At 33.4% G+C, this 72,089-nt stretch overlaps 1 protein-coding gene across 2 annotated transcripts; it reads right to left on the bottom strand.

The window, feature by feature from the left end:
- Positions 1 to 23,455: 23,455 nt before the first annotated feature.
- Positions 23,456 to 31,206, bottom strand: LOC149562923 (uncharacterized). 2 transcript variants are annotated; one of them, XM_089826369.1, is made up of 7 exons: positions 30,628 to 31,206; positions 29,603 to 29,894; positions 29,223 to 29,418; positions 27,623 to 27,711; positions 24,885 to 27,350; positions 24,571 to 24,769; positions 23,456 to 24,400 (listed from the first exon to the last, which is right to left on the bottom strand). In XM_089826369.1, exons 3-7 carry the CDS (start codon positions 29,353 to 29,355, stop codon positions 23,631 to 23,633), a joined length of 3,657 nt encoding a protein of 1,218 aa, XP_089682495.1. In that variant the 5' UTR covers positions 29,356 to 29,418; positions 29,603 to 29,894; positions 30,628 to 31,206; the 3' UTR covers positions 23,456 to 23,630. The 2 variants fall into 2 exon arrangements, with proteins under 2 accessions (XP_089682495.1, XP_089682496.1); XM_089826370.1 differs by lacking the exon at positions 30,628 to 31,206 and adding an exon at positions 30,157 to 30,518.
- Between the last annotated feature and the right edge of the window lie 40,883 nt (positions 31,207 to 72,089).

Raw genomic sequence — 72,089 nt, 5'->3', positions numbered from 1 at the left:
GATATTAGTCATACCACTTTTGCATCTTTTGTTGCATTGGGATGCGTGATGCACCCATCCCCTTCATTCTATTTTGAATGAGGGATTTTTTGCTTTGTGTTCTCATCTAGTCCTTTGGTATGATCTTCATGATGATGGTGCGCCACAGATGAGTACATTTGTCAGGTGACCTGCGGGGCCCGATCTTCATTGGTACTTCTAAAAGTTGTGATCATTTGGGATGGGTTGGGAATTTGCATGCCTACGAGCACTCATCGTTGGATGAGCATGGGTAGGGTAGGGTAGCATATTGAGGGGCTTCTATCCTGCAACTTGGTGACTATTCCCCAGTTGGTAGAGGAAGTTTTATATAACTAATAATTGAATTAAAACATTGGGTGGTAATAAATGCAAGATAATAAAATGTGTGGGTTGTGCACCTTCTGTCGTGAAGAGTTGTTGCCCTAGGTTATGTGCCTTCTGTTGAGAAGAGTAGTTGCCTATACTAGCTTGGGCTTTTGGATGCCAAGCGACTCTCCATGATGTTAGCCCCTACATAGTAGGCCATTGAGATGTCTGACCAGGACCTGTAGTTATGCATTGTCTTGTCTTGGGTTCAGTCATCATACTGCTTGGCGTGTGTGTTAGCCATGGATTTTGTTTTGCATGTGGTTGTAGTTGGATCATTATCTCCATCAGCACGATGGGTGTGGACCTACAGGTGCCACATGGTTGGGAGGCTTAGCTACTTCACCACTACTAGGGACCGGTGTCCAGAGATAGTCTTGTATCCTAGTGTGATTGTAGCTGGATGTGCCACTTGGTACTTCGGTCTACAGAGTATTCTTTCTTTTGACTTATGCTTTCTTTGGGATGTTTCTTATCATATTTAGATGATCTTAATTTTGATGCATTCCTTGTTATATTGATTAGCATGTGATAGTTAATGTTATTTACTAGCATGTTTAGTAAGTGGCATCCCTATCACGATAGCACCGATGATCTAAGCGGTGGCTTAGGATGTTACACGCGGGGGGGATGGGTAGGGCCCACGATGGTCTTATGATGCTATTGATAGTTGGGAGGAACCGCGTACCTATTTTGGTTATTTGGTTTATTGCTATGATATTTATGCTTAAATGTAAGTGGTAATTTTCATGTTTACTGCGATGTTACTTTAGTTTATTGCAATGTTTCCTTTTATTCTTCCCTTTGCTATTGATTTAGATAGTTAGACTTTGCTTCTAATTTTCTGTCTTTTAGCTTTGTTTCAAGTGTCCATGCCTCAAAAAGTGGATCTGGTACTCCCCGGTGTAGAGGAACTTTGTTTTGTAGTTTCCTAGGCTTGTTTTTTGTGATTTTTGGGTGCGTGTTGATGCAAGTCTTCATGGGAGAATGCATCTCTTCGCACGAGGATGCAAGTCTTCGTGTGAGCTAGTGGAATTCTTCACGCAAGAATACATCTCTTCGCACGAGAATGCAAGTCTTTGTGTGAGTATGAAAAGTCTTTGCACGAGCCGATTAAAGTCTTCATGCGAGAAGAAAAACTAGTGCTCTGTCTTCACACGAAAAATAGGGGCTAGTTAGGCCTGTCAAAATAAAGTTTGGAAGTTGGTTTTAGATACCCTTTTGGTTTTCTTACCTTCCTAGTTCTTAACAAATGTTCTAAGGGGTTTAAAATATATCATTTAAGAATAAGTTGACATATATTTAATTCCTTTTACTTAAGATATATTTTAATATATGTGACGATTCATTTGAGATAGGTTCAAAACCTCTACGAGCTAAGATAAAGACTCTAGGAAATTTCAAGGCTTCAAGATTTCAGACTTAGCCAATTTTTAGGAGTCAGCTTTTGTCTTTAGCTTGGTTGATCTCGTATGTTTCCTTTTGTGTTTTGGTTGTTAGTGGCATTTGGAGATTCGTTGGTGTAAGGTTTTTTGTTGTCTTTTGTTGCGATCTTTATGATCTGTGTAAGTTGTTATCATGTGCAGTTACATTTGGTTTAGAAAAAAAAAACCTTGCTTGTATTTCATCCTTGTTTCCAAGCATCTTCGGGCAGGGCATTACATGTCGAGTGTTGGAAAATCAATGGAAGCTGAGTAAAAAAAAATTGCTTAAGGAGTTGAGTGGATAGTTGTATATGCACTAAGCATTAAATGCTATGTAATGAAGGGTATAAGGTCAAATTTTCAATCATTTTTCATTATTACGAACATAGAGCAAGAGCGAAAAGAGCACAAAAATAATTTTGAAGTAGAGATTGAAGCTTTTGCAAAGATTCTAGCAAAGATTTAGCATTGTTTCATTGATCTAAGGTATTTACTCAAGTGTCGAGCTATGCAGTTACACAATTTTTACATCTTGAAACCCTAGCTTTCAAAAATGGCATCTAGCTCTAGGAATCCCAAGGACAAGGAACTGTTTGAGGTTCGGTTGGTTAGCAATGAAGTTAAACAACCAGATTTTAGGCCAATTCCTAAAGTAGCTTACAAAAATGACTCTGCTAGCGCTTTATCTATTATTCCACCTAAGGTTTTTATGGTGCAAGATGTCAGAAAGTGTTATAATTGTAAAGTTGGAGCAATTGGTGACATGTAGATTCAAAAATCTTATGATAAAGTGTGTGAGAATAGGGTATTAAAGGAGGAATTTTAGATTGTTGAAAGGAAGGGCTTAACTTGTGCCCTAGATTTCCCCACAATCTTCAAGATTGAATGGATAAGAATAGTTTTGAGCCAAATTCATGATGGATGCTTATGGTTGGAGGGTGGACCTATTAAGCTATCAAAGAGAATCATACATAGGATAATAGGATACCCAACCCTAGAACGGCCAAAGACTCTAAGGAGTGATTCAAAAGAATCCATAGAGAAGAACACTGGGGCAAAGTGAAATAAAAGAGACTTGACTATTAATACAATCAGAGATCCACTTGTATAATTTTTTGTTAAGGTCATATCCCATAAATTCTACCTATTAAGCTAACTGAATAGTGTACCTTGCATTGTAGTTGATGTGGGATACAAACTTGTCAAGAAGGATCATACATATGATCTAGAAGAATTGCAACTACAACATATTATGGAGAATTTGGGAGCAATGAGGAGATCCAAGAGTGCTCAATGTAAGTTTGGATCAATTTAGATATGCATATTTTTCTATGTTCAGAATGAATTTCCCTCTTTTGGTAAGATAAGTCAGAAGACCAATAGGTCTATAGCAATACGAGTAAATGAGTACATAGAGCAGATGGGAGCCAATTTTGAAACCTTAATGACAAGTTATTTTGAAGACTTCAAAAAGTCTATGAAGCAAAGGCTCATACTAGTTTCTCTTGTGGATCAGCACATCAATGACATTTATTTCTTAGTTGACATTGACTACACTTATATCCAAGCAGCAGTACCAAGGGTGAGATGGCTTAGGCCACTTGGATATGAGATAAACATAGATGAGGCCTCAGCAGCAATCACAACATTGTTTGTAGAAGACATTGATAAAAGTGCAAAACCTTTTCGTACTTTTGATGTTGTAAAGTCTAAGGTAGAGATGGAGTTGAAAACTTCTTCAACCCTAAAAAAAAGGACAAATTGGTCAAAAAGCTTAAGGCCAAATTTGGTGAAGGGATAGCAGAAGTAGAAGAAGATGATGATGAAGATGAAGAAGAAGAAGAATAGGGCCAAGAGCCACTTGCCTTGACACAAGGCATGGGAGAAGATGCTAAAGAGGAAAAAGGTGTTGAGGAGGAAGAGAAAGCTGAGGAAGCACCTACCAAGCCAAAGCCAAAGAAGAGAAAATCTCATAAATAGCCTACAGCACAGCCCAAGGGTAAGAAAACTTCCAAGCAAAGTCCAGTTAAGCCTACTACAAGGGTAAGTACAAGAGCCACAACTAAAGAGGTTAAGGAGCAAGAGAAGAAGAAGGCTACCGAGCAGCAAGGTCCAACAAAGAAGAAGCTGAGAAGAAAATATGTTGCTCAACCTAATTCAGATGAAGAAAGAATAGAGTTAGAAGACACAAGCCAATTTAGAGTGGTAAGTCACACCACCAAGTTTGATTTAGAAAATATATGTGATAATATTAGAGATAATGTAGACTTAACTAGCTTAAAGAGCATTGATTTTAATAAGTTTAGTAGAGGAGAACAAAACATGGTTGAAGAATTAGTCTATACCATGATGGCAAAGTTCAAGAACACCCCACTTGAACTTGACAATTCAATGCCAAAAGAGTTATATTCTATTGTTGAAAATAAATGGCATTATTGCCTTAATATGGAGAAAGAAATAAGAGAGTCAACATTGGCTTGAGTAATGCCTAAGCTCACAAAAGGGAAAATAACCAAGGCCAATAAGAAGCATGGGAGAAAATTTGTACCCAAATATAGAGCCTTTAGCATTCTTCAAAATAAGATTGGAGATGTTATTAAGAAGTCCACTCAAATGTAGAAATTAATCTATGGCCTAACCATTGTCAAAGAAGGGGAGGGAGATCTCTTTGAGGGGAGAAACAATGGAGAAGAGGATAACAATCAAAAGGAAGGCGAAGTTGAAAAAGAAAAGGCAATTGATATAGTAGAGAGGGAAACTCAAAAAGATGATATGGAAACTACTGAAGAGCAGCAAACAGAATAGAGTGTGCAAGACACACAATTGCCACCTCCAAGTCCTCCACATGACACATCCACACCTTTAGAATCAATAAAAGTAAAGGATTTTCCTAACAACTCTGGTCAGAACATCAATCCATTGACTACAGAGGATCTCAAAAAGATCCTTGACCAATCGACTCTACAAGCTTAATTATGCAGTAATCTAGTGTTGGTCAGTGTAGATGAGTTGCAAAAAGTAGTAGCTAACTTGACTAGGGATAAGAGGGAAACACAAAAAACATCATTTTTTATCCCTACAGCTACAAGTGGACAACCTAAAGAGAAAGCTTCACAAGATACATCAGCTAAGGTTGATTCCATAGATAAAGTCACTACAACTACTAAGGAGCCAACAAAAGATCAAACAGGATAGATGGATACTTCTGTTCCTACGGCACAAGTACAAGATGCACCATCACAGATAATAGTAACTAACCAAGGAAGATCAGAGGAGGAGAAGGAGACCCCAAAGGAAAAGGAGCAAGAAGCAATTCAAACTTTGGTTAATTTTCCAACCATTGGGACTCCAACAAGAATAGCTCAAAAGCTTAGCACTAAAGCAATACCACTTCAAATTTCAGCACTAGGCTCAAGCTCTACAAAGGTTGCAAGGGTACTTCACTATGGAGACCCTACACTAGATGAAGAAATAGTCATTCCTAAGTATGACTATGCAACCATGAACATTGATTAGATCAATGAAGTGCAAGAGGCACTAGAAAGGAAGGAGAAGTAGGAGATACTAAAAAATGAGTATAAATAGAGGCAAGCATTAATTGAAATAAAAGACATCTTTCTAGATGCATTTAGCTTGCAGGCACCTAATGAAGCAAAGCCCATTATGGAGCAATTTTTAGACATAGTGGACCAAGTGCAAAGTGAAGACCATGATACAAATGAAAAACTAATGGAATGGTCAAAAAATAAGTTTCAGGCAAAGGTGAATGAAAGAATATCTAGTGAGATAGCACTTTCACAAGTAGAACTGACTAAGAAAATAGATAAAGTGAAGGAAGTACTTGAGAATATCTTCTTATTGTACACAAAATTGTGTGATCCTTCCATCTTCACACAGGAAACTAGCTAGAGAATAATGAGCTTGGAAAGGAACTTAAAGATATCAAGCATGCAACTACATAAAGATCTAGCTCAAAGTGAGAAGCACTTTAACACAACGCTTCACACACAGAAAGAACTAGTTGTACTAACAGTAGATGAGGCTAATACAAGAGCCAAATTAGTTCAGATTCAATCCACCCTAACCACTCACATGGAAATTTTACAAAAAGAACTAACCTATGCAGAAAATGTGATAAAGAAAGATCCAAATTTTTCTACATTAGATGGTTTGATTCACCTTGCAGCAAAGACAACTATACAAATCAAATCCCTAGAAGTTGCAATACAAAACTGGGATGCTCCTCTGATAATTGTAATGGAAGTGAACAAGACCTTCTTGGCCAAATATTTAGTCAATGTATAGACCCTTTGACATAAGTGTCAAAAAAGGGGAAGAAATTAAAAGAAAAGGGGGAGAAATTGAAAAGCTAGAAGGGCACTTAGTCTAAAAGGGGAAACATGTGAAAGGGGGAGCTAAAATGAAAGGGGGAGTGATAAAGTAAACAAAGAAAAGAAAGGACAAGACCAAAACATGAAATAGGGCATAACAAGATATAGTAGATAAAGAGTATCAAAATTCAGAATTCGGAATAAAGACAAGGAGTATCAGCAAACAATCTACTCAGAGAGATTTTGGATACAAGTAAATGACACATCAACTCAGGGGAAGATACAAAATTTTGAGGTATATAGTCCTTTACAAAATTTTGAACAATTTTGAAGTTTTGTATATATACCAAACAGAATGTATATTATACTCAAGAAGATATGTTTCATCATGTATAGTTAAGTGTCTTTGACACTCATGTCAAAGGGGGAGATTGTTGATGTTAGATTGGTTTTGACAATTGAGTGTCAACACACTTAAGAAATTTTCTAAGTTGATGCCAAGTATAATATAGATGTCGAGTTACAATATGTGTCAAGCAAGAAATTCAACAAGTGCCAAGTCATTTAGATGTCAAGCAATGATGAGCGAGCAAGTTCAAGTGCCAAGCAAGACAAAATTTAATGTGTCTAGCATTAGTAATCAACAACTGTCAAGTAACACAGAATTAGCATATGAGGTTGTGCCTTCACAAACTAAGATGTAAACCATTTTTGAGTTGACATATGGATAGATCTTGAAGCTTAGAGATAAGATCAAATCTATTTGGATTCCCTATGCAATCAACATGCAACCAATCAAAAAAATGGAGAGATTTGAGTGGGAAAGTTAGATAAATCTTAATCGTAGATTCATACCTAACCCTAAGTCACAAAATCTTTTTAAGGAGTCAAAGCCCCATACTTTACAGAGGATGTGAAAAAAAAAAAAAAAATGCAAGGTGATAATGCTAGCGAGGTTTGAAGAAAGTGAAAGGGGTGAATTGATCAAGTTGAAGGTGACTTAGAAGAAGGATAGAACTATAGATTAGTTAGAAGAATAGAGTATCAATACTACAAACAACTTCATATCATATCAGCAAGGATCAGATTGGATTGAATAGCGATCTGGAATCAGCAATAGTAGATTACAAGTAATCAAGTCAAACATTCTACTATACTTACTAACAATTGTATTAGCAGAATGAAATCCTATGGAGATAGGTTGGTTTAACAGCCATTGTATAAAGCCTTTAACAAGGTGACATTCCAAGTGAATATTTTGTAAATCCTTTAGCCAGATACACTTTTGATAAAGTGTTAAAATCCATTAATAGGGTAGGATCTAACAATCCTTGTAAGCCTTTAACAAGGTAGGCCTTTCACAGGGTAGATCATGAGAATGGTCAAAATATGTAACCTAAATAGGTGAAATTTATTGCTGTAGTAGTGAAGAGTTATGGGTCTCATCCCCACCACAGTTTTACCTTCTCATTGGAGGGTTTTTGGGTAATCATATCTGATGTCAAATGTTTATGTGAATGCATTTTCTTTACATGTTATTTCCATATGTTTATGCATGCAATGATTTAAAGTTAAAAAATTTATTGGTTACAGTTTAGTACTTCTAATTCACCACCCATCCCCCCCAACCTCAAAAGTATACTTCCCACTTGTAAATCCCAACATTTGATGTCTCAAAGGGCATGTCTATCACTAGTAATCATCCATATCATCATTCATTGATTTCCTTGATGGATTTCTTATTTTATATATTATTTTTTCCTAACATATGTATGTTTTTTTTACATTAGTAGTTCTCTCTAACTTGTAAGTTTTTTTTCCTAGAATTATATGTTTATTATGAAATAACTATAACTAGGGATGGATGATATATTTTTTCTTTCCTTTACACTTGGACAACAAGGTTTCATGTATATTATTTTATCTCTTCTCTAAGGATCTACTTTTATCAGTACAATGGTATTTGTTTATTATGCGACACCAATTTAAAATAAAGAGTTGCTCATTTGATTTATAGTTATCTCTTCAAAACCTCTTTTTTATTTGTCAAACCATGTTATTTATAAATAAATTACCTTACTTTGTGTTTCAAATTTCTTCATCCTTCATCAAGAATCCTTATCTCACCTAGAAATAGGGGGCTAAAATTGGTGCATTTTTATTCTCTTATTTATCTTTTTCTCGATGATGTTATCCTTGTTCAAGAACTTCTCTTAAAGGTAGATGTATTTCTTCTTATATATCTTCCTTTCAAGGATCTCTTCTCACAACTGGAATATCCTTTCATGATTATCTATTTTCTTATCTCATAAAAGTCAACACTCTTAGCTGAGTCTATCGAAAACATTATTTCTTTAAGGATATATCCTTGTTGTTGGAAATAGGTTTACTTGATTCTCTTCCTTATTATGTCTCCTACATTTCCTTCATAAGGAGGGGGACATACAAACAACCTCCCTTGTACTATGTATACATCATTTTTCATTGATCATGGAAATAGGTTCTCCATAAGACTAGTCCCCTTTTTCATGGATTTACATTGAATTTCCATAAGACTAATCCCTAGACATGAACTTACACAAAATTTTCATAATACTTATCCCTAGACATGGATCCATTGTTAGGTGGTTGACCCTAAGCTTTTATTGGGGGCTGACTACTTTGTTGGGACACTAACAATGTGAGGTAACTTGCTACATTTGTGGCATTGTTTGTTGTAAAGGATTTTGGGTATCTTTCAAAACTTATTTTAATAAAAATATGTTTTAAAAATGAATAATCAAACCCATCAAGAAAATAATAAAAATAAAATCTTGGATAGTAAAATAAGGGTGTGGAAAGTGTGGTTTCCATAAGGCTAATCCCCATGAGTTTCCTTGTATGCAAAAAACAAATTAACCCACCAACATATGTAATTTTTTCAAGTTAAAGTTGACTAGCATAACATAGTTTGCTAGATCATCAATTTTCCTTCATCTCTCTTCTCTCCACATAGATCACCTAGCATACCACAAATTTCTAGTCTCGTAGATTCATGATCTCTATCTTTCCTTTCATGGTTATGCTACTAAATTAGACCATGTAGTTTGTATCATCTTTGGCAATTCTCTTGTTCTTCCTATATGATCACTTGTGTTCTTGCAATAGATTTCCAACTATGATATTAGTGGACATGACATTTTCAATTGAGGTATGTTTCACTAGTTGATTTGAAATTTTATTTTAGTACTAAACCTTTTTGTGTCTTCTGCCCTTTTTCTCATACCCTTGTGCATAATGTGAATTTAAGATCCTTGATCTATGGCCTTATGTCCTTGAACTTGGTGATGTATATCTTCATGTAATTCATCATCATCTTTTTTTAATCTTCCTTTACTATAAGCATGATATTTTGCTATGAAATGGTACTTTGGGGGGGGGAGAATCAATACAATGGGTAAGCCACTAATTTAAACTATCCATTTAACTTTACTTCCAAAAACACTAACCAAATAATTATTGAAATAAAAAAACATAATCCATTGATCAATTACAAAAGAACAACACTTCATATTGTTATTTTGGTATTATGGAAACCCTTGTTAGAGGGTGAAAACCATGGTGGGGATGATATCCACAAGCCTTTCACTAAAGTTAAAAGGTTTCCCTATTAGGAGATTAAATATACCCATTCTTGGGGTTCACACTATTAGGAATGATTTGTACAATGTTAGGAGTACAAGAATATCTATTAGGATCTACCTTGGAAGATTTAGAACTCCTTCTAAGAGTCCATTTTGTTAAAGGATTTACAATAGAAAGATCAGTTAAGGTCCACTAAATTAAGGGATTTGGCTTATTGCAACTTTTAGGTAACAACAAGTTGAATGATTTTTTTGTAGAACTACTTGCCTATAAGATCATTTTTTATCTTCTCACATTATAGCATCTCTCTACTCAATATCTTCTTCTTCACATAGTCACACTTTCTTTTATTACATACACACTCTACATTCACCTCTTGATATTTCTCATACTCAATTCTCTTCTTTTTCAACTATAAGTACTTACACTTTTGTCACGTAATCTTTGCCCTTCATTCAAATAATAAACTTTATGCACTCATGTCTTGTTCAACTTACATATCTTTATATCCTTGACATGTTTTAAATCACAATCTTGATTGTCATTAAGTCTTTTGTGCAATTCCAAAGAATAATCAAAACATGTTTGACCTATACAAGCTTCATATTAAATCTTCTCACCTTTCATTCTCCCATCTTCCAATTGATATATTATCATTATTTCATCTAATAAAACACATCATCACTTATTTATCTTCAACCACATTGATTTCATTGATCATCTAATCGGCCTTCTATCATGGGTAATCTATGAACACATTGCCCAATCTTATTCTGACACTATACCACTACTTATCTCATCATTATAAATTGCTATCATAAACTTGATATGTATAGGCATCATATAAACTCCTCCTATGATCGCTTCACTTGATTCATACTTCCTCATCACTTCTCCATAACACACAAGTCATGACTAAGTGTTACCAATAATATGTCTTGTCTCATCGACCATCTCCTCTTGTCAATAACAAAACAAAAATCTCCCCCTTTGATATTGATAGCAAGACCTTATGTGATGTTGTTAAATGTTTCATCATGTAATATATCCCCCTTTTATCAACAATGACAAAGTAACATATAGTTACTTTACAACCTATCAAAGACTTCCTTGAAATTGTTCTTTGTTGACTCTATTGATTCTTCTAATGAGCTTTTGGTACTCATATCTAGTAAACTAAGTAGTCTTTCTACATTCCTTACATTTTTTTGCATCTTCTCCACTATAGGGACTAGATAGGAGTGTAGCTTTAGTTAATGTATTCATCCTCTTTTTTCCTTCATTTTGTATTTGTCTTAGATTTTGCATTAAAAAAATTAACTTTGAATTGTGTTCCATGGTTGAACTTCAGATTGGATCAAATTATTTTATCAATTTCAAGTTCTTTGTATGCCACATTCTTACACTTCTCTAAAGAATCTGTTAAATCAAATAGGTTTAATATTTTGATCATCAGTTGCACAAAATTCTGTAATATTGTCTTCACTTCATTGACCTATTAAAAAAAGTCACCTTGTCTCTGTTTATTATTTCCATTAGTCAGTATGTCTTCTTCATCTCATCATTATGGTTTGTCATCTTGATTTATGCAGATTCTAACTCCTAAACTTTCTCTGCAATAGATTTGATCAAAATCTCCATCTGATCAATCAAGATTTCATTTGAATCACATTAAACATCAAGTACTAATTCTCCTAGAATATCTTTGGTTGATTCCATTACTCTGGTTTTCTTCTTCTTGGCTCTCAATTTGTCCCTTGTTGCCTTTTCCTCTAGCTTCTTAGAATACTCAAGTAGCTCCTTGGCTTTTAGCTTTCATATGTCAACATTGTAAAGTGTTTTATCTTCTCCATTTTCCTTTTCTTCATCTACGATGAATTATTTATAGGTCTTCTCCTTTTTGTTTCACTTTTGCTACTAAAACTCAGTTTTCTTTTCATTGTTACCAATCCTTTTAAATCTTTTTCTTTCGAATCTATCATCAATTGAATAGGTTGAACTTTAGGTGTGTGATAAATTTTTCCATAGGGTATATCTTCTATAATTATTTTGTCACCACCAATTTTCTCTTCACCATGCTTGACATGTTCTTGTCTTGGTGCCCCATCATTGACTTGTCAATAATTGTTGATGGAATGTAAGTTTGAGAGAAGGTAGTTTTTTCCATCATACTTTCACTAATTGCATCCTTATCTTTTATCTCTCTTCCAAGTTCTTCCTATGTAGTCATCACTTTCTTCGATGTTTCAACAGTTTTATCTTGTACACTCTAAATGTCCCTAATCATAATCCTTGCAACTCTATTTTTGGTACTAAATTCTTGTCTATTAGATTCAATAATTATATAAATTTCATCATGGATCAACTCTAAAGTTAATTCCATGAGTTCTCTTTCCATGATTTATATTTTTATCTTTAGTGTTTCTCCCAACTAGCTTGTAAATATATTTGAGTTTATCCCATACAATTCACTTGGTGTCTTATAGAAGTTCTATATATACTTAATAGCTCCTTCCTCTATCTTTCTCTTGTCTTTATCATCATGACAAAGTTCATAATTAAGTTAAATATCATTTAGTCTTCCATTCTTCATTATGTCTTTGATAATAAGATTTGCATTGGGATATGTTGCCTTACCAATTTCCTTGGCTTTATCTAGCTTAGCTTCTTCAGGGACTCTCTTCATGTTTTTCCTTTTCTTTCTCCTCTTTATTGACCACTTGCTCTTTCACCACTTTGGATTTCCCCTTCCTTAGGGTCCATGTGTCTTTCCTTTACCCTTTCTTTGATAAGTCCTTTTAGGTGTTTCTTCTTCTTCTTCTTCTCCTTCACTTGTCAACTCAATTAGAGTTTTTTTTACACTATTTAATTGCAACTATTGGTGTGCTTGTTTTAGCACTAACACGCATTTGTGTTAACATGCCCATCATTCTTAGAGGCTTTTTTTAAATCATGAGTTTCTTGAGCTCCTTTTTCTCTTAGAGAATGCCTTCTCATAAGTTCCAAATCTTTGAGTTGTAACATCTATAGATCTAGAAAATAGTTCACTAGCATGAGTTCTTACTATGTCTTCATCTTATTCATAACCAATTGAAGATAACTAGAATATCCTAGGTTGAACTACTTGTATAATGCATGTATCATTGTCAACTAGAAAATATACGTCTTCCTTGTACTCTTCAACCATATGAGCAAGATTTATCTCTCTTTAATGCATTTTGGATTGAAAATCATTAAAGTGTCCCCACATGATACTAAAATTATCTCCTAAATCTTTAATAATCTCATTTGTTTGTATTATCATCTATATATATATCCTTTGATCATTGAACAATGCTTTTTCTAGGAAATAAATTTTGGAAGTAGAACAAGATACATACCAACATAGCTCCAAACCTAAATGATTGCTTCTTGTCTCTTTTGATTTTATCCATGTTTGGAAACATGTGACTTCTTAACATCTCATTCAAATCATAAATTTCATCTTCTTTTACTATTTTGTATGTTGCATGAATGAATCTACTAGGAACATTGTTAAATCTACCTGATTGATAGACTCCATAGCCTATTACCATTGTTCAAACTTCACCTCCATATCTTAAACGCAAGTGACCCTCATGGCTCTTGAATCAGATTTGGTCTTGGTTGGTCATGTGAGAAAACTTCCATCTTTTTCTCTTGTGAAGAGTAATTCACATTTGCATATAACCAAATTATTGCATGAATGATCTCTTTAATTATCTTATATAGTATGCGAATCTATCTAAAAACAACAATTATTCATGAAGTCTTATCAGTACATATCAAACCCATTCATGTTAGAAATTGTTTAGAACATCGACAATGTAGGTGAAACCTTTTGCTTCCATATGCTTGTGTGTGTTCTTCAACCTATTATTCATAGACAATTCTCCAAATGCTTCATTTATTTCATCCACTCGTAGTTCTTCGATGTTGCAATGGATGTATGATTTAATTTCTTCTATTAATAACACTTTAGGATTTATTGAGGATAGTGATCATGTCATGTCAATCTCACTTGCCTTCAATTGATGTAACTTGGAAACTCGTTAGGGTTTTTTTATAATATTGATTAGGATATAAGTGCCCACTTTGTGCTACATGCTTCACTTTGAATTCAAAAAATTTGACCTTATCATTATTCACAAAGATATCTCAATATTTTCCAGTTGTCTTTCATGGATAACTTCTACTTACCAATTCTTGGCACTATATCAATCACAAAGTTTGTAATAGGTAACTTTCTCAAGTGTATTCTTGAATAGAAATGTGACAAATGGACTCATTTTTCCCTTATTTATTCCCAAAAGTAGTCATTGTGCATCTTCCAATCATAAAAAATGTTTTTTCATTGGTTAATACAATCAGTTATTATAACCTTTCTCTTGCACTGGTTAAAGTGTCAACCTTTCAATGCTACTACTTTGCAGTTGCTTCACAACCTTACAACTTATCTCTCTATGGTCTAGTCATCACATTACATATTTCTATGTAGATTTTAAATAACCACACATACCTCTAGTGGATGAGTTAATGATATTCCTTTAAGTGCTCCCCCTAAGCCAAGTATCGACTTAGTTTGATCAAGAATCCATCACACTTAAGGTTGATGGCTCCTAATTTTTTGCCTTGACCTCTTCCTTATCACTTTACTTCTTTATCCACGGCTTGTTCATCTCATTCCTTATTACATCCACATCAATACCCTTTTTCTTTTGGTATTCTATGATCAATTTAGAGACTAGTTGTTGAACTTGCAGTCTCTTGCAAGATGTCCAATTTATTAACAAATAAAATAGGCTATACTAGTTGACTTCCAATGTCTAGAATTACCTCTTAGAGTTCTCATTCTATAATTGATTTCTATATGTCTATAATGTCCATACATTGAACATATGATAACAAATTATTGTTCCCTTTCCATTGTAATTGTTGGGTTAATTAGGGACCATGGAACTTGTACTCTTGACCTACAATTTTTGACTTCATAACCATGTGTTGCATGCATAGAAGTGACCATTAATTCTACTACCAATAGATTCAATTCTTATATTAGATCTACATTCATGTGCCACATGACCATGCTTTCCATAGTTGTAGCAATGATCATTAAATAATTGAGGCTTAGCAATTGCTAGTCTACTTCTATAAACATTGGCAGTATGAACAACTTTACCATAATTGAAGCAAGAAGGTTTATTTGGTTTCTTACCAATGATGCTTGATTATATCTTTGAATCCTATTGAGTCTCTTTTTTTTTTTATGATTCTCCAACCTTAAATATTCCTTGAGTGTAACCCAAACCTATTGTGTCCTTATATTTCCATTGATTCTTTAGTTGTTCATCAAGATTATTTGAGCTTTCATTATACCTCTTCAGTCTTTAATTATTTTCCTTCTCAAATTTCAATTCGGTTTTCAGGTTGTAATCTTCTTCCCTTAGTCTTTCATTTACATTTACAACTTGTTGATTTCTATATGTAATATCCTACCTTTTCCTACATAGTAATTCTAATTCTTGCTCGAGCTAGTTAAGCTCCTTATCTTTTTCCTCTCTTGTATCGTCGTCCACTTTCTTTGCATCTTCAACATGCTTTCTTGCATATCCTTTGGCTCTTGTTTCATCAAGAAATTCACACGCATTTATAACTTGTCCTTCAAGTTCTCTTTTCACATTTTTTGCTTTTTTTCATCTTTCATCTTTTTATTTTTCTCTATAGCATTTCAATGGATTTTCCATGTTCTTTGGACATTGCTCCTTTGCATTACTCATCTATGTAGTCCTTGCTTTCATTTAGCTTTCCATTCAACTCTCTTCTTTTTGCAAGAGATTTCCTTAGCTTCTATTGAAGTTCGTGAATCACATTAGCTTTCTCCTCGAGCTCTTTCTCATACCTAAACATGTCCATCTTCTAGAATCTTTTCCTCTAGATGTGAAGCTTATATTCTTGATGACCTAGGATCTGATACTGATTGTTGGTGTGAAATGGTACTGAGGAGGGAGGGGGGGTGAATTAGTACAATAACTAATCCACTAATTCAAGTTACCAATTTAAATTTACTTCCAAAAACACTAATCAAATAACTAGCGAAATAAATAAACCTAATCCATCAATCAATCAAAGAAGTACAACACATAACACAACTATTTTGGTATGGTGGAAACCCTTGTTAGAGGGTGGAAAATATGATAGGGATGATACCCACAAGTCTTTCAGTATAGTTAAAAGGTTTCCCTATTATGAGCTTACACATACCATTTCATTTTGGGGGTTCACCCTATTAGGAGTAAAAGAAGATATGTTAGGATCTACCTTAGAGGAATCAAAACTCCTTCTAGAATTCCACCATGTTAAAGGATTTACAACATAAAGACCAGTTGTGGTCCACCCAATTAAGAGATTTCCCTCACTACAACTATTAGGTAACAAGTTGAATGATTTATCTATAGCACTACTTGCTTGTTAGATCATTTCTACGTTGCTCACATTGTAGCTTCTCTCTGCTCAATCTCTACTTCTCTACACAATCATACTTATTTTTATCACATACACACTATTCATTCAACTCTCAATATTTCTTATACTTCTCTTCTCTTTCAACTATAATAAACATGTACTTACTATTTTTCCTCTTAATCTTCACCCTTGTTTCAAATCACAATATATTGATGCCTTGTTGAGTTCACATATCTCTATGTCCTTTAGATTTTTTCAATCACCGTATTGATCACCATTAAGTCCTTTGTGCAATTCCATATAATAGTCGAAATGTGTTTGACCTATACAAGCTTCATCTCAAATCTTCTCACCTTTCTTGCTTACATCTTATGATTGCCAGATTATTATTACCCCATCCAATAAAACACATCATCTCTAGTTTGTCTTTGACCACATTGATCAAACTAATCATCTTTTGACCTTCTATCATAGGTAGGTATGAACACATTACCCAATCTTATTCTGACATGTATATTATTGCTCACCTCTTATCATTATGAATTGCTAACACAAACTTGATTTGTATAAGCATCATAGAAACTCCTATGATAGATGCACTTGATTTGTACTTCCTCAATGCTTCTTCTAAACACTTTGATCAAGACTAAGTGTTGCAAATCATATGCCTTGTCTCACCAACTAATTTTGCTTTCTACTATCACTAAGTTGTCATCAATGAAAGCCTCTCATCAATCATATTTAATTGTACCTCATCTAATTAATCTCCTCTTGTCAGTGTCAAATGCCAACGTGAGCTTGTCTTATACTACCACTAAAGTGGGGGCTAAATGTATTGTCCTAAAAAGTAAATACTTTATGTATGCTCATCTTGGGGCTATTTTGAACCTATTTTAGTGTGTGTTTTATGGTCAGACATCATATTGCACTTAAATGCATATTTAATTCAAATGCAAGTCCTTTAATTGTGTTTAAACTTGAGGTTGCTTCTAACTTCTATGCATGATTTTCCATTTTTCATCCTATCACATAATTCATCTTCCACCTAGGACCTATGCATGCATTTTCAATTTTTCGTAACTGCCCTTTTTTCTTGGCAAACTATGAGTTTCACCACCCCATTTTGGAACACTCCCCTAAGTTTCAAAGGAATTATTTTAAAAAGAAATTCCCTAGATGAGGTCGGCCAGGTCAGCCTTGTCCTATAGCTTTGTGCTTTGATTGGCCCTGAGCCTAATGTAGGGGCTTTTCTCCTAGGTCTTTAATTAAGGTTGGCCCTGCAAAATCTTAGCCTCAAAATGTGCATTAAAAGAGACCCCTTCCGCTCATTTTCACTTCACACACACATACAAGTTATCATACATCCATTTGCATTCAAGAAGATCTAAGTGCAAGAAAAGCATTGATTGAAGGTATCTATTATGAAGCATTCAAACCCATCTAGCATTCAAGTGTAAGGAAACCATCAAGAGTCATTCAAGTATTTCATGTCTTCATTTCAATCATACTTTCAAAGCATTTCCTTCCATAGACCTTACTTTTTCCCCCATTGCAAGTCAAGCAAAGGAGTTTGCAATTAAGAAAGGAGATCTATGTCATCCTTTAAATCTTCTTCTTTCTCAATCCAACATTGCAACAAATTATAACATATACTACATGAGGTTTTTTCTTATATGATTTTGTTTTGGTTTTAATGTTGAGTTGAATTTATTGCATCAACTTACTTGATCACATACCTAGAGGCAATTTTGTCTACTGGTATGGTATGTCCCAATGTTTAGATCCAATCTCTATTATAGGGTGACACTTCTATTTCATTTCAAGGTTGATTCTTAAACAGGGGTTTGACTAAGGAAAACCCCTCCCCTCAACCTTCTTCCCCTTCTTTTATGTGTGCAGGAGAAGGTAATAGAGCTGCAAATTTGAATTTGACATCATCATATACAGTTACATAACCTCAAAAGAATTAATCAATTTTGGAACGGTAGAGATCAAAATCTTGGAACACCATCCTAGACTAAGGTGTCCAAGTCATCCTCATCATTTGGTGCTGAAATTTTCACAAAAGATAGTTACATACATCAAGATTCTAGATCTTGAGGCTTACCTAATTTTGACATCTCTACGACAATCATAATAAAATCCAAGGGTTCATTGGCCTCTTCTTTCTCCAAGGTTGTTCCATTCTGTCTATTTCCCCCCTTGCATTTATTTTTATATATCAAATCTACATTTCTTTCATCATTTACATATTGATCACATCACATCATCATGCATTATTCAATAAGGGATTTACCCAAATTCCCCTTTTACCTAGATCTTGCATTAGTATCCCTTCATCATTTTTGGGTTGTACTAATCATATTTGTTTAAGGGTGGGTTTGTAATTCAATGTATCTTATAATTTGGTGGGTGATCTACCTCCTAGCATTGCTCACCATTTTATATTGGGCTATTGAAATATTAATTAATTTAGCTAGTATTTAATCATTTGAATTTGTTGTCAACTCTATACGAATTAAATAATGGCATAGTTGAGTTTTGTATTATATGTTGTTTGACATCGAGCAAGGGAGCCTTACACTATTTATCGCTTGTGTAGGTAAATATAGTAAATTGAGTTAATCTGCATGGATATGAAAGGAGTGTAGAATGTGCATTTGACATCTTGTAACATGAACTTCATTCATAGTAGATAAGAAACTAAATAGTTTTGAGTTTTGTGACTTAAGCTCCTAAATGGTACGTCACATTTTGATGGGTTTTTTTTTGTCTTCGTGTGTGACCAAGTGCTTATAGCTATTATTTTGGCTTTTGATTGATTACAACAAGCATTGTGAAAATTATAGTGCAAATAATGGTCAAAAGTGTTCATTTTGAATTGATGACCTATAAATATTCCATATTGCCCCATTAACACAAAATTTGCACAATTGATCTAACACTTATGCACAAATACACCAATCATCATACTAATAAATTTGCACATTAGATCAAATTATTAACTTTTTCCCTTACTATTAAATATATCAATGGACAATTATTGGCCTATTAGATGAATTGTGAGTTATTGATTAGTAAAATCTAACGCATGGTAATTGCAACATAGGTGCATCCTTCCCCTATGGTAAACATATTAAAAAGAGTATATTTTAGAGAACCTTGTCTTATATTCAGAAATGCACTTGCATGCTTAATTGATCACATTTATTGATTAACATTGCTATCACATGTCAACATGCATTGATGCATTTACAAAAATTTACGAGACTTCAAAAAGTTATATATTAATTATAATATCAAAGTCAATATGACCTATTACTACATATTTACGAATTTTGGCATAGGAATAGAAGTCTCAAGTCCCAAAGAAGTGAGAACTTACAATTATTTGAACATGAGGGTCAACTAGGACATTTTCACTCATCATAAATTTGGAAGTAGTTGCTTTTTTTCAACTACACGCTAAAAGACTTATTTGTAAATATGATTACATGCTTTCAACTTTGGATTTAAGAAATTCGAAAGACCCTTAACCTAAAACAAACTAAATGAATTCTAATGCACTTAATCATTAAAAAAATTAAGCCAATATTGTTGATTCATACAACATGAGTTCAATAGAAAGACTAGGGGAAGAGCACACAAGTCACTCCATGTTCACCCAACCTTCAAATTACTAACTTCAAATAAACTAAAATAATGATAACTAAACACTCATTACAAATATGTCAAATACTTAGTCACCCACTTGTACAATATATCATGCACTATTAGCCAATCCATGTTCACCCAGCATTTAAATTACTAACTTCAAATAAACTAACACAATGATAACTAAACACTCATTAATAAAAAATATGTTGAATATTCTTAGTCACTCACTTGTGCAATATATCATGTACTATTGGCCAATCATCTATATTTCCAATGGTTAATTTTTTGAGTTTGAATCTCAAATGACCACTAGGTTATTTGAACTTAAAGTATAGATAATTCTTGAACTCCTAGAATATTGGTGCATTCTAGTATTGACAAGAAGATTGCTATGCATGGTTATGAGGCATCTCTAAGTAGGTATTGAATGATACTTTGAAATGACTACCTTTTGACCTTTGAGTTAATAATATATCCCCATGTTTTGGACCCTTGCATGTATAATAAATCTACAAGTATGCTTCCCCTAGCAACTACATGTGATTCAAATTAATTAATTTTTAGTACATAGGTGTGAAGAATTGCTTTAACTTAGAGGCTTTGATAATCAAAATATGTTCTCGTAGTGGAAAAGAAAAACCTTGTTCTTTCAAATGGTGGAAAATAGTAAATATACCTATGTCCCCATACAAATGCTTATGAACAATTTATGTTTTAAATTTAAGCAACTTGAGTGTTCCCATGAAATTTTAAAGTTTGGAAGAAAGCATAAAATTGTATTCTTCCTACAATAACAAAGCAACAGCGACTTACAATCGATAGGCTAAAAATAAGCAACCTCTACTTATTGGGAAAATGATAGATATCTTCAACCTTTTTATTCCTTTTCTTTTTAATTGTCTAAATTTCCTCTTCTAAATTTTATTTACAACAAATATTATACAAACTTCTATTTAGCAAAATCTTATAACAAATTTTATTTCCATTAGTTACACCAATCACTGCCAAAAAAATTGTTTCCATGGTACACCAATTAGGGGAGAGGGCCCAGTACTTGAACACCCTAACTTCGCACTTATCAAAGTCTTACATTAAAATTTCAAATTGCTCCCTTTAGTCACCTACTTATAACTAAGGTTTCAAGTCCACATCACCCATTATGATGCCACATCAACATACTTTTTGCCAAGTCCAAAACAACCCAAATTAAAAGCGAAACCAATGGTCATGCATAAAGGCTACCCATACTTGAATCGCTGATGTGGCATCACATTATTGGTTAATTTTTATAACTAAGGGTACATTTTATTCAATTTTGGGTAGTTAACATTGCACTAACAAATTTAAAGTCACAAGTCTTGGTACAATGTTGTCACAATAATTGAACATTAAGTCAATAAATGTAGACATCAAGTCAACAACTCCTATCACAACTAAGGAGAGGAACCAGGAGTTGAAATAGTTGTGATAGGAGTTGTTTACTTGATACCAATACTTATTGACTTAATGCCCGATTTTTTTGACAACATTGTACAAATACTTGTGACTTTAAAGTTGTTAGTACAATGCTAATTACCCAAAATTGAATAAAATGTACCCTTAGTTATAAAAATTAACCAATGATGATGCCACATTACTTGGTCAACTATGAGTACCCTTTATGCACGACCATTGATTTGACTTTTTTATTTGGATTGTTTTGGACAACTTGGCAAAAAACATGTTGATCTAGCATCATAATGGATGACGTGGACTTGAAACCTTAGTTATCAGTAGACAACTCACCAAGTTAGCTGTTGTAAAAAAATAGGAGCGATTTGAAATTTTTATAAGTGCGAAGTTAGAATGTTTGAGTAGTGGGTACTCTCCCCTATTAGGAGATCCTCAACCGTACTCCAAAAAAATTTGTTTCCATGGTACACCAAAATATTGCAGCTGCCTGCCCTAATAGATTCTCTTAGTAAGACTTGAATAATCCTAAAAATGAAAAACACCAAAATATACGGACTGATATAAACATGTAGGTTATCAATGAATATTGTGGTCAGGTGTTCAATCTTTGACTCATACTACAGATATCTGCAGAGATACAAAGCTTTATTTGTCTAGTTCCGAATTATCTGCCGTAAATTGTTAGATGATGTGGATACTTCTGTCGATAACAAGGACTGCACGAATTCTAACATATGACACTCGTTTTTTTGGTTTGGTATGTGTTGTCCCTGTGAAACTGATATGAGGTGTTTGCAGTATTACAAAGACTCTAAAAACATGAGTAAATATATATACAAAATTCCTGTTCTACATGATTGACAGCGATGTAAAACTAGTTTTATCTGAATACCTGCATTAAGATTGTAAACTTCGAAGCCTTTGAATTTGCTATATTTGCATGCTTTAAAACAAATCTGTTATAAATATATTAACTTTCATATTTTAAAAAAATTATTTAAATTTTTGTCTGGTTCTTACTTTATTTTAACTACTACTCAAATTAAGATGTAGTTAAATTCTCCCGTGGCTAAATAACAGAATAATAAATGCACCTGATTTGACTTTTTTTTAAAAATTAATTAATTTAAAAATCATAGTACCACTGTTGTCTGATTTTTAAATTAATTAACAAATTTAGAAAAATGTCAAATTAGATGTATTTATAATTTTTTAATTAATTTAAAAGTCACAGTACCACTGTTGAGTGATTTTTAAATTAATTAACAAATTTAGAAAAAGGTCAAATCAAGTACATTTATTCTTCTGTTGGATAGACATCGCCATTAAATTCAGCCCCTTCTTTCTACAGCTTATTTTCTGTTTTTTAAATATTTTTTGATAATTCTAAAATTGTATAAAAATTCTAGATAATTATTTTTATGTATATAATAAAGTTAAACAGCTGGGAATAATGGAAAAATGTACGAGGAAAAAATTCAATACAGCCGTTTAACTGGCTTTAATACCTGATTTAATTTATTTGATTTCACTGGTTAAGTACCTAATAATGCTTGAAATCTATTACAACCAATGCTTACAGGCCTCTCGCTAAATAAATTTGGAACAAGCTTCATATGAATCTAATCATGAGCAGCTGGACGTGTGCAAATTAAATCAAACTAGAAAAAAAACCTAATACCCACGGTTTCGTTTGGTTTCTTAGAATTTGAGGCAGCCATTGATTTTCTTATTGGTGTTGTTTCCCGAATCATAATTTGCTCCAGCTCTCTTTCCGTGATGCTTATAATTCCCTCTTCATGTTGCAGAAAACTAGCATTTTTCGGATTGAAATATTGGCATGTGTGTATCCCTCCTTAGAATACAGGAATGCACAGAAATTGTTTGTTATGTTAGATACCAACAAAACTTGAGCAAACAAGATATAATTATGCGTAACCCTGTAAATTTAAGCTACCCTGCTCTGTGAGTATTTCATTTCATTGCTTGCATTGATCACTCGAGATTCCTGTTCTTGTCTGGTGTCCATTTTCACAAATCATACAGAATGGTTGAACAGTCGGAGAAAGCAGAGCAGAAAGAATATTTGGAAAGATAATCTGAAGAAAAATTTCAATTCTCCTTGCACGTCCCACTCTTTTTGTTGACACAGTTTTACTAATACAGCCAGCCAAGGCTGGAGGATTCAGCAAGTAAATAAGACCTTCCACGCCAAATGGAAAATACCCAAACAAATACAAAACCCACTTGTCAGAATTGAAAACATGCATCCCTACTAGACAAGATCAAACATTACCTCTTCAATCAAGTCACCAAAAATGGCTCTCTCTACTTGACATCCTACTGCTTCAACATCATCTCGCAACTCCATCCACAGATCCCCTTTAGCCAGGTCCTTTGCTATAATCTTTTCTAATGTATTTACAGTTTCTGATCGTGTGTACCAAAAAGAACTGATTGCTGCCCATGTGTCTCTCAGAAGATGCTTTCCAGCGAGTTTACGATGAGATCTCAATTTAGTGTCTTTCAACCAGGGATTATGATTAGAAAATGGGCCTAGTATCTTCACCAATACTTCATCTATGCAGTCAAAAAGAAGGCGTCGCTCCCATTCACGATCCAGAATCTCTGTCTTGTTTCCTTCACTATTATGCCCAAGAATATTTTCGATCTTGTCAAACAATGAAGGATCCAATGGATGATTTGGACAATGCCATCTTGGAATGATCCCATCCCCAGTCAAACCAGAAGCAGCAAGAACATTTCTGACATAGCATAAATCTGCCTGCTTATCTTTTGGACAAGAGATGTCATCTGGTTGTGAGAATCCTAAATCAACATTTTCAGTGACCGAAGGTTGTGATCTTGATACAGAAGAAGTGATAGGTTGTAATGCAGAGTCGCAAGGCTTTTCACTCAGTGTGTCAACTTCTCTACAGTCATGACCATCAGACATTAAACTATCCTCTTGTAAAAGGTTATCATCCTTAAGATTTTGTCGATCAGATCCATCAAACTTCAGCAGGCGAATGCGTAAGCGCAAATCTGTATAATAAACATGCAAATCAGAAATCTTGCTTGAAAATTTAATTATTTGAGGAAATTCAAGCTCAAATAATATGAAAAAGAAATGTTTCTGAGACTGTTCAGTAAAATTTTAATCACAATCTGAGACTAGAAAGGTTTTGTACATTTAAGTTATAATCTCATCTTACCTTGAAGATTTGAGTTTGCTTTGTTAAAATCCTTTGGGCTTGGTGTTTCTTCTTGGAAAGGTGTATCAAGAACTGATACTGGAGAGGGTTGTTCAGGCTTCTCGACATTAATTGCTGAAGGTCTGGACTCTTGAATAGGAAACTGCTTCGTAGGACTCTCAAATGTTGAGGAGCTCACTGGTTGTTGTGGAGGGATTGCCTAGAAGTAAAGAGCGAAGTAGATTAGCCATACAAAATGTAGAGAATTTGTGCAACAAAAATCACGGAGATAAGATTAAAGGGAATCCAAAAATCAAAGGATATAGAATGTTTACTTCTGTTGCATGGTCGATCTGATCATCAGACTGTAATGGATCAGCCAGGATAGAAACAGGACGCCATTCCAGAGACTCCAAAATAGTTCCTCCAAGACCTTTAGAGTCTGCAGGTGAGGACCCATTGCCAATGTCTACTGCAAATTTAAATTCTTTATTTTCCGCATCTGGACTATCTACTGATTGTGTTGGACTTTCTTGATCCTCCAGAATAAGCACATCTTCTAGGTTTCCTTTGTCTTTTTCTGATTCAACCTCCATTTCTTTTGGTGGATCACACACTTCCTCCAAAGGAACATGGATAATAGTATCTGGATCAATTGAGGAATCTAATTTCCCTCTTGATTTTTTTCCCATCATCAAAAAGCTTCCCGTCAAAATTGAAGCTTCTCCCTGACAAAAAGATTCATTACCCATGGTCTTGTATCTCTCTGTAGAAAGGTTTCTGCTTGAATTATCATTAATCATTTCGTGGGCATGGTCTCTCATGACATCGGAAACTCTACATAGAATTTCTTCATTAACTTTGTCAGAAATGGTGGATAACAAAGGTCCTGACCGAGAGCTCACAAGACTTTCAGAAATTTTGTGTTGCACGCCATTGTTATCATTAACTAAATCTGTAAATGACAAAGGTCCTGAATGAGATCTTGCAATACTTTTAGGTGAGATAATCTCCCTGTTTTCATCTCCATCCCTGTGATATGTGCAACTGGCATCAACTGCATCTCTAACTTGCCCATTTAACTGTTCATCTTCTTCGACTACATTTCTGATTTTCTTGTTCTGGGGACTCTTAAGCCTGCATGTTGATTTCTTGTCCTCTTGTAGTGAAAGTATTTTACCCAATGTGTTTATATCTCCTCTAGATTGTTGTTTGTCTTCATCCACATGACTCATCTTCAATCTCTCTGACAGACGCTTCTTTGCTTCTCTATCAACTGTGGATTCAAGTGAATGGCATTTGTTTGGAGGCTGTGACATGGGAACATCAAACCTTTTGATGTGGTCCAAAGAATATTTGGTAACAGGAGTAGAAACTTCACTGTCACTGCTAACACATATCTCTCCAGAACTGATTCTAGATCGATTCAATAAATTTCTCCTGCTAATAAAATTATTGAAAGAAGTTGAAACTTCCCCCATTTCAGAGGGTTTGTGTGTTAAATCTCTAGCTACACTTTCTCTTACATGCCTAGCAATTTCTCTAGCTATATCTCTTGGATCCTTAGACCCATCCTGAACTTGGCCTTGATCACCATCCTGAGTAATCTTAGAGTCATCTTTTCTATACTCTTTAAATCCCAACTTAAGCCTTTCCCTCACTTCCTGAAGAAAATCTCTAGTACTAGCTTTGTCACCTTTCCCTAAACTTCTAAAAGCGCCTTCAGATCGCGGCGACCAGCTTGGTGATGATGGGGACCTAGCACTTGAAGCACTTCCTGGACCAGGCTTCAAGATGACTATCCTTGTTGGTAAGGCACAAGCATCACTCTTTACTGGAGAACCTTCCATAGAGTATTGCTTGTGTCGGTCCTTTGTGCCTGAGGTTGGACTTTTTACTAGTAATTCTTCTTCTTTTCCTGTCGGCAATCTGGGCCCTTTTTGCTTCTGAAATTGTTTTTCATGCTTTTTACCTTCTGCAGGACATTGTCCATGACCAATATCCCCTGTTTTCAACTCCTCAGCTGTTTTTCTATTACTGGCTGATTTCATTTTTGTTTTCATTGTTTCAGGAGTTTGTGGTGTAGACTGTAAATCCTGAAGATACTTCGTAAAATATGAATTTGGCTCTTCAAGGAATTTAAGGAATAGATCCCTGTTTGACTGTAACACTTCCAGTGCATCTATAAATTCCTTCGACTGTTGTAGCTTCTCATCAGCAACAAGATTTTTAGCATCTACAAACTTCTGGTGTACAAGAGCAACATTTTGCTCGTCTAATTTTTCATGAACAAGCATGTGTTTTTCAACTGGCTGTATGTTGTGCTCATCAAGCTGTTGAGCATTTGAACAATCTCGAGACTTTAAGTCTTGTAAAATTTCAAACTCTTTACAGAGTTCTTCTCTTCGCTTTTCCTGAGACTGATCTCGTGTACAAGAATGTGCTCTTTGATCTGGACAATTTGCAGTCTTCAGTTGAGAAACTGATAAGGAAATTTCTTGTATAGGCTTACTCCCTGAAGCTCTTGATTTTAGTGGAGAAACCCGGCCATCGCAATTTGACTTGGGTTGCTGTTGCTGCTTAGCAGATATATTTTTGAATGGATCATTATCTAATTCTTGGGAATGTACTCCTAGCAATGCTTCTGCAGGCATTGCTTCAAGGCCCATTAAACGTGCAACAACACCAGGTGTGCACCGTTTTGATTCAAACTCTTTCGTCATTTCTTCAGCTATCAGTGCCTTCATGGGTATTCCACTTGCCTTTTTCTGTGAAGAAGGGTTCCTTCTGGTAGCATAAGTCTGTTGGATATTCCATAAAAAACAAAGATAAGTAGGCTTGAACACACACACACACTGAGGTGGATTAATATTCATACAAAAGGCAAACCTTCTTAGTAAAATGTCATCCAATACTACCCACTTAACACATGCATTATATAGCAATGAACATACATGTTTCGAACAGAAGGCACCTATTTCAAAAATATTATAATTCATGCGCACATTTTCATATACAGTAAATATGAATAAAATTAATAAATAATCAGATTAGACAGAAGAAAGATGCTTACAAGTGCATATTCATTCCTGGTATCCCTACTTTTAGGTGTTTCCAGATGCTCATTTGCCACATCAAAACTGATTCTTGAAGACTGAGATCCTGCCAAAAAATAAACTAGATAGAATAAGACGGCAAATCCACTTCTAATGTTCTGAAATTGCTAAAAAAACTCACAACTTGGAGCTTGAAACTAGTTACATGAAAAGATAATTTGGTGGAAAGCAGAACAAAGTAGAACATGCGCTCTTCAATCAGTCCCTCCCATTTTCAGTCCACTGATGGGATGCATTGAGAAATATTAGATTAGAACCAAAATGCAATTTTGATGTCACCGTGTAAGTTAGTGCAGTGATGTTATACTGATACGGGATTCATTCTCCCTTTTCTTAGTGACTTACAGTAATATTTTTGTGTTGAGCAACCTACAAAGGAAATCCACCTTCACTGTAACATGTTGAGGACAGAAGGAAAGAGAGATCAACAGATTCATGACTCAATTTAGCTCCATAGGAGTACCAGCAGTGTAGAATAGCACATCATGAAGCACTAACAAGAACTCTTCCTGGAGGAAGCCATATTTAGCAGAAAACACAATCGTCTTATGGGATTTGTCGGGGTTATAGAAGAGGTCATATTGTACTCTTGACTGGAGCACTCAGTGTGAGAATTCGCCAACCAGCTAATCACAACTTTGTAGCAGAGAGGATCAGAAGAGACTCTAGAAATCAGTTTGACCAAATAGTGACATTTGAGGAACACCCCAAGCAATAGCGTTAACTTTTCCCCAATTATGTTTCAGAAATACCCCCGAAGAACCCTAGCACTCATTAGAAAGGTATGCAGATGAGTTCGTTGCTTTGAGGGATCTCCCCTGCCAACTGGATCTATTTTTCAGTTTCTTATAGAAAAATATATTCTGAGTTAAAATGACGAGTCACCTAAAATTCATGGAAAATATTTTTTGTTTGAGAAATTTACAAGATCTGCACGTTTTTGAATTAATCTGCAACTTTCAGTTTCCTTAAATTATTCACCAAGTAAAACTAAAGTTGCAGCCAAAGTTGTCCCCTTATGGTTGTGCATTCTTGTTAAAATTCATTAACATTTACTCTTAGCAACAATTAGTTTTTTTGACAGTGTTTGAATTGATGTGGATGCTATGGTTTGGTTTGCAATCACAGGCAGAAATAGCCTAAGGAGTCTCATATTTCACCAGTTTAAAGGAATTCGAATGATTGAGCCAATAACAGGATAGTAAACAAATCAAAACCCTACAGTTCTCTGTAACCATCTTGCTCTCTTTCTGAATGTAAATTGACTATTGACAGAAATTTGCCTTTGGATCTTAAGCCAAGTGCTGTTTGCGAAACACCGGAAGGGCGAAAAGAAATCCAAAAGACAAGGTATTTCCTTTGCGGCTTTACCATTCACCAAATACTAGAGCCCCTTTGAGAAAAGACAAGTACCTCAAACGATCTGTATACGCCTGATACGATGAGAATTTATCTAAAAGTTGTTTCGCTTGAATGCAAAAATAAAAACCAAAAACTTAATTCTGAAGAAACTGCAGCAAAATGAAGTGGTATTCGTGACTGTTGCGGGTCACTTACCATCTGCATGGGCCTTTTCTGTAATCAACTTCCTTCCTGAAGGATGCTGATGAAATTCAAACAGACTGAATATGCCTCCCATGCAGCCCGGTTGCTCTTTAGTGGAACGCTTCTTGAGATGATTCTTTGTCATGATTACTGCAGATATATTAGCATCAATCCACAAGTCGTGCCTCCAAGGCTCGGATAGTTAATTCTGCAATCCCAATACACTTGCAAAACTTACAAAAATAATCAAAGGAGATAACAAACCCAGATATTTTCGCCTCAATATCTAACTCGAAACAGAAAACGTTCTATCATTAGAACATTCACTACATTAGCATTGCAAAACATATTCAAAAGCAAATGGAAGCCTTAATTTTCAATCCTCGTTATACCTTGCCGATAAAAGTATTTATGTGCGAACGAATGAATTCGACCCCCACAAAATAAAAAACTTTGATAGCTTCGAAAAATCATGAATCTCCCCTGCCTGGGAAGTTGACTGTGGCGCTCAACTGCTCAAAGTTCCAAAAATTCTTGCAGATCCAAAGTATCTACCACCTGCTACAGCTGAGCCATTATCTGAATCATTTCTTTTACCAGACCTTGTGAGAACCATTTCGTCGATCGGCTCAATCGCAATCAGGAAACCGCGTAGAAGCTATCCCCCTCATCCGATCCTCAACTCTGCGGAAAATACAGTCAAAATCTCTTCAACAAGGATAAAAAAGGGGGACCTTCGATTTCATTAACAACAATAGAAAAATTAATTCTTCAAAAATCTTAAATCTTAAATTAAGAAAATAAAACAAGAGCATTGTTAATTATCTGGAAAATAAAAATACATTAAACGCGAAGAATAGTGAACTTCAAACTATAGTGGATTTTAGCGTTCCTGACGCTAATTTCATCTATGTCCAAATTTAGAAACATTTTTAGCCTTGCTTGCCTCATTACAAGTAAAGATCGATTAATTTTATCAGCAAACAAAATGGCCTGATCATTATATTTGCGTTCCCCTATGCAAAAAAGCTGCACACAGCATTGCTTTAATGAGCCACAGAGCTCCACATTTAATTTCCTTTCCTTTCGCCCAACTCAAAAGTTCCTTTGATTTTCCACCAAACTTACGCCTCGCTCCGCATTAATTAGATTTTCCACAAAATTTCCCGGCTTGTTTCGTGTTCCGCATAATTTCCGGCAAAGATTTAGATTACTTTCCAGCTTAGCACTAATTCCACGACTTTAAGTCAAGAACACGAAAGCAAATACTAAAACTAAAGCTAAGCTCATCTCAGGGTTTCTAAAAAGGCATGAACTAGTTTTAACGAAAGCACGCAACGAAATCCACAAACGACACATTCTAACCCCGCACAGACTCGTCAAAATTACAAAATAACGTACACTAACTTCGACATACCGTGCATTCTGCCAGAAAGCTCCAAACGAACACTATCTTCACCTCAAATACAAACCCCGTGAAAAGTTCTCCAATTTGTCGTTACATCTGTCAAGAATAAGCTCCGTATTTGGCCAATCTAAGCTCGATCACACTCCAAAACTACATAAACAACTCAAATCTCGTATACTGCAGCCTTGAAGAGCTCCAAAAACGAAGCTATTCCCACTGATTTGCACAGAAAAGAAAAAGCTCATAAACTTATTTAAATCTCGTTACATATCATCAAAGATTGCGCCGATGATCTAAACAAATCGCAGTGGCTCTCAAACTCTGCAGAGCACAGAAAAACTTTTAAAAGACTGCAGAATCAACCGACAATTTCTCAGAACTTTTTCTCCTCAGCATCTGATCAACAATCCAATTTGCAGAGAAAGAAGCGCAGTTAATTAAACCCCCTGTGCGCAGACGTAAGTTAACCGACAGTTCTTTGTTGTCTTTCTTTCATTTATTTCCGGCGGTCAAAAGAACCCCAGTTTCCCGGCCGTTACGGCAAAGCGGCTTTCCCGGCTACGCCGCGCATGCCTTTTTTCTTCAGCGCGCGTGCTTCTTCAGTTTGGCGAGTAAAAGTTAAAATGGCGTGAAAATCTTTGATTTACTTTTACACGACGGACGAATGGCGTTCAAATCTTCAGTTTCGTTTAGTACTACGGATCCACAGTATCGTGGGGCCTGCATGAAATCTCTTTTCGATCTACTATTTAGATTTGAATTTCAAAATAAAAATTGAGTTTTTTTGAATTTGAAAATAAAAATTGAGTTTATGAAAGTATGAATAAGATTTTTGGGAGTTTTTTTAGTTTAGGAAAGAATATGCCTTGCTTGGTGTTGTGATGAGGAACTTAGGGTACGTTATGTGCATATGGAAGAGGGAGAGGAATTTTTTGATATGGGTTCAATATTGGTGACTTCTTATTTTTGGGTTTATCTTAATCTTTTAATTATTACTAATATTAATTAAGCTTCAAAAATGATATGAAACGTATTAATAATTGATCACATATTTACATCTACCATAGTCTTTCTTTGTTTAGGAAAGAATATACCTTGCTTGGTGTTGTGATGAGGCAGAAAGAACTTAGGGAGGTAAGGTCATACTTTATGGACATGTGGGAGAGGGAGATGATTTGTTTACTAATTGATAGGGGTTCAATATTCATGACTTCTTTTTTGGGGTTTATCTTAATCTTTTAATTACTAATATCAACTAAGTTTCAAAAATGATAATAGATGTATTAATAATTGATCACACATCTACATCTACCATAGTCTTTAAACCATTTCAATTGCTAATTGGTCCATTAGTACATCACTATTGGGACATTTTGTAACAATTATTCGGACATTTGGCCACAAGTAAATTTTGAGTGAACGACTACAAAGTGGATATCAAGATCTATGAATACCCATAAGTTGAAACCTTTGATTTAAGCAATTAACTCACATGCATACACAACCAAAAGAATGTCATTGAAATCCAACATAACCATTTACAATCTATAGATGTGTGAAGTTAAGTGTGTGCAAGTACTAAGTCATTTCCTATTTTTGTACTAGTTTGTTTTTCTTATGTTTCTTATTATAGTAATATTAGAACTTTTTTAATGTAATGGTATTTTTGCACAAATTTGATTTAAGATATAAATTTATTCAAATTTTGTCATTGTCTATTTTTAGAGATTGATATAAAGTATTTGGAAGTTCAAATTTAAACTAGATTTTACCAACTTTATCTTGGTAGCCACTAAGAGTTGACCTATTGCAAACATTTGTGTTGTATCTATGTGTATCATAGCATTTATAATCATTTTAACTTATCTATGAAATTTTAAGAATAAACTGAGCAAGGAACATTCAAAGCAACATTATGAAAGGATTATTTAAGGAGAACATGACCCTAGCAACATATAGAATAACAAAGAAATAACAAACTTCTTGTTATTTTCATTTTTTTACTTTAATTCCAAATTTAAACATGTGTTTGTTGGTGTAAGTTTATGAGTTGCATAACAAAATATTTACTTGATTTAGTTAGTTACAAAATGCTTTAAATAGTTTGAATTTGATCAAGTGTTAGCATAACAAAGCATATAACACTGCAACATAAATATGACAAAATGAACATAACTAAATATTTTCATAGATTAAATAGACAAAGTAGTTAATGAATTTTTTAGGTTATATTTTCCTTCCATATAAGTATACAAACATTTTATAAAACTCAAGCAAGCTCCCGTCAATAAAACCATTTATAATATGAGTATTAAAATGGGTGTGAAATTTTTTTTAAATATGATTAAGAATAGTATTATATGGATTATCCATCTTTTTCATAATATATATACTTGTGTCTATCAAGTGGATTGATTAGAAGCTATAATCTTTATGTGTATATTACAAATACCTTCTATGGTCAAAAATTGTGTGTACACATATTTACATATGTATATATGTATATATACATATGTATGTGTGTGTGTGTGTGTGTGTGTGTATCCGTATATAATGTATAGGTATATATATGTATGTGTATACATATATTTATGTATATGTATATGTATATGTATAAATATGTATATATAGATATATATGTATATATGTATACATATACGTATATTTATATGTATGTATATGTATATGTATAAATATGTATATGTATAGATATATATAATACACATATATAATACATACATATATAATATGTATACACATACATATATAAATATATATGCATACATATATACATATGTTGCATATATACATATATAAAAATGTGTGTGTGTGTGTGTGTATGTATATACGTATAATACATAATATAATGACACAATCTATTTTATTTTTTTCGTATCGGTACTATTTTTATCTTTGTCATTTGAGAGATAGTGTATTTAAATTGTCACATTTGAGAGAGAGTCGTGAAGTTTCTTTTCCACTAACCATAGAGCCTTGGTAGGCTCCATGAACAACCTAAACCAAGTAGAACCTTATCCTTCATATATGAATTGTGCAAAAGAACTTTATAGGGAGAAGGAAAATATAACTAATATGGGTCACTTGATAACCATTGGTGTAGAACCACCAAGACTCCTAAGGGTCCATTAAGGCCAAAAGATCCAAAAATAATAATTAAGGCCATTCATTTCATTTTCATGTTTATGTGGTGTCATTTCATGGATTAGAATGCAATTGTAAGGCCATTGGAGCCATGATGAACCTCATTTGGCCTATTAAGCCTTATTGGTCAAAGATGGGTCAAGATAGTCAAAATTGGTGAATAAGGCATTGGACTAGTGTTCATAGGCTACTCAATTGTATTGGTCATGTTTTTAAGGTTTCCAAGGTTAGTAGATGTGAAAATGAAAATGTTTCATAAATATTGTAAAAGTTGTCAATGACAACTTTGCAACTATAACACCCTGCTAGGAAACCCAAGAGAGATTAACCTAAAAATGCATATAAGTTTGCTTTATAATTTTTTTCCTTAAGATTTTACAAACATTAATGTAACAATAATGCAGAAGCAAGAAACAATAAGATAACACATGCCCACAATATAACTCAAAACATTGATTACAAATCCCAAGGGTTCCATAATGTACAATTATGCATATTAAAATCCACTAAGTACCCTTATAAAACACAACCCAAATAAAGTAGATGAATTACCATGAACATCATCACATGTGAAAACCCCGAATCCAACTAGTCCAATATCCAAATATATAAAGACTCTACATCCACTGCACATGTTGCATAGTATGAGATACAAATCAAAGCACATATACATCTCATAAATGCTTCATGACCAATAAGTAAATCAATACACAAGAATAAGATAAGAAGATAGATCTAGTCTCCCAAGATGAATAGTGATAATGTAACTTCTACAAGGATCATCCAACACCAAAACAAGAATTCAAAACATATCTCAATGATAAAAATCACACTACCACCTGACCTCGTGGAACCCCAAAGAAATCCCACTCCCTCTATGTTGAGGAGACTAATCACAAAGATCAAAGGATGAAAAAGTTATATAATCTCAAGATCAATACTCAACTATATAAGTAGTACAAGCTAATCCAAAGACAAAAAATACATGTAGGAAAATCGAGATGCATACATGGAAGCATCATCACATGAGTCAACTCTAATTTTATCCTGGCAGTCTCACTAGACTCCAACGGCATAGTAATTCTATTCATATCAATAACCTTTCATATAGACAAGGTTATTATCTATGTTATATCCAATCCATTCAACCAACAAACATCTTCTCCTACTCACATTCTATTTTGTGTTAGAATATTTAGAATAACTAAGAAGGGGCGGTGAATTAGTTATCCTTAGGTCCATATGTACCAATTCAACTTTTACGAACTTCAAACAACTTTAAAAATATCATTAAACAACTCGATCCATATAGAAACTCATCAACAACTTAACATTTTGTTTATTATTGGTAATTGTTTCTAGATTCGATTGTGTTGAATTTTTTACCATCAACATTTTGAATCACACTATGTGATTCATCATCAAGATGAGAGAGCAAGAGCTGAAAATCAAAGTTAGCTCTTGCTCTCTCATCCTAATGATAAATCATGTAGTGTGACTTGAAATGTTGATGGTAAAAAATTCAACACAATCAAATCCAAAAACAATTATCAATAATTTTAATGGATTCTAGAAATTTGATCTCTCTAATTTTGTTCATTACTTAACTCTTTATTCAATAAATACCAACCAATAGTAAATAGCATGCATCACACATATATGACACCAGTATTTAATGTGGAAACTTAATTTGGGAAAAACTACCAAGTAACATGCTACCACTTTTCACTCTTCTACAAAAAGCTCGATTAAGAGTTAGCCCTATTAAAGGTTACAAAACACACTGTTAAATGTGACCCTATTAAAGGATTTAATCGCCTTGTTAGGAGTGGTATGGTTAGAGGAATTTGGATCATTCTATTAGAATGTCACCTTGATTAAAGGATTTACAAAATGACTATTAGGTCAACCTTGATTAAAGAATTTTGACTACCACAATGGTTAGAAAGTAACAACGGGTTTGATCTATAAAACATAACTCACTTTGTAAATTAAGATCTCCATTCAACTTATTGTCTGGTTTGTTGACTAGACTTCATTAACATCTCCTTCACTAATCTTCTTGGTAACCCTTCAAGCAATCACACTTCACCACTCTCTTCACTTCTCCTCAGCTACACTATTCTTCATAGGTTCTCCTTAAGATCACCAATAAACAATGAACCAACCTTAGAAAACATCTCTTATACCTCAAATAGGTATTTTTGATCTTTTTCCACTTAAACATCACCATAGATCTTAGGGTTAGGTTAAATCCATTGAATCTATCCATCTTTCTGTTCTTCTACTCTTTTCTCGATACTTCTGCAAAATTCTCTTTACATCCTTGCCTTTGATTGCATAAAAAAATTAATTTGTGCATCAAATACACCATCTCATCAATCCTTATCATCCACATGTTTTGACTAATCCAAAAATTCAACCATGTTGGCCTCCAACTCGATTCTTTCACAAATTGTAACTTTTGCTGACACTCAACCATCACTATGTAGCTTGGTCTCCACTATTCTATCTTGCTCAGCTTCCACTAGCTTGCCCAATCATCACTACACTCGGTCACTACTATACTTTGCTTCTTCAACTTTCTTCTTCATAACTAACACTCAGCTAATACTATTTTCTCGACTAACTTTTAAGTTCCTTTATCTTTTCTTTTAGCTCCTTCATTGACCGACCATATTTTACTAGGCTTTGATTGTGTTTAACTCAACACTTCTAAAATTCATAGGATGATTGAACAATGTACATCATCTTTTCAAAGGTTAATTGATGAAGTGCCCATTGTAATTCCACCATACTTGCTCCTCTTCACTCAACATCTTCTCTAGTTCATCTAGTTATCTCTCTTTTCAAATCATCTTCATCAATCAATAGATATGGTACTCTACACTATTAGTAAATATCTCTCTGGTAGGTTTGTTATCAATGAAAATGTAAAAATTGTTCCAATTGTAGTTTCCAACAATTTGTACTAGTGCTCAGGGCATGAATGAGGAACCACGCATCTTATTAATTCATTTTAAACTCTCAATTAAGTTTAGTTATCACTTATTATGTTAATTAAAATAGGTTATTGTTGGCCAATTTTGCCCTCCATTCAGCCCATCACTGATAACCAATATGAGAGATCTGCAATGGCCCAGATTCTTTGATGCGAGTTAACACATGTTTTCTATTAGGGTTAACATTTTGTGTTAACCATTTTTGCCATTTCGAAGAATGTCTTCGCTGCTCTTTTCGAAATAGCGGAATTTGCTATTTCAAAAGGCTTACCTTTTTGCTTCTGCAAAATCATGAAATCTTTGTTGTTGTCTCCTCCACCATGCATTTGAGAAATGTGTCAACCAACATATTCATGCCACGTGGAAAATTTTTCTTGTGTTGGGCTGTGAATATTTGGATTTTTTTGGATGCATCTATGTTGTCCATTCTTTTGAAGAAGATCTTGGATCTACAATTAGGTTTTATTCATCTTTTTGGGAGATTTTTTGCAGCATCTTGGTCATCCATATTTAAATAAAGATCTACATCGATGAATCATCTTATTGGGGAAAATCAGATTTATTCCACGTAGGTCAACTCTGTAATTTTTGTGGTAGGTTAACATTGTGTGTTATCCCATCCCACATTTTTTTGATAGTGGTGTGAATTTATTTGTTGTAGCCATGACACGTTACAAGAATTATTCTTTAATGTTAAGCGATATTCTTTGGCCTTTTTTGCATGACATATATGCATCTCCATGCCTCATTAATGATTGTAATGATCAAACCTCATGGGATTTGATTTCTTATGGCTGGATGCATTTGTTTTTCCCTTCTTGTCACTTCATTACAACACATTGCATTTCATGATCAGATTTAGTTCTAATATTCATTTATTGCTACTCTCTACAACTTGACTCCACCTTGGGTTGGGTTTGAAACTTCAAGTTAACATCTAAGTTATGCCTGATCTATAAAGACAAGTTGTAAATACTTTTTCTATGTTCTTCTATGTTCTTCTTTGCCTACTATTAATGAAATATTTATGTTCTTACCTCTTCTTGCCATTCATTAATTTGTGCATGGTTATTGCCTTGTTTCAAATGTTTCTTTTCCATTTTCTCATATCTATGTATTCTGTTAAGTTTACCAATAGTTGTTGTATAGTGAAATTCATTTCCTTTCAGCACTTCAACTAGTTCCAAACCTGCATGTGGTTTCTTAGAAGGTAGAATAGAGTTAAGATTAGTGTAGTTTGGTGTTTCATTGATATGTATTGCATCTACAGGAAGAGTTTTAACCATATTTCTATCTTGGTCCATCACCCCCCTTTCCCTTTCTGCATTTTTATTTCAAGTTCCTTCTCCCTTTTCTTCTCAAGTGGTCATGTAGGTGCATCTTGATAGTAAGGAAGTTGGCCTTCTCTGGAGATTCAACCTCATATTGAAAGTCCCACACTTGGAAGTGGTTTCCATGTTACACGAGTTTGCTTGAGGGTCATACCTCAAGTAAGGGTGCAGACTTTTGTGTCAATAGTTTTTGGCATGCCCAATGGGACAAGAAGATTCAACTACATAAGTCTATTGGTAGCCATTGTAATCTTTATTGTGCTCAATGTCATCAACTTTGAGGGCATTCCATCAAACAACATGGCAACTCTAGTACACATCTATTGGTTTCAAGATGAAACAGTGCTAGTATGTAAAGATCATTCTTGATCGTTTTGTGATTTTCAAGTTTTCTATGAAATTGCAATTTTTTATGAAGCTCTAACCATGGACGCATTTCATAGAAATAGGTACTATTCCCCCCCATATCATGAAAATATTATTCCTCAGCCCTCATATTGCCAATTTCAATCTCAGCCCCAAGTTGTTTATAGCCAATCTGCTCAAAATTATTACTACCCTCCTACACCTGCTCCTCCAACCCCAAGATCTCCATATAAAAAACTTGAAGATATGATGTTGGAGTTCCAAAGGCAGACTGATTGCAAGTTCCAAGAGAGTAGTAGAAAGATAGAACAGAGGTTGTGAGAATGAGATGAGTTGTTGCTAGCCTATGATAGGCAACTTGATGAGATTAAAAGGTAGCAAGAACTTGAGAGACAATAGGAGGAGATGGCATACTGGGCCTATCTCCAACAAGAAGAGGAAGAGAGGGAGAGACAAAGACATTTTGAGGAGAATCTCGCAAGGCAAGTTGCTGCAACAAGAGAGGAGGAAATGAGGCTCTAGTTAGCTCATTTTCAGACCAAGGAAGCAAAGGCAACCCCTTCTCTAAACTATGTCATCCCAAGCTTCAAGAAGGCCCCTCCATTACAAGAGCATGTTGCTATAACTTCTCCACTCCCTGTGCAAGAAAATTGGCTTGGTCATGACCTCACAGACCTATCCCCATTTCACTCTTTAAGGGTGGACCAATTATATGGACCCCTAATGGTCCAAATAAGGAGTTTTGGGAGAGTGAAAACAAGCCCACAAAGATGCCATGGGAGGAGTTACAACCTATTAAGGAGGCAAATGGGGTAGCAGTTGAGAAGAAGGAAGAGGATTAATCCTCTTATTTGAAGAACTTCCTTCCTTTATTGAGGAAGAGGAAGAAGACAATGAGGTGGTTCCTTACCCTTGAGGAACCAAAAATAGCTGATCAAGCTTCAGATGGGGAAGAAAGATCAAACCTATTGCAAGGAGAAGTAGATATCTCCTCATGAAAAGTGGATATCTCCTCCTAAAAAATGGATGTGAAAATGAGAGAAGAAGGCTTCCTTTTATACTAGTCTAGGCCAAAAACTTCTAGAGAGGTTGAAATAAGAGAATTAAATTCCAATTAAGCCTTAACCCCTAGAAATGGGCCTAAATTAAATTCAATTTAAGGGTTTACCATTATGAATCCCAAAATAGTTGACTTGGAAGCGGGAAAACAAACTTTTGAACCTCTCCTTACATCTAACAAACTTACTAATGAAAAGGGGGACCTCAATCAAGGTTGAGGTTGACTTTGACCTAGGTCAAGGTTGAGGTCATCTTTGACCTAGGTCAAGGTCAATGTCAACCTTGACCCAGGGGTTTAGTACCCCGAGAAAATGAGCCAAAATGGAAAAACAGTGCCTAGGGAGGCCCAAATAGAGCCCTAAATAGGAATAGAAGATGGGAAGGGGATAGACAATAGAAGACAACCTTACGAAGGCCCAAAACACCCCCCTAAGGAGGGCTAACCATTCTTAACATGGAAGTTCTTCCATTTTAAGGCAATACATGGTGATGATTGGTTGGATTAATAAATAGTGACTCGAGAATGCAATCTAGAATTGTGTCTTAAAAAGTTGGCCGAAGATTGAGATGAAATACACATGGGATGATGGACTATTTGTCCCTTTGTGGTTGTTCGACACATTTGGAAAAATAAAAATAAAAATAAAAAGGTCAGTACTAGGGTAACCTATAGTAAGTTATGTAATAAGTGATAAGATAGTAATTTAAAATGTTTAGACACACATTAAAAAGATAAGTTAGAGTTGCTTTCCTCGCTCATGCCTTAAGTGCTTGTATAGTCTAAGAATGGGAATGTGATGATACCTATTAAGAGATGTGTTTATTTTTTCTCATCTTCATGAGAGGGTATTTTGGTTTCGCATGTGTCATGTTGAGGGTTTGGGGTCCAAAGTGACCGGTCTAGGGTAACTCAATGCTTGAGGGTCTGGGGCCTAATGAAGAGACCTGTCAAGGGTAAGTCAAGTAGTTTGACCATGTGATGACACTTCCTAGTATGTAGCCTAAGTCTCATAGATTTTATATTTTCCCTTGGTGGAGTATTTATTGGTAGTGTTTATTTGTTGGATGTATTTATTTTTGATGATTTACTTTCATTGATGATAGTTGGTGTTTTGTTGGTTGTTGTACTTTTTACATGTGGCTTTTGACTTGAAGTGGATATCTTTCATTGATTTTATCTCTTGATTGATGATACTTAATTTGTACTTAGTATATGTATGTTGACTTGGTATGTAGTGTTGGTATTGAATTGAATCTCTGTTCAATTTTGACTATCTTTTCTTCTTTAGTAGTTGTGTTCCCTTGAGGTAGTTTTGGCTATTAGGATTCCTTTCCTAGGATTATTTTATGATTGATTAGTCATATGTGGGTCATTCATTATCCTCCTTGCATGGTGGGAGTGGAAGCTTGACTAGGTGAACACACAGTCAGAAGGCAGTGACTTCTTACCATTTGGGTCCCACTCAGTTTGAGATATATTAGATGCTTGTTGTTGCAGTTGTATCATTATCATTCTTATTCTTATCTTGGAGACTTCTATTCAGTTGATGTATATATGTTATTACATATCTTGTATTTTGATGTACTTGGATCTATCCTTGCATACACTATGACATGTGCAATGGATGTTATTCTTTAGATATATTTTATTGTATCAATTGTAGTCATGCTTTTGCTTGTGAAAAGATGTATCTATTGTTCAATCTTGATTATGGACTTGTGCTTGAGATTTAAACTAATCAATATAAACTTCTTAAATGTGACTCACCATAAAGGAACCCTTGAGGAACATAATCTAAATTATAGATGCATATTTGTAGTTGTTGTGTTTGTATATATTGGTTTCACATTGTTATATATTGATATTGTTTAAACTATATAAAAAAATAGTTCAGTAAATGTTGTAACATGTTAGGTTAATTTCTCTTGGGCTCTTGAGCAGGTCATTACATTTCTATTAGAATAATTAGATATTTCCTAATTAACTCTAGTTTCTTAAGCTAAACTTTAGGCATCTAATAATTAATTCTTTTATTAATTATTTTGATGCAACCTAGGTTAGACCTTTTAGGGTTTTGATCTCCTTTATAAGGATGATCTCTCATTGTAAACATTCACTTGAGATTAATTCTTTTTTGATATTAACAATCTCTTTTTTGCTCATCAAGAATGTCTCACTTATGGATCTAGCAATTTTTGCCTCCATAGCTTTTTGCTTCTCTCTTCTGTAATAGGTGTTTTCATGCAAGTGATTTTTGGGAGCTATGGGGTTGATCTTTCATCAACTTCAACATGGTATCAGATATTCAGAGCTTCATGCCCCTATTCTGTTTGTGAGAGAATTGGCATCGGTTTTTAGATCTGTGGCTTTCAGAGGATTTTGTATTGGATTTGGGGGGACCTATTTTTCAGAGCACTTTAAGAACAAAAAAAACCATTGTTCAGGTTAGAGTGCTCAAAATTTCCCATTTCAATATCAAATACGTCTATTTTGGACGCTGTTGAAATTTGAGCCAAAATGTTTTTGTACCTAAGAAATTTTGACCTAGGCACACAAAATGAGGCAAGATATTTTTTTAATCTTTTTGGTTTTAAAAAAAAAGTTTCTTGCTACATGCCTTTTTTTAAGACATGGAAGAGATTTTTTCTCAAAGAGGAGGCATTGATTTTTGTTATAAAAAAAAACCTAGTTTTTTTTTTTTTTTTTGGGGGGGGGGGGGGGGACTTTGTATTTGGTAGCTCTACCTCAGCAGCTCACTTTCAAACATCAGCCAATACATTTTCCAATGCGAAAGGACTAAATAAACATTTTTTGTGGAGCCTGGATTGGTAGGCAACAATCGGAGGGTTGAACTGCAACCCGTACTCCATCTACGAGTTGGCTATTTTAGGTTGTGTGTTGATTGGCGATTTGATGTAGCATTCCAAATCCTTGGTATTTTTTTTGGAAGTTTTAACCATGTACCTTATATTGATGTTTTTTGTACCAATGGATAGTTACTGCAAACATTTTGATTGGAAAGTCAACTTTTTTGGAGTGCTTTGTGCGGTTTGTGTACATATTGGATCCTTTGTTCATTCCTTATGTCTTGCAACTATGGAGTTGTTTAAATAAAATTGTGCCAAAGTTAGTTACTAGGGGCTTTCTTGCCAATATCATCGGTGGTTTTTGGGATCAACAACAGAGCACCACCTTGGTTACTTTGCAACCTCAGCCAATGGGGACAGATCATGTCCAGTTGCATGTTCAATCAACTTTGCTCTTAGCAAAACATGGAAGAGTAGAGTACAACATTGATCTTGGAGTTAACAATTTATTTTGGAGTCTTCCTTGCTATTTGATATGTCTACAGACCATGCAATGGTCACAAGTTGGCTCTAGGAAGCTGTGGTTTGGTGGGCAACAAAGATAAGTTTTTATGCTATTAGCCTTAACCTCCCCATGCTTCCATTGGCATGTTCACCTTGCCTTCTCTTTTGGTTGGGATCTTGTGCATGTGTCCCTTCTTGCATTATGTGCATGAATTATGCATGCATGTTTGGTTGAGGACATAGACTTATGGAGTTCTTTACAGTTTCAAACATATTCAGCAATTTGTTATTGATTTTTTGGGTGACTGTCGATGACTTTGGCTTTTTTGAATATCATGAACATATGCATTGAGTTTGAAGTTTGGCTCATAGCATTTTTTGGCCTCCTTCCTCATGAGCCTACTTGTTTTTCTTTATTGGTCCATATCCCATGCAATTTGGCCTTGATTGCCACACTTTATTCAATGATTTATGAGGCAATTTATGCATTTGGAAATGCACCAATCAGCATAGACTTTGGGACCTCCTATCCTACTGTGTGTTTGCTCACCTATACCCATCCTCTTTGACTGCAACAAGCACATGGTGTTCCATGGTGTAGACCCATTGTTGGCATTTTTCTTGCCATTTACCTTCATTATGAGTGGTTTGATTTTTTCCTTGGTAGTTTAGAAATTTCTTTCCACCACAGGAGGTTTTCATGCTTTAAAAGGATGGTTTTTTGTGGGTGTGAGAGGTATCTCAATGTTATGATATTTCCTTATAACTTAGGCAGCATTTTTTTTCTTCCTTGTAAAGTGCACCTTCTGAGCTTCACCATGATGAACTCTTTATTTGGCCACCAGATTTTTCTTTTGCCACTGACTCTTTTATCGGCGATAGATTTTTAATCTCTATTGTGTTTTTGGTGGTCGGATGTTTTTTTGATAGGGGTCATTTTATAGGCTTTTTTTGCCTTGATGACCATTTGACCATCAAATTTAGGCTCATCACTTATTGATGTCATCGCCACATCAACACTGCATCACCATTTCCTATCACCTCGCCAGCCTCTATTTGAACCTACCTTCACGTTTTTGCTCATATCTTGGGCATATGGACTCTATTTTTGAAAACAAGATATCATTGAAAAGTTGGTTTTGAGACTGTCACAGTGGTATAGTTAGTTTTTAGTTTCGATGCTATTTTTATGGCTTTTTCTAGTATCAAAGTTTGAAGTTCCTTTTTGCACTCTGGCAGGCATATCTTGAGCATTCAATCTCTGATTTGAGAATTATTTACATCATTGGAAAGGTCTTTCTAAGCTCTTTCTAGTGATGTTGGTTGTTTTTCTAGATTATGCTCCAGGCACATTCTATTTAGTCTTCTTCCTTTCTGCATTTTGGTAGATATCTTGGTTGTTTCAAGTCTGAGGATCGATTTTGTTGGTTTAGATGATTTGTTATGACTTGTACTATTTTTTATATTAGTCTTATGTCTCTTCTAGTTTATTTAGACATGATTTGTATGCATTCTTGAAAACACACTAAGATAAAGTGTTTATCTACATTTGTATTTTTATTTCAGTTGTTTGCCTTTGTTTTCCTTTTGATTCGAGTAGTGTCATCTGAGGATACTTATGCAGATTATTGTAATCTTGGGATTCAACATATCTGTTACCTTATTATACATGCACTACTCTGATAAAATGCCAGGTGGGGTTGATGTTTTGCTTTTGTTTGCCATGTTCCTTTGTCTAGTGAGTGTCCCTTCCATGACATTAGCCTCATGATGTATCTAAGATTGATCACCTCAATACACACATATGTACTCTTTTGTGCATCTTGATTGTGGTTCCTTAACATGTAGTTCTTTTGGCCCACTTTTCTAATTGCATGTCACCTCACCCTTATCTACATTAGAGGGGTTCTTCTATTGTTTCTCATGCTTCCTTGGTTCAATTGATCAACTCTTCAAGCTTTGGTGTTTCATGCCATTTGTATCTTCGAGTTTAGTTGTTTGCCTTTGTATGCCTCCTGATTTGATGCAGATTATAGTCTTCTCTACCTGGTCAGGTTCTATTTCAGTGGAGGTTCTTTAAATCAGTAGTTACTTTTCGATAGAGCTTTGCAACTTCTATGTGCTTTAGTGATGTTTTTCATGATCATCTTTTGTTCCTATCTTCTGGGACATTCCCTAGTTTGGAGGATTCTTCAGTCCTTCACTAGTTTCTTTGAACATGTTTTCCATCTCTTTTTGGAGTAGGGTTTGTCCCATGTGGTTCTCTCTATTTCTCCTCTTTTTAGAGATTTGGTTGTGCTTGGGTACCTCATCAAGCCTTGTTTGTTGGGACCCATTTCTACTTTTAGTAGTAGTTTCTAGGTTTTTAGCTACTCCCTAATTTTATTTTAGGGGGGGGGGTGTTAGAGTAATTAGATATTTCCTAATTAACTCTAGTTGCTTAAGCTAAACTTTAGGCATCTAATAATTAATTCTTTTATTAATTATTTTGATGCAACCTAGGTTAGACCTTTTTAGGGTTTTGATCTCCTTTATAAGGATGATCTCTCATTGTAAATATTCACTTGAGATTAATTCATTATTGATAACCATATGGTTTAATTCCATCATTCTCTATGTTTAGATTGAGCCATAAGGATGTGTTTATATAGTAAGAATATACATGTTTACATAAAATGTTAGGCTAATATACTTATTTAAATGATTACGTATTTAAATGTCAAATCTCTTTGTGCATATAAAATATCATGCAATATTATCATGTTATTAATTTAAATAATTTTAAATCACAATTGACTTAATTAATAATATAAATGTATATAGTTAGATTAAATATTAATATCAATTTCATTTCTATAATTTTGATTTGATTTTTCTTTAAGTCCAATATTAATATTTACTTTTCCTTTAGTAAACAATGCACCTACAAATAACTCAAACTTGAAATGATAATATTAATCAAATTATTTATAGTTTCTATCATAATATTAAATATTCATAACTAGATGATTATATAATGAACTCCACTATAACTTCTCTTAAAATATAACTAGATCACAAATATATATTTATTAATTTATAACTCCATTTATATTGATAAATATATAATAAGTTACATCCAACTAAGAATCTTAAAAAGAACTAATATTTAAAATCCACTTATAACAAAATAATTAGTATTTATTTAACTAATTTTTAAAATAAATTAAATAATACATTTTTAAATTTTATTTTTAAAATTCTAAAATTATGTGTGTGTGTGTGTGTGTGTGTGTGTGTGTGTGTGTGTGTGTGTGAAATAAAATTATATTTTTATAAAATAATAATAAGCATACAATTAATATTTTCACATGCCTTTGATCTTGTGGAAATATGCAAGCATAATATACTTCTTGCCTTACCTTGAATGTATTCTTTTCCTCTAATTTTCTATTGTTGAAATTCTCATTTAAAAAGGCTTTGAGATGATTATAAAATATAATTTTTTCAATTTTTTTAAATTTTAATATGAATTTTCTACTAGTTGCTTAGATCTAGATTTTCCAATACAAATTTTAGCAGCATGATTCTAGTGTTTACTTCTCACTGAGTTTCACAAACAACATGAGTCAAATTCTATTTTCGAATGCAAGCCATAATCATTCCAAAGATATCATCCTATAAGTTTAAACAAATAAATTCCATCAATGTGGCAAACACGAGGTAGATAGATTTTCTAAAATAATTTCATAGAGGGATTCTCAACCCCTACCTCAATCCGACAATCAAAATTCTTGACAATCTGGTGAACACATGTAATACAAATATTCCTTATGCTTCAATATTCTTTAACTTCAAATCCCACTTTCTCTCCCCAAAACCCGCATCCTTAAATGACCAAAGAAAACCTCTAATAAAGAGTCCTAACCCTACTTAGAGTTTCTAACTTCTTATTTAATGAAAAAAACACTAACTTTATTAAATTCTATCTACTATTAATTTTTTAAAATTTTCATGCACACTTAAAGCATTTTTAATTAAAATATTTTTTTACTTACTTTCTTTTTCTCCACTTATTATTCACGCAAATCACTTTTAAACCTATAATTTATTATTTTAATTAATAATAATAATAATAAATCATTATTTAAATGCAACTCCAATTGAATCATATTAATTCAATAATTATAGTGAATCAATATTAAATCTTTAATATTTTCATTCCTTTTATCCAATTTCTCAAATTAGACTTTTAAATTAAATTTTTACAACTGAAGCACATATTTAATTAATTTCTAATTAATTAAATATCATCATATTTTAATTTCTCTTTAACTAATTTTCCAAATTAGACTTGCAAATTAAGTCTTTTAAATTAAAGCACATATTTAATTAATTTTCAATTAATTAAATATTCTTATATTTTAATATTTTATTTTTTTAATCAAATAATATTTAATAATTCTCAAAATTATATGATTAATCCAAATATTATAATTACATTATTTACCAAATAAATTACATAGCCAAATACAAATAAAAACATCATTAGCAAAACTAACCAAAACTCAAAATCAAACAACACACGTAAAGATAAACTCATGGGTTTAAAAAGGGTAGACGGTCAAATGCATGTCCTCCTTCTTAGGACAAGTAATTAGGATATGGTTCGGATTAGGCATAAACATTATCTCTCCATTATTACCATTGAGTTATTGTGATAGGGCACACTCATCTTGGCAATTCAGGGAAGTCAATGCTTGGTGCCTGCAAACCTATATAAAAGATGAGCATATATATCTAAGCTAAACAAGAAATAGTTGGAAGTGGTGTATCATGTAGATCCCAACTAGCACATGATTATGACTTCCTCTCTCAACCACATCAAGCATGTCAGATAAAAATGTAAAATAAATATGCACACCATACACATCTAAGTATAGGGTAAGTATAGTAGTAAAACATCATATTCCAACATGAAAATCTCATCATCATGAGAATAAAATAAATATCTTTTGAAGACATGTCATATGACATCATCATGAAGGTAATTTCATTAACTGACTAAGAGCAATAAGTTCATCATAAATGCAAGTATGCAATCACCACTAATTGATATAAATCACTTATTCTACATATCCATATATTGCATTTGAAATATTTATAAGAGTTGACAAGTTCATAGAAGGCTTGATAGGACTTAAACAATCAAATCTACAGTGATAGGAAATGAGGGGTATTATAGTTTTGATCACTTGATTATCAACAATACAACTTCTGACAGACTTTGGAATGAATGTAAAAAATGTGGCCTGATTGCTTTCTGAGGAGGTAGTTTCATTTCTAATTTTGATTTTTTCCTTTTTCTCTCTAAGTCATTCAAAGGTGAGTAAGTACTACTAAACTTCAAAATGGTTTTTTTTTTGCAAAACATTTAAATCAAAGCATTAAAGAAAAGTTTTTAAATGGTCCTACTATTTTTTCAAAGGCTTTGCAACCTCCATTTTTTAATGGAAAATAAATTTTGATCTATCAAAAGTGTCCTTACCTTCCACCTTACAATGGACTGAATCATCCAATTTTAATGTGAAGCACATCAACATTTCCATCTTGGAAAAAATTGGGGACATGTTGGGGGGTTTCAGAGGTTTACCAAAAAAATTCTTAAATTCCACCTCGATTAAAATAATGGTCAATTTTCCTACAAATAAAATCATTAGGCCTATTAATATTATCATGAATAATTCTATTTTTGACTTGTATCCTACCATATTCATGGGTAATATTCAATAAAAAATTACATTTATGAATTCTAACAAAAGAATTTTATAAAAATATATCCATTATTATAATATCAAAAGATAAGAAGACATTTCTCAAATTCGTAGATCACAAAGGCTTTGGTTTCTTTCATATCTCCTTGGATGTAAAAGAAGGAGAAATTCCTTCCCCATTTTATTCTTTAGATAATTATCTCCAACCTTCCAATTCTTCTAAAGATCATCTTAGGTGTCTCTTTATGAGGTCATCTCCAAATATTTCCCCTATAACCTATTTTGAATCATCCCATAGACTTTTCTTGGCTAGTAGTCAAGTTCATACTAAGCTTTTAAGGACTAACATGGATAAGCCCAAAGAGCCCTCTCTTAGGATTAAGGTTTCTACCTTAAATTTGGAAATGGAACTTGTAAAGCTCCTGATACAAGATGACCAAGGAAAGTCCCTCCTATCCAAAAAGGTTCTCTAACTACGGATGCAAATGCTAACTTGAGATCTAAGAATTTAAAAGAAGTGGATATCTTTAATAAAAATATTGAAAAAACATTTCCACTCTAAATGATTCAATGAAAGACTTAATGGTCACACATGGGGAAATTTGTGAAGAACTATCTACAAGACATTATTTCTAAAATAAATTCTTCTCTCTAGAGACCAATGTCCCTCTTGCAACTATTTCTAGGCTCGATAATCATCCACCAGGTGACCTCAATAATTGGGTTGAGGAGTGTGGTGTTATTCATCTATATGATGTTGTCCTTTTAGATAAAATTGTTGATATATTTATAAATTACCTATTAGCTATGAAAATAATAAAGGATGTCTAGAGGTACCTTCAACCTACAACAATAAGAGTGCAAATGAATGTCAACAACTATTCGATGCAGACACATAATCTATGGATAAGTTTCATGATAATTCTAGGGGTGTCCTGAACAAATAAATTGATCTAGAATATCCCAATTATAAACCAATCTCATATTCTATCCTACTAGATAAATTAGGTTTAGTAGTGAATTTAGATGGTCTAGATCACCTAAAACTAGCCAAAAAATAAAAAAATAAAAAAGGTAGGACACCTCTATTTGAACTCAAAACCAAGGGTGGCATGGATAGTAACCAATAAAAGCTTACTAATATCTTCAATGTAGAGAGGGGGAAGACGTACCCTCCTGCCCCCAACAAAGATCTCTACGTGGAATGTTAGGGGATAAAATTCCCCCAACAAACATAGACTTCTAAAAATAAGTCTAAAACACTCGAGTTAGATTCTATTCTTGTACATGAAACTAAATTAGATAAAAAATAGTATGATAAAATAATTAGAAAGCTAGGTTTCTAGAAATCATCCTTAGCCAAGTCCTAAGGTTCTTTAGGAGGATTAGTCCTTTTATGGGATCCAAAGAAGGTTAATCTTTTCAAATATAAATAGAAGTATTAATTGGATTAGTGCTAAAGTAAATAGTGCCAACAATAATCTCTCATTTATAATTATAAATGTGTATGGCCCAACTAGTTCTGGGGACAAGTTAGCAGTTTGGAACCAAATTAGTAACTTATTTTCTCTAAAATGCTCTAAAACATTTATTTCAAGAAGATACTTTAATGTTATCCTAGATATCTTGTAAAAGAAAGTGGGTAGAAATTTTGTATCTCAATTGCAAAAAGATTTTAGTCTTTTGGTGTCCCTAAATAGCTTAACCAAAGTCACTATTAATAATGATATCTTTACATGGACTAATAGAAGAAAACATTTTAGTTCTATCTCTGAGAAACTAGATAGATTCTTATTTAGAGGAAATCTATCAAGCTTTAATTATAATTTAGAAGCATAAATTATTAAACACTTGAGTTCTAATCATTTCTTGATTCAGATAGATATCTTAGAAACTTTAAACTCTTCTAGGCACCCTTTCAGATTTAAGAATATGTGGTTTGAAAATAAGGATTTCCTTACTCTAATCAAAACATGGTGGGATGGCTATACTTTGGAAGGAGCTAAACTGTTCATATTTATCTCTAAACAGAAATAGATAAAACTCAAATTAGTCAAATGGAATAAAGAATATTTCAATAATATATTCAAGGAGAAATTTATAATAGAATGTGAGTTTAAAAGTCTTAATGAGACTATCATTAAGGAAGGAATGGATAATGAAAAATATATTGAAGATAAAATATTAGCCCCAGTTTTGTTAATGTATGTAAAAGAGTCATATCAATTGTTATGTTTTCATTGATGTCAAGCCTCAATTGGTTAGACATTATGCTAATTCACTAAATTGCCATATCATTTGATTGATGAAGATGATTTGATTAATGAATAAGTGTATGATATTTAATGAGCACTTGAATGAGTTAGACTTTGATAATGTAATGTTGGTTTAATTGTTTTACAGGATTTGATTAAGTATTAAGATCATGTATAAGCAAGCGAGTTTGGTCAGTGAATGAAGGAATATAGTATTAATCGAGCTACTATAGCTATGATTGAGCATCTGGTAAAAAAGTGAAGGAACATAGTGTTAACTAAGAAATTTGATTGTTAACTAAGTCTAGTATTGACTAAGAAAGATGTATTGTTGACCAAGTAGGAACATGAAGAAAAAGTTTATAAAAGATTTAATATAAGGCCAACATTTGATGAAAATCAAGATTGTTTGAGAAGTTTCAAGGATGACGATGAAGTTAGTTATGAGGTCAATGACTAGATAAATTCAAAGAAGATCTAATGGAGAAGATTTATCAATTTTAAATGGAGCGCATAGTTCCATTTGGAAGTCTATTTCCCAAGCATCTAGATTCAACTAATCTAAACTTGATGAAGATCTAACAATTGTGATTAAGCAGAAAAACCTAGAAGACTCTAGAGGAGCAACAACAAATTTCTATTTAAGGGATGAAACACAATGTTTATTTTTGTTTATTTTTTTGATTAAAGTTGATCAATTTGAAGAAAGAATAAGGTGAACCAAGTAGAATAGTAAAGTGAAGATCAAGAAAAGGAAGTGATAAGTTGAAGTGTGAAGTGTGTGTGAATCATCTAGAAAGGGACTAGAAGAAAGAGATTGAGCAAAGTAGAGATCTGAATAAGCAAGGTGTAGTGCTAAAACCTAACATATTATTTATTGTTACTTTCTTACCATTGCAGTAGAAAAATATCTTAACCACATGGACCTAACATTGTTTTGAAATCCTATTTGATAACATTCTTTTGAATGTTTTGTAAGTCCTTTAGAGTAGGCCACTCTTTAGAGATGTTAAGGAGTGATAAGCTCTAGATGATTTTTTTTTAAAATCCTCTAACAAGGTCACATTAATAATGTGTATGTAACCTTTAACAAGAGTGGAAATATTTGGGTTGCTAGATCCTAGGTGGGTTTTGCCTTTATAGGGTTTCCACATTAAATACTTATGTCAAAAAGTGTGAATTCTTGTTGTGTTGCATGTTTCTTTCATGTTAAATGTTTAATTTTGCAACTTAGTATAAGCTAGATGATTACTCTTATACTTGGTATATTAAGGAATATTAAGTTGACAATTTGAAGAAAGATTGTATTAGTTTAAATTGTAATGTTAGATTGGGCTATCAGGTTAATATTCTAAAAGTTAAGAAGTTTAAGTTGGTGAAAAATGTTTATAAGGCCTGTAGGATAACTCATTATAATTGAATCACCCCCTCTCTCCCCTCAATTATCGAGTAGAAAAAAACTACTAGCTAACATTGAAGATATTCTACCTAAAGAAGATTTTTTTGGAAACAAAAATCTTGTGAGACTTGGCTAGCTAAAGGAGATAGAAACACTAAACTCTTTCGTAATGACATTATAAATACAAGAGTAGTTAATTGTTAGAAATGTTTATAATAATAGAGAAGGTGGGGGAGGGGGGTGAATCAGTTACTCAAGCTCTATATGTACCATTTGAATAATTAAACATTAATCACTTCATTGTTCTGCTTATCTTGTTATCGCCCAATCTCTACTATAAAAATGTCATAAACATAACTTGTATTGCATATTGAAAGTATTACCAAATGAAAACATTCATAAAAAATTCATCATTTTTTGATATGGAAACACAATTTGGTAAAAACCACCAACAACATATCACTCTTTTTCACTCTTTCGAAGTGAGCTCTGTTAGGAGCCGATCATGTTAAAAGTTACAATACACGCTATTAAATGTGACCTAGTTAGAGGATTTAATAAACCTATTAGGAGTGGCCTTGTAAGAGGACTTTGATCATTCCATTTAGAATGTCACCCTAGTTAAACGATTTACACAGACTGTTAGGTCTTCAAATGACTATTAGGTCAACTTTTACTAAAAGGATTTTATTACAAACTATTTGCAATGATAAAAAAGAAAATAATAGGTTTTATTTGTGTTATTACAAATAAAATTTGCTGGTTTAGATCTTAGTTTGGTCCTTATGTTGGTTTATTGATAAGCCTTTCACTGTCATCTCTAATCTTGATCTACTCGGAACCCTTCAAGCAATCAATCTACTATTCTCATCAACACTTGAGCCTTCTACTCTGCTTCACTTATCAACAACAATATCATATCTACAAGATTTTTTCTTTAGCTTTGCATTCACACACTTGTGTTCTTCTGATCAACCTTTGTTTGTATGTCTCTCTACATACAAATTGTTACTATTAAGTCTTCAAATGACTGTTAGGTCAACCTTAACTAAAAGGATTTTATTAAAAACTATTTACAATGATAAGAAAGAAAAAAATAGGTTTGATTTGTGTTATTACAAATCATTTTTGCTGGTTTAGATCTCAATTTGGTCCTTATGCTAGTTTACTGATAAGCCTTTCACTGTCATCTTTATCGCAATCCTTCAAGCAATTAGTCTACTCTTCTCATCAAAACTTGAGCCTTCTACTTTGATTTTCTTATCAAAAACAACATCATATCTACAAGTTTTCTACTTTATCTTTGCATTCACACACTTGTGTGCTTCTAATCAACCTTTCTCTGTATGTCTCTCTACATACAAACTGTTACTGTTAAGTCTTCAAGTGACTGTTAGGTCAACCTTTACTAAAAGGATTTTATTACAAACTATTTACAATGATAAGAAACAAAACAATAGGTTTCATTTGTGTTACTAAAAATTATTTTTTCTAGTTTAGATCTCAATTCAGTCCTTATGTTGGTTTACTGATAAACCTTTCACTGTCATCTCTAATCTTGATCTACTCGCAACCCTTCAAGCAATCATTCTACTCTTCTCATCAAACTTTACCCTTCTACTCTAATTTTATTATCAACAACAACATCATATCTACAAGCTTTCTACTTTAGCTTTGCATTCACACACTTGTGTGCTTCTGATCAACCTTTCTCTATATGTCTCTCTACATACAAACTTGCTCATACACACACTAGCTAGGCTTAGCTTGGACTGACTAGACACAGTTGTAAATCACACCAAATTATTTATTGTGTACCTCTTTAAATGGGAAATTTGTGCTTTACTATTTTCGACATCTACCGTAGATCTTAGGGTTTATGAACATATTCAACTTGATTCAATGTATTTGTCCATCTCCTTGATCATCCTCTAGAAACTTCTCTAAAATCTTTCTATTAGGTATTTACCTAATCACCTCCTTAAATTTAATGATCCAACTCATCAATCTTATCCTCAACACATTTTACATCTCCCAAGAAATCAACCAAGTTGGCTTGATCTTACAATTTCTTTGAATTTTTTCTCTTACTATCACTCGATAATCTCTAAATTCTGATACTTGGTCAACAGTGAAATACTTGGTTGCTATAAATCTTTTTTGGCTCAGCATCAACTAACTTTCTCGATCGATGCTAATGCTTGGTCAACACTAGCATTACTTGACACTCCTTAGTCTTTTACTCTTTTGTTTGGCTTAGCTTAGCTTTCTTAACATTAATTATTACTTTTATTTATCAAAATCTATCTAATCAAATGTCCATTATAACTTACTTTTCATAACTTCAACATTTCCTCTAGTTGCTATAGTTATGAGTAACTTTTCAAATCCTCTTTATCAATCAAATAGTTATAACATTTAGATTAGGTAGCAATATGTTTCATCCATAGATTTGACATCAATGACAAAACAATAATTGTTCCAATTGTAAGTTTCCAACAATCTCCCTCTTTGTCATTGATGGCAACATCTCAAACATCTAAATACTAGTAGTAGCAAAGTTACCATACAATCCAAAAGATTTCACTGCCATGAGTGACCAATATCCTTAGTTTCATTCTGATTATCATCCATGCAATTTCTGAAAATATCCTCTATCATCATTTTATATTTTCAAATTTCTCTTACATGATTCTCTCTCTCTCTCTCTCTCTCTCTCTCTCTCTCTCTCTCTCTCTCTCTCTGAGGTGTATCTTACCTCCTTTCTCAATAATCTCTCTGTCAATATGCAATCTCTCCATTTGACTTCTCTTAGTAATCTCCCCTTCGTTTATTAATCTCCCCCTCTTTCTGTAATGTTTCCCTCTTCGACAACAATGCCAAAGATGTGTAGCTCTTTCAGCTTCAAACTCTTCATACATATGAATTATGTAGATTTTGCATGTCTGGTTGATACTTGTCATTTGCATATGACTAATCTATTTATGTTGTATTGAAGTATTCTACCTTAGGAATTTCCCAAAGTAGTTGTATTGCACTGAGATGTAGAATGTTATGATTAGCACATGTGATGCAATGCACCTTGTCTTTTAAAGTCGCTTTTCTAAACTCTTTCGTAATGACACTACAAATACAAGAGTATTTATTAGGAATAAAAAATCAACTATAGTGAAGGGATCACTCTTGATAGGCCCAAGGACATCTCAAATAAAATAGTAAGTTACTTCCCTAATACATATAACAAATGTAAAAAATCTAATTGAAGTGCCTAGACGAATATGTTATCTTCCATTCCAAACCTTATAATGGACGAGGATAATAAGAGACTCAAAAAACCTATTACTATTGAAGAAGTCAAGACTACGATCTTTAAAATGCATCCTCATAAAGCTCCAAGTCTAGACAAATTTAATCCAAAATTCAATTAGAAATGTTAGGACATCATAGGTAAAGATCTCCATGAGGCCATCAAAGTAATTAGAAACTCAGGATCACTATTAGTAAAAGATAATAACACATTTTTAACTCTTATCTCTTAAAGGAGAAATTAAAATTCAATAGAAAACTCTAGGCCTATTTACCTATACAATACAATTTAGATTTTATTTCAAAGGTTATAGCTAACAGATTGAAAAATATTTTACCAAAAATTATCTCCGAAGAGTAGACTGACTTAATTATGAATAGATCCACCTTTGAAGGGATTGTCGTTGCTCAATAAATCATCCATTCAACCCAATCTAATTATGATTCTTGTATTTTGATTAAGTTAGATATTCATAAATCTTATGATAAAATTAATTGGTGATTCTCACATAAATTCTTAGAGGACTTTGGTTTCTCCAAAGAATGGATAAATCTCATCTTTAATTGTTTCTCAACCCAAAAGTTATCTATTTTGATTAATGAAAACCTAGAAGGATTATTTAATATATTTAACAGTATACATCAAGGAGACCTATGGTTGAAGTCGTAGATTGGTCTATCCAAAAAACTCACAATGAAGGGAAAATAGTTGGAGTTCAGATTGTGGAAAATACACCAAACATAACTCACCAATAATTTCTAGATGATATTATTCTCCTAGGTCAAAACACTAATGAAGAAACAACACAATTCAAAAATATCCTAAATAAATATATGGAGGCATTAGGAAAAAAATTAAATGTTGATAAATCATAAATTTTCTTTATCAATACTAAACCTTAAATAGAGCAAGAAATTCACAACATCCTAGGTTTTAAAGCTAGGAATTTTCTTTGTAAATACCTCAAAATTTCTTTAGATAAAGGCGATAGAAGTAACAAACTACAAGATGATATTATTACCAAAATCTACCATTAAGTAGACCATTGAAAAGGTAGATGACACTAGTAGTTTTATAGATGGTCTAGCTTCTACCTCTATCAATTCATACTAAAAGGTTGTAAGCCAGTGAGTTCCAAGCTTTATATACTATATCATTAGGTTTCTATCTAGGCTATAAAATATGACTCATTTTTGTACTCTTCTACTAGAGTAATTGGTATCCTTTCCCTTCTCTATATTATATCCCTAAATATATTAAAATATCTTTTCAACATATCATCTTTCTTTCCTCCTAGCGACATATACATCTTTCAAATTTGTTCAATAGTGGGCATATCCCTTAACCATTTAATTGAATCATGTCTAGGGTATTCTCTCTTGAAGTGAAATAATATACTTACCAATATAGATCTAAATTTTATTAGATGAACCCAATGATTATCCTTTATTTTTTTTAGATTCATCATTATCTACTCATATAACCATCTGCTTAGGTCAAGTGGAGCATTGGTGTGAATGATGTGATATGATCCATGTACTACTCTTTAGGTAATGTTGTTTAGTTTTCTACCAAAATAAAGTTGGTACACAATTTCCCTAGCAGAAAATCTCATTTCTATGTCTGGTACATCATCTATAGCCAGTGCTCTTCCTTCCTTCCTTGCTCTGATTATTCTAGCAACCTTGTCTAGTATTACTTTTCTAGTGTTCAAATTTTCTCATGTCATTGAATAAAATTATACTCTATATGACTTGTTTGGTGATTTCATAGGGCCTCTCTACCCGTATATACTCTTCATGTACTCTATTTAGTACCAATCTCACCTAGCCTTCCTAAAATAAATTAGGAATGTCTACTATATAATGTATTGTAGTATTCAATAGGTGTTTTGATTCCCTTCTCAATCCTCTGTTCACTAAGAATGTGTTGAATGCCTCGTCAAAACTTTCAACTCCCAATTTCACAATTTTACATCTTAAATATGCACTGACATCTTCAATGAGTAGCACATCAGTGGGAAATGAGGGCAATGCCACTATCAAGTTTTCTACATTTCCCCTTAACAAGAAGACCACATACTTTAGTTTATTAAATTCCTTGTTATTGATTAGATCAATCTTGGAAATCCTATTTACCATAGTATAGTTTGTGATTCTTTGTAACTATTTCCTTTTCCTTACTTCTATCTCTTCCACTTCAAGGTTAGGATTTTCTCTATAAGTAAAATGGCATGAAATAGATCAACTAGAGAGTTTGAGTTTTCAAAGTGAATAATAGATTAATTTAAACCTATTTATATCCTTCAACAAATAATTGTTAGGTTAACATTAGTTCTCAATGGTAAACGAGACACTTACCTACTTATCATTTCACAATTAATGCCAATGACCCATGCAACAATGATCATAATCTCAAGATTCTCCTGCCTTGATATAGGCTCCTTATGCTTGGTTCATGTACCCTTCTACCAATTTCAAATAGTGGATTGGTGTATGATGTTTTCTTTCACACACAACTCCTTCTAAGCTTGGACTATCTTAGTTTACCACATACATACCCTCAATTGGCGAACTTCCAAGCTCTTTAGAATTTTCCACTTTTCTCTCGTTGGCCTTCTTGCCCATAACTTGTTGAAGGCTCTTCTAAATTCCACTTTTTCCAATGGTTTTCCCTTTCCTTTTTCATCCAAATCATTCACTTGGGCTCCTCTTCTTGATCTTCAGTCTATACCAAGATGACCTGTCTTGCAACAATAATAATAGGTCATGCTCATTCCTCTCCATGGTCCAAAGTTGTTCCTTTGATCAGTTCCCACTTTGCAATAATTTTTTGTATATCCTCTATTCTCACAGGTTAAACATATAGGTGCTATGTACTTGTTTTTCCAGTTGGAACATGAGGTTTTTTGAAACTAGTAATTTACCCTTTCACTTGATCTAAAAACCTATGTCTTGTGTCCATACTTGTTACATAAGTAGCAATACCCATCAAATATTTTCTCATGTGTATGAGATCTACACTCTTGAGAGGAGTGACCATATTAGTGACATGTGTTGCAATACTTGTAGAAGGTATTATGTATTATGGGTGAAACCTTTTGATGCCAACATACATTTGAGGTGTCACCTACTTTACCATAGCAATAAAATGTGGGTTTCTTAGGTTTTTTACCTTTAGATGATATTTTCCCTTGTCCTTATTTGGGTTGATTCTTACTTTTAGATTGTTCACCTCTTTCAATTTTGTTGTTACTTTCATAGTTGAGACTAGATGTGCCCTTGGTCATCCGTTGAGCCTTGAATTGCATGTTTATTTTCTAGAGCTATTGTTGAACCTTTTTAGCTTCTCATTTCTATCGTTAGTGCTCCTTAAATCCTCAGTCAGTTTTTGGATGTTCTCATCCTTTTTTCTGGAATTCTTTTCAACCTTTATTTTTACTTCTAGTGCTTCCCTTAGTGCACTTTCTACTCTTTCTAGTGTATGTGTAGTGTCTCCCTTCTTTTTCTTTGCCTTGCTTTTTTTTTTGTGATGCTTATTTCAAATATTTCTAAAACTATGTAATAGGATTTCTTAGCCTCTCATTTTCTATCACAAGGTTAGAGATTATTTCCTCTAAACCATCTAGGTCACCTTATTCTTCTATGTGCTCAATAATCTCATAGCCTTCACTAAGTTTCCTTATGAGTTTCCTTCTCTTGGACAATGATTCTCTAAACTTCTCCTTTAGATCATCAATAGTGTCAAGAGCTTCCTCATATTGCTTTTTGTACTTCATTACTACTTCTTGATCTTCCCTCAAGTTTTTGGGCTTATAACTCTCATGGTTTAAGCTCTGATACCAATTATTTGTCCCAACCAATACTTGGGGGGGGGGGGGGGGGGGGGGGGGTTGGAATTTGTATGAACTCCAAAACTAGTTATTCTCTTAACCATTCTAAATATTCTTAACAACAACCACTTGAATATTAATACAACTATGTATATAGAGAATTATAATAAATGGACTCATGCAAAAAGGAAACCATCAATTAGAGGTTGAAAACCACAATGGGGATAATATATCCACTAGCCTTTTAGTGGAGATAAAAGGTTGTCCAATTAAGAGCTACAAATTTTTCCTTATAAGAACACATCCAGTTTAAATGCCTACAACCTATTAGGATTACAATAAGCATGTTAAGGCTACCTTGTTAAAGGATTTTAGCACTCCTTCTGAAAGGCACATGGTTAAAGGATTTGTCAAATGCTTACTACTCAAGTATGCTCGGTTAAGAGCTTACAAGATTATTAAAATGATTAGAGAGAAATAAAATGTGATATAGTAAATGTAGCACTCCTTTCCTGATGGATCTTTAGTGAATATGTTTAGAAGAATACATGATCTCCTCTTTCCTCATGGGAAAATTTAGTGATATACTTTGTATCACTCTTCTTCTCTTTATCTTCTTGCCCCTATCTACTCTACATGACTCAACTTTTAGGTTGATGTTTCCTTTTATCTTACTTCTCTACTCAACAACTTTTGTTCTTCATAACCTCTTATCTTTAAACTGGTTCATTACACTATCTTATGCTTATGATTTCTCTTCACACTTATTTGTACAATTGCTTGCACTATCTTACACACACACCAGTTCTTTCTCAACCCTCACAATAAAATTATTTATGATTCATGAAGTCTTTTTATATTTGAGTGTTGAAACCATAGAAGATTAGCCCACTCAAACCAATGAATTCAAAATTTGAGTTCTTCCATTATGTGATTCATGAACAACTTGTGACATCTACATCATAGAGTCTAGAGTTGTAGCTTTGCAAGTATACTATGTCCTTGACATCACCTCCTTTGTCCTTTCTATCTTCCATTATTCTATCAAAATGTTATTCCCATTTGAATAATTTTCATGTTTGCATCTTCCATGTCATAGTGATGGCTCTTCATGCTAACTTTAATAGTCCATGTCTCATCTTCATCTCCTATGCAGACCAATGTAGATGTCTATTGATACTTATGTTACAGTATACACTTCTTAACCAATTTCCAATCAATGAAAATACTTGTGGTGTGTAGAGTATTTACAATACCAACTGCCATTCTTTACGGTAATGAGAATGGTTGGGTCAATATTTTATGTACAAGAAGGATGAAGAATCTATTGATCACATCTTACTTAATGATCCTTATGCAAAATATTGTTGGCTAGAAATAAGCTTTAAGTTGAATTGGAAGACCACCTTTCACAACAATCTTGTAGAACACTTAAAATAATAATTGACAATGATTCATAAAGGTCTATATCAAAATATCTTTAAGATAGCTCCCATAATAATAACTTGGAAATAATGGAAAGAGGTACCATCTAATCATTTTGAATAAGGAAATACCTGCTATGGCTCTAGGAAATAAAATTGAAGCTAGCATTGTTGAGACTTTAAACAATATCATTAGTAAGAAAAATCAGTATGGAGGTATCTTTTCTATAATGGATGGATTCATTCATAAAAAAGGGTTTTGATTAAACATTCCTCAATTTGGGAAAGATGTTCAACAAGTAGAGAAGAAAGAGAAAATTGCAAATGAGATCCTCCTAAACCAGGTTAGTTCTATTAGAAATATTAAGGCAGGCTAAGTTACTGAGAGGGGAGGGGTGAATCAGTAACTTCTAAAACTTTTATCCCAATTGACAATTAATCCTTTATATGAATTTTGATATAATCTTCATGCATGAGAAATTGAAAAACATGAAAGCATACAAAACACTTTAACACAAGATTTGGTGACCTAGAAACCTTCCAAATAGAAAGTAAAATTGGGGTGGGGATGATACCCACAAGCTTTAGTACTACAATATAAATTTGGCTTGTTAAGGCTTACAATGATCACTTCTGATGATTTTCCTTGTTAGGAGCAATAAGGATTGCTAGGTCCACCTTGCAAAAGTATTTACAAACCTACAATGAAGTATGCACTCAATAAAGAGATTTACATAAGATTGTTAGGTCTACCTTGTTAAAGGATTTGACTAATCGACCTATTAGGATGAAACAGTAGATAATCTCTGATCTATAACTTGGTTTGCTGAATAAGATTCCTCTGAGTGCACAAGTCACCTTGTTGTGATAGATGAATCTTTGCTGCTCCTTATACTACTGTAGCCTCTTAAATCTCTTATGTTCTTCTCTAATGATTACATTACTTCCTTATTACCCATTTGGATGTGATACAATACATTACATATATATCAATCCAATTACATAATTACAAAGTCAACCACAATACAACTTTACACAAATATTACAAAGTCAGCCAAAGTGTAGAAATGTGAGCTCTGAAGACTGACTCAGTGAGGTTCTGATACTTGACATCTACTATCAATGCTTAGCATCATCACACACTCGGTAGATGTAGAAGCTTGATCCATATTAATCACTTCCAAGTAGTCTTGAACTCAGTTTGCACTGGTGACTCAGTGAATATTGTGAAACTCGACATATAAATTGAATCACTTGATTCATACTACATAGCTTGGTAAACCATATTACCTCAAGCTTAGTATAAAGTGAGTCTTTTGGTTAACACTAAGTAGCTAGATCAACACTAGGCTCACATTATATCAACTACGAACTCGATAATCACTGCACAACTCAATTTGCACTAGTAAATTTGGCATATACTGAGATGCACAACGTACACTATTGTTCATCAACTCTGTAGTAATTGCTTGGTTCAAACTAAAATCTATCCATAGGACTCAATAGCAATTGTAGGACTCAGTTAACATTGTTAACTATACAATATGCTTGGTATGAACTCACAATCTGAATAAGTGTATGTCACTAATGAAAAACATGACTAGAATTTCAACAATCTTCTCCTTTGACATTAGTGACAAAAACATTTATCAACCAGAACTAAATTATCCATCACCTTATATCTCCAACTTGATAGAGTATATTGTTTTTTGAGATTTTTCAAAATTGGTTTTGTAAAGGATACATTTCTGTACATGGTAATGCTTCCTCCATAGTATAATATACAATATACTATACATACAATATACATTTTCTTTACACTTTTCTTACAATCTTCTCCCCCTATCTTTTTACATCTTTCTCCCCCATTTTCTTTAAAGCATCTCCTTATAACTACTATATTTTCTCCCCCTTTTTGACATTAATGCCAAATATTTATGCTTATATTTACATAGTAATGCCAAAATGAGACAAGAAGTCTGAATGTACCTTTAGTATGAGTGCCAAAGTCTTGCCCCAGATCTCTTGCAAGACCCTGCAGGTATGCAATGCAACCTACACTTCTACTGATAGTTCAATTATGTGGTTTGAAATAGAGAAATTATTGTCATGGGTAAGGGTTTTTGAATATGGAATATGCTTCTGGAGTACATCCATGTTAGGGAGAATCATATTCTAGATATCTATCAAAGTAGATCTGATTCTGACCTCTTCTTTGAGTAGTTTTGCTTGCATATTTGATATAAATATGATTCTGTTGAAGTGAGTAGAGCTAGAACTCGGGTCAAGTTACAATTGATGTGCACTTTCCTTTAGATCTTCATCAATTTTAGATAATTTGTCCTTTATTTCTTTTGTGAAAATTGATGTGTCACATAATTTTCCAAAAAGTAATGATACATTAATACAAGAAGTTTCCAAAGAAGTCAAAATAGTAGATAAATCTAGTTGGTGAATGGCAATCTTTTGAGCAATAAGTTCTAAGACCTTTTTCTCAATCTTTTTCTTTGCTCTCTACAACAATTTATCCTATCCATTCAGATTTTCATTGTATTTCTGGACTACTTCTTCCAATTGATACAAAATTGGTTGAGAAGTATCAACCTCTATACATATAGCCTCTGCTAGAATGTTCTTTGCATCCTCAATGATCTTGAACTCCTTATTTCTTTCTTCTCTTAGTCTTTGCTTCTTGGCTTTCTTTTGAAGAATGTCACCAAAGGTTTGCATCTAATCTGGAGTTAGATTGGAGATGTCCCAATTTGGAATGACAATCTCCTCATCAAGATCTATTTCCTCCTCCTTTTCTTTACCTTTACCCAAAATTTTTGTGCTCAGTTGAGGCTTGGTCTCAACTCTCCTTACACTTATTGCATGTGTACTCACCTTGAATTGCTACTACCGATCTTTCACATATATTTTACATTACTTCACAATTCCTTCTCATTCCATGCATCATACATTTTTCATAGTTGATTCCATTTCTTCTATCCTACAATACATCTTACATATATACCTTTCAAACTTACAAAATTACAAGGTTGGCCAAAATACAGGTAAACGAATACATTATAGAGTCAGCGCAATAGTAAACAACTTGAGTTCACTAAACTGACTCGGTGACCTTCTGATACTCGGTGTCCACTACATTACTCAGCATCATCATGAACTCAATAGAAGTGAAGGCTCAGTTCATACTAATAACTTGAAGTAGTTTTGAACTTAGTGACCACTGGTGACTTGGTAGATGTAGTGTCACTTGGTAGATATGAAATACTGAGTTTACCTTGCTTCACTCAGTGAACACTAAACACTAAGTTTACCTTGTTTCATTTGGTAAACACTAATTCCATCATCATTCAGTTTGCACTGAGTCTTCTTGACACGAATTATCTACTCGATGGACACTGTGAAGCATGGTAGATACTGAGAAGCTTGGTAGACACTGCTAGACTTCACATTGTCTGAATTTGCTCTGTAGCCATTGTTTGCTCGGTGTAAACTATTGAACTACTAAGTTTACAAGGTAACCACTTGATACTTGGTAAGCATACATAATTGAGTAAGTGTTGTTACTAATGATAAAATGATCATAATGCTAATAGAAACTTGTAGTATCAGCTAGTAAAAAGGTGCCAACTGTCAAATCTCTCTCACTGTTCATTGTTTGACCAAACTATCTATTCTATTAGCTCTACATGGCCATGTCAACCCTACTCTAAAGCTTTTACTATCTAATTGAGCACTTGAACATTCTCAGGTATGTTGAACAAAATTGACTATAAGAGTCACTAAATGCTATAGGGAAACAATCTTTAATGGGGCATATCTCAAAGCCCGTACAAGATATGGATATGAATCTAGATGATAGAGGATTGTCTTGCTGAGCTCTACAATAACCTCTCTCACTTTTTGGAGATCAAATTCCATTTTGATTTTGTGGGCCCATCTTAGGTGATGCTAAAACTTGTAGTGTTAGCTAGTACAAAGTTTCCAACTATCGAATCTCTCTTTCCATTCATCATGGGATTGAACTATCTATTTCATTACCTCTTAGTGGTCAAGTAAACCCTAGTCTCAAGCTTCTCTCATCTTGTTGAGATCTCAAACATTCTCAAGAATGCCAAATTGAATTGACCCTAAAAGTCACTAAATATCATAGTACCAAAATACTTGGTGCGGCATATCTCAGAGATCATGCATGGTATGGATGAAATTCTAGGTACTATAGGACTATGTTGCCAAGACCTACACTAACCTCTCTCTTTTTAGAGATTTGATTTTGTTTTTATTTTGTAGCCTCATCTCAGGTGATGCCAAAATTTGTAGTGTTGGCTAGTACAAAGTTGCCAAGTTGAATCTCTCTTACTATTCATCATGGGATTGAACTATCTATTCTACTAGCTCAAGATGGCTGGGTAAACCCTAGTCCCAATCTTGTCCCATCCTTTTGAGTGATCAAATATTCTCAGGCATGCCAAACTAAATTGACCCTTAGAGTCACTAAATGCCATAGGGTAGCAATTTTGATGAGGCATATCTCATAGCTCATGTAAGGTATAAATATGATTCCTAGTGCTACAGGACCATGTAGCCATGACCTACAATAACCTCTCTCTATTTTTGAAAATTGGATTCCATTTTGATTTTATGGCCCCATCTCATGTGATGTTGAAACTTGTAGTGTGGGCCAATACAAAGTTTCCAACTATCAAATCTCAATCACCATTCATCATGGAATCAAACTATATATTTCATTAGCTCCAAGTGGCAGGTTACACCCTAGTCCCAAGCTCTTCTCATCTTGTTGAGTGCTCAAATGTTCTCGGTTACACCAAACTAAGTTTACCCTAAGAGTCACTAAATGTCATAGGGAAACAATCTTTGATAGGGCATATCTCAGAGCATGTGTGAGGTATGGATCTTATCCTAGGTGCTACAAGACTGTGTTATCAAGATCTACAATTACCTCTCTCTCTTTTTGGAGATTAGATTCTCTTTTGATAGGTTATTTGCATATAGGCGATCTTGGTGAGTTGTGAAGTTGGCTTTCATCAACTTCTATAGAAACTTGTAGTGTTGGCCAATACAAAGTTTCCAATTGCCAAATCTCTCTAACCATTCATCATGGGATCAAATTATCTATTTTGTTAACTCCAAGTGGCTAGGTAAACCACATCCCCAAGCTTATCCTATTCTATTGCATGCTTGAACATTCTTGGACATGCTGAATGGAATTGATCCTAGGAGTCACTAAATGCCATAGGGTAGTGATCTTTGACACGATATATCTTGGATATTGTATGAGGTATACATGTGATTTTAAGTGGTACAAGACCATGTTACTGAGACCTACAATAATTTCTCTCTCATTTTAGAGATTATATTCTATTTTAATTTTTTGGCCCCATCTCAGGTGATGCTGAAACTTTTAGTGTTCGACAGTACAAAGATGCCAACTATTGAATCTCTCTCACCATTTTTGGTGGGATAGAACTCTCTATTCTATTAGCTTTGGGTGGCTAGGTAATTCCTAGTCCCAAGCTTGTCCCATCTTGTTGAGCACTCAAACATTCTCAGGCACACCAAACCAAATTGACCCTATGAGTTACTAAATGCCATAGGGTAGCAGTCTTTGACAGGGCATATCTTAGCTCATACAAGGTATGGATGTGATTCTAGGTACTACAAGACTATGTTGCCAAGACCTATAATAATATCTCTCTCTTTTTAGAGATTGGATTATATTATGGTTTTACAACCCTATCTCTAGTGATGTTGAAACTTGTAGTATTGGCTAGTACAAAGTTGCCAACTATCAAATCTCTCTCACCATTCATTGTGAAATTAAAATTTCTATTCTATCAAGTCTAAGTAGCTAGTTAAACCCAAGTCCCAAGCTCTTTCTATCCCATTGAGTGCTCAACCATTCTCGGGCATGCCAAACTGAATTAATCCTAAGAGTCACTAAATGCCATAAGGTAGTGATCTTTGATAGGGCATATCTCAGAGCTCATGCAAGGAATGGATGTAATTATGGATGTTACAGGACTATGTTGCTGAGTTCTACAACAAAATCTCTCTCTTTTTAGAGATCAAACTCTTTTTTGATTTTGTGGCCCCATCTTTGGTGATGTTGAAACTTGTAGTGTTGACCAGTACAAAGTTGTCAACTATTGAATCTCTCTCACCATTTATCCTAAGATCAAACTGTTTATTATGTTAGCTCTAAGTGGTTAGGTAAACTCTAGTCCCAAGCTTGTCTTATCCTATTGAGCATTTGAACGTTCTTAGTATGCCAAACCGAATTGACCCTAAGAGCCACTAAAAGTCATATGGTAGTGATCTTTGACAGGACATATCTCAGAACTAATGTGAGGTTTGTATATAATTTTAGGTCCTAAAGGACCATGATTCTAACCTACAATAACCTCTCTCTCTTTTTGGAAATCACATTCTAATTTAATTTTGTGACCCCATCTCAAGTGATGCTAAAACTTGTATTGTTATCCAGTACAAAGTTTCCAACACCCAAATCTCTCTCACCATTCATCATGGAATCAAATTGTGTATTCCATTAGCTTCAGGTGGCTTTAAAAATGGTAGTCCCAAGCTTGTCCTATCTCTTTGAGTACTCGAATATTCTCAAACATGCTAAACTAAATTAACCCTAAGAGTCACTAAATGCCATAGGGCATTGATGTTTGATGGGGCATATCTCAGAGCTCATGTGAGGTATAGATGTGATTCTAGGTGCCACTAGGCCATGTTTCCAAGACCTGCAATAATCTCTCTCTATTTTTAGAGATCAAATTCAATTTTGATTTAGTGATCCCATCTAAAGTGGTGCTAAAACTTGTAGTGTTGGCTAGTAAAAAGTTGCTAACTATCAAATCTCTCTGGGTGGCTAGGTCAACTATAATGACCCCTTTTTTAATTTTTGACCTGGTATTCAAAATTTATTATAAGTTTAGGAAAGTCATTTAAATTAAACATGCCTTGGATCCTTATTATTATTCAAATTGAGGAATCGACCATTACACCTTAATTAATTTAATTTATTGAGAAAGTTCATCCTATAGCACCAAGAAAACTTCTCTCTTCTAATCATGACTATTTGGAGATGGTAGATTGACGGTGCAAAGGGTGCATGAAACAAGCTACAAGTGGTTCCCTGGAGGATACTGTTAGGTGCTCAAATTTACTCTGCCTCTCCCTCCACCCACTCCCTATTTGAAGATGTCATAATTCAGATGAGATGCAAGGTTTCCAAGTCTATAGTTGAAAATACATTTTAATGTGATAATTCTTAAAATTGTTGTAATTGTAATGATATCTCAATATTGTTGTATACATTATTACAATTTGAAATACTTAACATATGCTATATATATGTATGTATATATATGTATATATGTATATATGTATATGTATATATGTATATATATGTATATATGTATATATGTATATATATATGTATATATACATATATGTATATATATGTATATATATATGTACATATATATATACATATATATATACATATATATATATATACATATATATATATACATATATATATATATACATATATATATATATACATATATATATATATACATATATATATATACATATATATATATATATATATGTATATATATGTATATATATACATATATATATATATATATATATATATATATATATATATATATAGATATTTGCATTGAACCAATTTCATCTTATGCATTATTTCTATCACACTAAGTTGATAGATGAAAAAAATTATTATCATCAATATGTTATCCACTATCATGTACGTATAGCTTGTTAGAGCTTTTCATATAATGAAATCCATCAGCGATGGTAGTAATGATATGCGAAACTTGTAAATGCATTATTGAGATTGCTTATGAGTATTGTACCTCATGAAAAGTGATTGCAGTGTTGATTGGTTTGAATGTAGATATTGATTATCTCTCGTGTGTTCTGTGTCCTGTTATTGGAGGAGAGATACTACAGACTGAGCGCAATAATATCTGTAATCTTCCTTCTCTACTAGGTTTATGATGCCAATTGCAAATCTATTTTCTCTATCCTTTACTCCTTGATTTTTTTTTAAATATTTCATATATATCTTTTAACTTAATCCTAATTAATGGTACTTATATACCATGCACAGCCACGAATGTAAAGTCGTGATTGTTTTATATATATATATATGATTTCTTTTGTTCTCATAATTTAATAAGCATATTACATTTTATTCAGTAACATTTTTATTGATGTAGCATCATTAAATATTAGTAATTAGTAATTTTAGGGTTTTCTTTTAAAAGAATGTTTGTAGTAATTAGATTTAGGTTTATTAAGCATTGATAATATTTAGAATAGCAAGATGAATATATTTGGAAGTTGATGGTATTAATATATTTTGAAATAATAATATAATTTAATTGTGACGTTTATGTAGGATTTAAGTATTAATAATACTTATGACAACTTACATGCTATTTGTGATTAAAATGATTAAAGTAATGCCATCATATAAGTTTATTGAAAATATCAACTTAAATATTTGAACTTAATAAATAATATTTCTTGATAAAATAAAACATATTAATCCAAGTTCATTACATCAACCCATTAGCTCTGGGTGGCTAGGTCAACCCTAGCTTTAAGATCATCCCATCCCATTGATCACTTGAAAGTTCTTGGGCACACTGAACTAAATTGACCGTAAGAGTCACTAAATGCCATAGGGTATAGATCTTTGATGGGGCATATCTTGGAGCTCATTCGATGTATGGATAAAATTCTAGGTGCTATAGGATCATGTTTCTAGAACCTACAATAAACTCTCTCTCTTTGGAGATTGGATTCCATTTTGATTTTGGTACCCCATCTTGGGTGATGCTGAAACTTGTCATGTAGTGCACCTAGGTTGCAGCTCGATATGCCATCTCATCCAATGATGGAGACTCATGATAGAAGGTAAAGGGGTGATCATACACCTCATTTTGAACATGGCTTTTTTATGGTAATAAGATAATCCTTGTTTGTAAGGTCAAGAAACTTGAGGTCACCTATAAACCCAAGTTGTCTTAGTCCTAACGATCTTTTTTAATTGTTGTTTTTATCAATAAGTTGACTTAGTAAGTGTTTTGAGATTCATTACACCTTATATAGGTCCTATGTTACCAAAAACTACTTGGTTAAGTTCTAGGAAGATTTAGTGCAAAAATTGCATTTTACAATAAAATTCCTAACAACTTTTTGGCAATTTTAGCAATTTTTTGGAAAACATTGAAATCAACCATGTAACCAGTTAATTTACCTAGTAATCAATTAGAATGGATGTCAAAGGATGAAAATACCCTCTATGAAGTTAGAGGAGGCATAAGGTGTTGGTGATTATTAAGTTTTTTTTGTGTGGCAATGAATCACTAATCATGTTAAACTTGTATATAGGATCATTGAGTTATTGTCAAATATCATTACTCCCTATTTAGAACAGTAAACCCATATTTTTCCAGAATAAATCACCACTTTAGCTATATGTTATCATTTAATGAAGTTAGTGGAAGATATTAAGAATATTTTTGGTTTTCTTAATAGCCATTTCATGGGTTTGAAACATAATCACTTTCCTTTGTAAAGAGTTGGCAAAAAATTAGCAAATTACATGTTGTTGCAAAGAAACTATAGTCAAAAGATATTTGAAGATTGTTTTCACACATAGGATGTTGAATAATCTCTTGGAAGGATGGAATAGATGATAGATTAAAGTTTGTGAGATAGTTTTTAAGTGTTCCTTGAAGTTTCTAAGTTGTTAGTTTGAAGCAAGAAGTTGATTATAATCCATTTCTCAAATTTGGTCATTTTTCCCTTATTGCTTCCCATGTCTTGAATAGGGAAAGTGATCAAGCAGTTTTGTGAAATTGGATAGAATTTTGTTCAATGTTGTAACCAAGTTGGAAAGAGTCCTTGAAGACACTTAGTAAGGTGTGAAAGGTATTTTTCCTTAAAAGTGTTCTTGTTGGGAATCCACTAGCTTTTGGTGTGAGCACTCTGCATCATTTTGGATGCAAATTACATTAAAATGAAATACATTAAATGTGCTTAAAATTTAAATAAGAAAAACAAGATATATATTATGATAACCAATAATGTCATGAATGAACAAATATATAATATATTATGATAACCAATAATGTCATACATGAATGAACATATGATATATTATGATAACCAATAATGTCATACATGAAAAAACATATAATATATTATGATAATCAATAATATCATAAATGAACAAATGTATAATATATTATGATAACCAGTAAAGTCATATATGAACAAACATATCATATATTAACCAATATTGTTATAAGTCTAATAATTTCATGCATCAAATATATGTCATACATCAAATATAAAATGTTATATATACATCAAATGTGTGTCAAATATTTCCTCTAATTCCTATACATGTATGTCTATCCCTATATCTTCTCCTTGCCATGAGGGGAACCAAACAAATCCCTAGAGGTCTTTAGTCATTGCATAGAGGGAGATGATGGGGATGATAGGGTCTTTCTCACATGCTTGCTCATCCTCTTATTTAGGCTCTTCTCTAACAAAGCTGATACAAACAAAGTAGATATGAATTAATAATTATTATACATTAAAATCAAATATATGTACACACAAAATTAATTATTCTCTTATTGCCATCAAATAGTCACTTTGTACACCCACCTCAAAGGCTTACAGATGATCAAGTTTAACAAGGCCCTACAAAAATTCAATAAATATAATCACTTATAAATAATATTTTAAATTTTAATACTATTATAAATAACAAAAAAAAGTAAGAAAATTCTTTCATAGCTTGATCAATGGCTCTAAACTAGCCATCGCGGTAGTAACTCTACAATTAATGGATTGGGGGAGATTAGGAGGAATCTTGAACATCAAAAAATGCATTTCATATAATAAAATTTACATATAACATGAAACATGAAAAATATATAATCAAATGAATTAAATTAACCTAAAACAAATGTACCTCTATGAAACTCGTATCATGCCTAGGCTTAGAGTCTCTTGTGAATGATAATAGCCTAGTAGAGAACTAATGCACATGGATAAAAAATTTTGTTAATCCTTCATATGATTACTTAATAAATATATTTATTAATTTAAATGATTAAATTGATACATACCTCTTGACTCGTCAATAGGAAAGAAAATGGGGTCAATG

Source organism: Cupressus sempervirens, chromosome 4 (assembly GCF_028749045.1).
Source record: "Cupressus sempervirens isolate cs-2001-9-10 chromosome 4, ASM2874904v1, whole genome shotgun sequence".
NCBI classification, from domain to species: Eukaryota; Viridiplantae; Streptophyta; class Pinopsida; order Cupressales; family Cupressaceae; genus Cupressus; species Cupressus sempervirens.
Note: the sequence above shows the minus strand (reverse complement) of the source record. Positions and strands in the feature narration are given on the sequence as shown.

Excerpts from the sequence above, each read along its gene's own strand:
- LOC149562923 (XM_089826369.1), bottom strand. The coding sequence starts at position 29,355 with ATGACAAAGAATCATCTCAAGAAGCGTTCCACTAAAGAGCAACCGGGC. Across the intron at positions 27,712-29,222 it reads AGAAAAGGCCCATGCAGATG|GATCTCAGTCTTCAAGAATC; the intron begins GTAAGTGACCCG and ends ATTTTTTGGCAG. Across the intron at positions 24,770-24,884 it reads AGATCGACCATGCAACAGAA|GCAATCCCTCCACAACAACC; the intron begins GTAAACATTCTA and ends CTTTACTTCTAG.